The following is a 72,089-nucleotide window of genomic DNA, read 5'->3' as shown; positions in this document are numbered from 1 at the left end:
TTGAAAGTATTACATATGTCCGCCTTTTTCCCCATTGACCCCCTCCTGTCTCCCCAATCCCTCTGCTCCCAATCCCAGATCTTCACCACCCTGTTGTCTGGGTTATGCATATGTAATCACACAAGTTCTTTGGTTGATCACCCACCCACATACCCTCCCCCACCTTCCTTCTGAGATTGCATTTAAATATTGTTTTCTTTATATTTACCTTGTCTAGTTTGAGCATCATCATTTGTTATTGATTTAAATATAGAGGTTAAATAAAACTGATTGTTTCCCTAATTATATGACTATCATTGTTTTTGGTTTTTTTTCCAGGCTAAAGCCTCCTTTTATTTTACTTCTTGCTATTAATGCAGAATCTGTCTATAAATCAAATTTCAATACAAAATTCTCTTAACTGCAGCAATTGGAATAGCAAATTATATGTAAGGATACTCACTAGAGCATTATTTGAAAAGTAGAAACTTATACTGTATGAATGAGAATTTCTTAAATACATTATAGTCTATCTATACCACAAAAGACAAGTAACTATCTTAAAAGTGATGTAGGAGTATAGATATGAATTTGGAAAGATGCTTAATACATGTGAAGAACATATTGCAGTATAACAAGAACTGTATGATCCCATTATTGTTATTAAATATTTTTGTGCACACATTTATATTATAAATGCATAGATGAACTCTGGAGAGATAAATTAGAAATTGTGAACATTGTTACTTCCTGGGGATAGGGTTGGAAAGCTTATTGGGAATGGGTATTTTTTTATCCCACCTTTTTGACCTTACTCTATGGTCGAATTTTTTTAGATCACTATATGTTTACTGTATCATAAAAATTTATTTTTGACATTTCTCAATCCCTTTAAGGTTAAAAGGTTAACATTAGTTATTAATATGCAGTTCATAAATCCTGCAAGCAAGGTAACCCTATTTTTAAACAATCAGAAAATATTTTTTCATATTTATCTTTTAAATAATTATTGCAGTAACATATCCACAACCTAATAAAATAAATGGGGGTGGGGTGGAGTGGGTGGATAGAAAGCAGGGGGAAAATGAATTAAAACTAAGGGCTAAGCATTTTGCTCTAGTTGTTAGAGATGGATTGTTGATAAGCTCTGTGCTTTCATGTATCCAAAGAAAAATGGGTAAAAGTTATCAGCTTTAAGAATAATCTAATATTATCCTTGTGATGATGCCTGAAAATAACAGAGAAATTTATATCTAACTCACATAGAAGACAAACATGATGACAGATAATAGATAGATAGATAGACAGATAGATATACTTTTTTGCATCTTGCTTTCTTGCTACAAAATACAATTATTTCAGTAAAGAGAAAATACACACATTTATATTTCTAAATACATATAGAAATATATATTTCTATATTTTTCTCCTGTCAATCTGTCTTTTTTATTTTTCAATTACAGTTGACATACAACGCTATATTAGTTTCAGGTATACAGCATAGTCAATCTTTGAAATTGGCAATAATGGTAGCTTCTCGAAAAGAACAGCTGGCTAGGGGCTATGATGAGAGAGAAGCCTATTTTCCCTCTCTATATCCTTTTGCACATTTTGCATTTGCTGTTATAGAAATGTTCTGCTTTTCAGGAATGTTTTATTAATTAATTAATGTTTAAAAGGAAGAAAATAAATTTCAAGGAGGTGAATTTATGTCTTACTGCCAAATGCTAGATAGAAACATAAAAACAAGTACAGACAGAGACTTCGTGCAAATTAATTCCACATTTGAAAATAATTTCTTCCTTGAAAAATAGTGATTGAATAAGAGTTCAGAAAGAAAAAAAAAAAAAGGAGAGAGAGAGAGAGAGAGAGAGAGAGAGAGAGAGAGAGAGAGAGAGATAAGGTTCAGACAGGTACTTGTTATTGAAACAAGGTCTTTTTCCTGTGATTTTCTAGTGTTCCTCTCACAGCTCCTGTTTCCTTTAACAGCCTTTAGAGATGGCAGGTGAAACTCTAATGCCCCTCAGGTGAAGCTGGCTTTATTTGTGCAACTCAGCCTGCATGGGAGATCTGAGAGCCCGCAGCAGTTTGTAAGGCTGGGAATTCCAAAGATGAAAGTGCCTCTTTGTAATTGAGAAAGCACCTGTAAACCTCAAGGGGCAACACAGTTGACTGCCTTTAAACCAAGCAACTACCAAACTAGCTAAGGGATTAGAGATACATCTTCATTAGAATAGCCTCCTTCCTTAGACTGAGGCATTGCTGTTCCTATTTGTACACGTGGCATGTCTAAGGCTCTGATGTTCCTAGTTATCCCACAAGAGTGTTCCACTTGAATTTCACTAGAGGCGGGGATGAGATGGAATATGTGCAAATAAGCTTCAGGGTCAGGTTTGACTCCTGTCCTTTCACCATTTTCTGGAGATTCAATGCCTTTGAGTATCTCTGAAAGCTGGTGCCTACAGGTTCTTTCTGGCAATGTCATAACCCATTTCACTTTTTTTGGGGGGGATGGCCCAATATTGAAAGAGTGTAAGGTAGAAACTAAATTACAGCAGATTCCAATTCTTTCCCCCAGTACACTGGTAATATCTAAATTTAATTAAGACCTTAGGAGGATGTATAGCAGTGAGGCATTCATTCATACAGTGGTGTCTTCAACCCAATAGGGATACTGTTCTCTGTCCCACATAGTTCGGTACACCCACGCAGCAAGCATCTTTTGGACCAGACACACATACAAACAAAGAGATTGCAATAGACCGTTCACCTATGCCTACCACTCCCTTCATTGCTTGCCTCTAAGAAAAGAAACAATGCATCTCAACATATTCAGCTTTTCCTGTTGGATTGCAGACCCTTTCGTGTGTATTTCTGGACTTCAAGCTATTTAACTTCCCCAGCTCTGATCTTCAGACCCATGCATACATTTCCCCCAACTCTCTTTATGATTCTGAGAGGTGGCAGTGTATGCCAGCGCAAAACATTTGTGTTTGGCATAAAAATTATTTTGAACACTTGAAAAGCAGCATGTATAAGAAGAGTGTTCTTTTTGTCCTAAAAGCAGGAGAGAAAACAGCATGAAAGATGGCCTCCCTATACTAGCAGGGAAGAAGCATTCTTATCACCAGAGATGGGGATTGAGGCTCCAATAATGCTGTTCAAACAGACTTTGTTAAACCACTTGTATCTTCCTTTAGCTTCCCCCTATAATTTAATTACTTTTTCACCCTCTTTGCCCCTCTTGATTCAACCTAGTGCAAAAACATTTAGATCTTGCCACTTCTGTGGTTCTTCATTTTCTTACAGGGGGTTCCACATAAAATTTGTATCAAATAGAAATCTATATTTTTCTCCTGTCAATCTGTCTTTTTAATTTTTCAATTACAGTTGACATACAATGCTATATTAGTCTCAGGTACACAGCATAGTCATTAGACATTTCTATGTCTTACATAGTGACCGCCCTTATAAGTCTTAACACCTACCTGCTTCCATGTATACTCATTATAATGTTATTGACGATATTCCCTGTGCTGTACTTTACATCACTGTGACAATTTTAATAACGGGCAACTTATACTTCTTAATCCCTTCCACATTTTTCACCCATTCTCCCCCACGAAACACCCTTTCTATCTGGCAACCATCACTTTTTGCTCTATCTCTCTGAGATTTTTTTCCTTCCAATTTAATCATCAGGCCCGGCAGGGGACCCAATGAGGATTGATGTTTTGCCTCCTCTCCAGCTTCCTCTCCTCTCCTGTCCGAATACAATAGCCTGATCACCCATTTCTTCAGTGTCAGATTTTTGTGGGGGGGAAAAAAACCAAAACCATATACCCTAATGCATAGCTAAAATTCTAATATATGTGGCAACATTATGCCTTCTTATACAGCATATTTGCATTTAAATAGAGTTGTGTGGAGATTTAACGATTTAACCCACAGGGATTAGAATGTCTCACACTTGTACAGCATTTGGTAGATTGTTTAAAGAGCTTTTCACAAACAAGGTTTCTTATGAACCTCCAAGTCACCCTGAGGCCGAGAGAGTAGGCATTTTAATCTACCTGCTCATTGTTGACTACTTGAGGCTCTGAGAAGTTTAGTAGCTGCCTTGGATACACAGTAAATAGCGAGATATCCACTGAGGCCTGGTGACTCCTGTTGTTTGGGCATTCTTCCCACAACTTCTGACATTTCCAGAAATAGATGTACGTTGTGTATATGTGTGTGGGAGGCACCAACCATGGCATGAATGTGCCAGTGGTTCCATCTGCTTATAGGACTGCTGGCATTCAAGGGATGAAGCTCCAGGTGACATTCTGAACCTCTAGAAAGCACATGTAGGGTGGAGAGAAAATGTTGAAACTTTTGGTCAAACAATGGATGAAACCACTTGACTGGTTGAAAGAATATCACAATAATTAAAAAAAAATTAATGATTAAATTTCATCAGAATCACTTAGGGATGGGGTTGGAGATTCTGTTAAAAATGCAGATTTTTGGGCCATTATTCCTATTTACTAAATCAGAAATAGAAACTCTGATGCACAAGACGTTTTGAAAAATCTAAATTATTCTGTCTTTCCTGAGTATAGATGTATGTCACCTTCTTCCTAAAATTCTCCAATGTTTTCTATGATCACAGACAGGCTAATTTTTTTTGGCATGTCACTCAAAACTTCCTAGAGTTTCACCCCAGCCAGTATTCCCCTTTAGTTCCTTACTACCGTATGCCTTTTCAGTTTGATCCCTGTATACAGTGGAACCTCAGTTCTCTAACTTAATTTGTTTCAGAAGGCTGTTTGGGAAGTGATTTGTTTGAAAATCAAATCATTTTTCCCCATTAGAAGAAAAGTAAATGGAATTAATTCATTTCAGACCCTCAAATGATTCCGTTTTAACCTTTAATTTATACGTACATGTCTAATGTACTGTTTAATCTACAAACACTTTTCTCAAATTTATTCAACCACTCTCTACTAGCTGTAAAGGAATCACTTTCAGCACTTATCCCAGACCTGTTTTTTAGGAAGTTAGCATGCAGCATCTCATCTTTTAAAAGGTTGGTGGCCTCTGAAATGCTGTCACCTGCAAGTTTTTCTACCTCTTAAGTAGCCTGTGGCCATTGTTTCTTTCACACCCTCAGCACATTAGCACTCATAATGGCCCCTATATGTTTTAAAATTGTGCCAATCACCTATTTTCCTAGCAACAAAAGCAAAAAACAAAACAAAACAAAAACTCACAAAAATATTCACAGCACAATTTCCTGAGATGTTAGCAAAGTAAATTTTAGCAGTAGACTGACTACTGGCTCATGGTCTTTATTTGTGGCCTGAGAGACACTTAGCATGTAAAGGTTGTCAGGTGGAGATCCTAAGTTAAGATGGAGACTTTTTTTTTTTTTTCTGTGAATAACTTGGTCGAGAATCAAATTTTTCCAGATGTGAGACATTTGAGAATCGAGATTTGACTGTATATTCTTCAGCCGCCCACCCCCACTCCAGGGCTTTTCCAACTATGAGTTGCCATTACTTTTAACACCTAATGGGATAAACATAATATTTTTTGATCAACTGAGATTTCCTCCACTGAACTCACAACACCATTTTGATTTTTTCTTTTTTAAAAACATTTTACTCATTATTTTAAAATTACGTAGCTCAGTGGCATTAAGTACATTCACATTGTGCAATCGTCACCACCATCCATCTCCAGAAGTCTTTTCATTTTGCAAAACAGAAACTCTATATCTGAAATAGAAATTTTTAGGGGTGAAATAGGCAGGTTTAGGGAATTTTTAAAATTAAGGGGTCCATGGAAAAAGCACAGGCTGCAGAGCTGCAAACTGCTACATTTCCATAAGACAGGAAAGTTGGGAGAGGCAGCAGTTACATTTCCATAAGATAAGGGATCTGGGAGTAGCAAAAGTACACATTTTCAGAATGAAGGGAAGGAAGAAGAAAGCCCTGAGGGAATAGGGGAACAAATGAAAGAGGAGTTCCTCACATGTCCCAGTTGAGGTTTTGACCTTTGAACTCAGGAGTTACTATAGTGACCAAATTAAAGGGGAATAGCAACCAGAGGGGATATCAAGGCACAAAAACTGCAGCCTTGATAACCCCTGGAAAAAGGAACTCAGTGGGACTCTTTCCCCCTCCCCATGGAGAGTCTGTGCACTGCTCTCCTACACACCTGACACTATAATTTTTTTTACAATATACAGTGCTTTACATCCCCATGACTATTTTTGTAACTGGCAATTTGTACTTCTTAACCCCTTTCACCTTATTACCCATCCTCCTAACTCCATTCCTATATGATGACCATTAACTTGTTCTTTTTATCTACTAGTATGAGTTTATTTTATTTACCTATTTTTAGATTCCACATAGAAGCAAAATAATATTTTTTGTCTTTCTGTGTCAGACTTATTTCACTTAGCATAATACCCTGTAGGCCCATCCATGTTGTCACAAATGATAAGGTTTCATTCTTTTTCATGGATGAGTAATATACAATGGTATACTGTATGTTCCATATCTTCTTTATTCATTTGTCTATTGATGGACCTGTAGATTGCTTCCATATCTTGGATATTAAAAATAATGCTGCAATGAACATAGGGGGGCATATATCTTTTCAAATTAGTGTTTTAAATTTCTTCAAATAAATAATCACAAGTAAGACTGCTGGGTCATATGTTAGTTCTGTTTTTAATTTTTTGAAGAAACTCCACATTGTTTTCCACAGCGGTTGCATCAATCTACAATCCCACAAATAGTGTAGGTTTCTCTTTTCTCTACATCCATGCCAACACTTGTTTATTGATGCTATCCATCTGACTGGTATACGGTGATATCTCTTTGTGGGTTTGAATTGTATTGATGACTAATAATGTTGAGCATGTTTTCATATATCTATTGGCCATCTGTATGTCCTCTTCGAAGATATGTCTGTTCAAGTGGAACTTTTTAGTGTGATATAGTCCCATTTGTTCATTATTTTTTTTAGTTCCCCTTGCAAGAGGAGACATTTTAAAAATAAAATATTGGTAGGGCAATGTCAAAGAATTTACTGCCTATGTTTTCTGGTTTGCGGTCTTACATTTAAGTTTTCAATCAATTTCGAGTTTATTTTTACATGTGGTGTAAGAATTTTTTTGTGCATGTACCTGTCATATCCCCAAGGCCATTATTTAAAGAGACTGTCTGTACCCCATTGTATATTCTGACCTCCTTTTTCATAGATTAGTTGACCATATAGGCATGGGTTCATTTCTGGCTCTCTATTCTGTTCCATGATTCTATATGTCTTTTTTTTTCTTCTAGAACGATGTTGTTTTCATTGCTATAGCTTTATAGTATAGTGTGATCTCAGGCATCTTTGATATTTCTTAGCCCAAAGGTTTGCACAGATAACATAATCAAAATATCTTGAATACATGGTTTCAAATCATCTCTTTGTCCATGTAGTTACCATCATAGCTTTATTTGCTGGAAGACTAATGTTGTCAGGTTGGATAGAAAGAAAATTATAATGCTTTCTTTTATTCCTAGGAAGATAGATGCCTTTACATGAAATAAAGATAAACCTACATATTCAGAATCTCTGCATTCACAGAGCATCTTTTTGTTGAAGGGAATAAAAAGGGGCTTACTAGAAGAACCTCATAGGGATTATTTAAATATAAAGTATTTTCAAGTGAAAGCGAACCCATTCTGGAAATAGAGAAAATAGCATAAAAATGTTAAATGTGTACAGGTTCTTGATTTCTGTCTGTATGAAAGACTAATCATATTAGTTGTTATATCGTAGAGGTAAACATTTGGGGATTTCAGTTTCTGCATTCATTTATTTAGAGGATGAGACAAACGGTGCCTCACTGTCACTACCATTTGAACAGAAGGTCTTAGCTTTTAATATTATATGCTAGAAGTTGGTTTAATCATATATAGCAGGGGAAAGAGCAAGTGGCCTTTGCAGGAATGAGGGGAAAACTAAATAAATCAAACGAGTTGTCTTTTTTTGTCTGACAGGACAATTTTATGCTGTATTTAGGTTGTGCCTGTACACAAATGTACAAATAATGTCAACCATGATTGTTAATTTACAGAAGAATGTCTATTACAGAAGTTTTTCAATATTATAAATCTTATTACCATTCTTGCTATCATTTACTTTTGTGAACATTTGCTGAGACATATATAGAAATATTTTGTTCTGGGAAAGGTCACCTCATCCTGACTAATAGTATACTGGCATTGTAAAAATTATTTAGTGTCTACACAATACCAAATCGACTGTCAGTTTCAGGCAAGGTAATTAAGTAAAACTAATGCTTATAGTCAAATAGTTAAAAGGAGGAGGTAGTTTTTCAGAAACCTTTGGATATAATGTAATATGTATATGACTTAGGATATTTCATCTCTCCAACTTCTTTTGAATCCAGCTTATATTCTTTGTTATTTTGAAGTCGTTTTGTCTCCATTCTCTTCTGCTGCTGTAACTGGAGTCCAGATTCGACTGCCTGCTGCCACAAAAGCCTGAGAAGATGAGGGACTCTTGTCACAAAACCTATTTCAACATCTCAGTGCAGACAGAGGTTTTTATAAAAAGGAAGAGAGAAAGCAGAACAAAGAGATGAGGGAGAGGGGGTTGAAAAGTTCTCTATATGCAGTCCAGCACAATCCATTCCTATAAGGATCTTAAAATTGGTCAAGTGATGGTCTAGTGCTGTGGTCGGCAAACTGTGGCTCACGAGCCACCTGCAGCTCTTTGGCCCCTTGTGTGTGGCTTTTCCACAAAATACCACAGCCTGGGTGAATCTATTTTGAAGAAGTGGCATTAGAAGAAGTTTAAGTTTTAAAATTTTGGCTCTCAAAAGAAATTTCAATCATTGTACTTTGATATTTGGCTCTGTTGACTAATGAGTTTGTTGACCACTGATCTATGTATGTCATCCTGGAATTCATCATCCTGTACTACACCATCCTGGTTCTAAGGTTTCAGGTCAACAAATCTCCTAAAACTGGGATAACTGAAGGTTGGAATCTGTATCTTTTGAAGGTAATTCCTAGGATTCTTATACAAACACTAGTAGCCCAGTGCATAAATTTGTGCACATTGAAAGGAAATTAATTACAAGATATATTTTAATATTGCTTTTTGCCTTTTCTCTATAATAGAACTGTCGACAATGACAGATTTAAGCACATGCGTGTGACTGGCACCAGCAAGAGCTTTATATGTATTGTGCATTCACAAGTCAACTTAGCCATGTATAATATATATATTAAGCAAGTTTATTATTAATATATATATATTAAGCAAGTTTATTTTATAGATATAGATATAGATATAGATATAGATATAGATATAGATATAGATATAGATATAGATATAATAAACTTGCTTAATTACACCTGCTTTCTGATTTACCTAAACTTTTTCCAGCCCAGTGAAGTACCTCAACTTCTCTTTCAGGTAATTGTCAGAAACACAGCAGTAAATATCAACATGAAGCAGATTATTATTGTAGATCACACAGGGAGAAAAGCTTATTTTCTCAATTTTTTTTTTCTTTTCATTTTTACTATCTAGGAGAGTAATTTAGATACTTCTGAATAAAATTCTTATGATGTAACAACATGAAAGCTTATAGATACCAGCCAGCTAAATTGCAACCTATGGGACTCTCTGAGGGAAACAAAAGCCTCCCATTTCAAAACAGAAATAAAAACATCATCCAAAGCAAAGACAAAGTTCAAACAAACAAGTACTCTCAAACTAAGACCTAGCAATAATATTCCATGATAAAAACACAACTAATATGATGCTTTACAAAACATAAGCAATAAGAAAAGAAAATATCTAAAAATCCAAATACCCAAACCACAGGAGCACTCTAACCAAATCAACCCCACACCAGGGAACCAAGATTTTTAATCACTGAGCCATGCCTTGCAGTGCCTATTGGTTCCTAAGGAATCCCAAAGGGTTACAAAAACCCAATGGCAGAGCAGGGGCTCCTGGTTGTGCACACCAGAGATTTACCCAGTTTGGGAGTCTGTCAAGTCTCAAAGACCCTAGCTGGTCTCTGAGGAAAATCACTCAGAAGTTGCCTTGGACTCCCAAGTTATCTCACAAGGAACCCTCTTCAAAAGTCCAGGGACTTACAGGAGGGTGGGAATAGGGCTCTTGCTCCTGTCTGGCTGTCAAAACTGTAACTAGAACCAAAGTCCAACTACCGCCAGGAAAGCCAAACTCATGAAACAGATGCTGGTGAAAAAAAAGCATACTGTCAAAAAGAACGACAACCATCTACCACCTCTCTCTATATAAAAGGCTAATATGTAAAGCGTCCCCTTAGAAGTTTGACTAGGAGACTGGGAGTTCAATCACTCACTATGACATGTGCTGACCACCAGAGGGTGGCACGGAACAAAGGGAGGCTCCATCCAGCAGCCAGCAGCCAGGGAAGGAAGGCCCCAGCCAGCAGCTAGAAGGTCCTAATCAGCCCAGATCACAGGCCAGGCCTAGGGGCCCTACCCGTGCACAAATTTCATGCACCAGACCTCTAGTCTCTCTCTATAAAAGCCTACCATGCAAATTGTCCCCTTGGGAGTTTGATCAAGAGACAGGGAGTTTGATAGTTTGCCATGACATGCACTGAACACCAGGGGCCAGTGCAGAATGAAGGGAGGCTCCAGCCAGCAGCCAGAAGGTTCCAATGGGCCCTGATTGCCACCCAGGCCTAGAGACCCTACCCATGCACAAATTACCCATGCACTGGGCCTCTAGTAAGTACATACATGTGTAATATTAGCAAATTATATGAGGATACAATGGTACAATAAAGTATTAAACATTGAAAAATACTTATTTGTTAAAATTTTGATTAACTTTAGTGTAAATTTCCACTATAATATAATTTGCATGCAGACAGAAATTTTTGTCTGTCTTGTTCAGCACTAGATTGCAAAACCTAGAAAGATGTTTGGTACACACAGACTATTGGTAAATATTTATTGAATCAATAAGTGAGTAGTTAACAGTGATTACATCAAAGGAGGAGAGAATAAAGAAGAAAATCCCCTCTGGTTATTTGTGGCAATTGTTCACCACAGTGAGTTAAGAATTTACATTAGGAATGTATGTGTGCCACCATATGTAATGTTTAATGGTTTAAATTAATTACTTACTTCCCTTACTAATAAAGCACACACATCTCTGGGTCAAAGAATCAGTTGTAGAATATATTTCTCCTGATAATAGCCTCCAGTCCTACTTTTCCAATTTCAAATTAAGTGTCCTCCATGATTAACTAATACTTGCCAAATGGGTGAATAAAAAATTTAATACCTTAATGAGGTTTCTGATATACACGGCCAAGTTTCCTCAATAGAAAAATAGTGTTTTAAGACTTCTTAACGGTACTTAAAGTTAGTTTTCTTGTAATTTTAATCAATTATATTTTTACTAGGATGAAGATAAAAATATTCAAAAGTCCCTTCTGAAATTAGAGAAAGTCTAAAAACACAACCTGAAATAATCTTATGATGAATATATATATATATATATATATATATATATATATATATATATATATATATATATAAAGAAAGAAAAATGCTCTTGATTTATCGATGCTGCGGTCTGGTGATTCTCCTCCAACTCTGACAACTCCTCCTCTCTTCTATGCCTCCTCTTCATTTCACCTCTTCCATATAAGGGATAATATTCATTGTTTCTCCTTTAGTGAGCTCATCTACTCTTACAATGTAACATAGAGTTGTTTAAGTTTATACCACCCACACACGCACACATATTCAAACTATATCACCAGTTCTGACTCTTTTCCTATGTCTGGGTCTGCATTTTTACTTGTACAATACCTCAAATATGTCTAAAAGTTCCAAACAGATTTCCAAAACAGTTCCATTATGTTCTATATAATTTATTATTTCTTTCAATGATTTAATTTTCTCAGTCTCTCAAGCTTAAAACCACATTATCACCTCTATCTCCTCTATCCGTTTTGCTATTCACCTGCAATTAATCTCTAAATCCCACTGGTTTGACTTCCCTAATCTCTTGAATTGGTCTCTTCTGTTCCATTCTCATGATCCCTTCTCTCATTGTCTCTCAGTGGAACTATCAAAATTGCCTCTCAATTGGTCTTCAGACTTTCTCTACTCTAATTTTATCTCTTGCTACAAATTAATCTTCCTAATGCACAACTCTAAATACATTACCTTTATAGTCACAAAACCCAGTAGCTCCCCATTACTTAGAAGATTAAATATAAACTATTTTGTTTGTCATTGATGACCTTTGAATCTCCTATAGCATGCACAGTTTCCAGCCAAAGCAAGTTACTTCCCATTTCCCAAGAAAACCTCTAATTTTCTGCTTCTGTTTCTTTGACTATGTATTATTCTCTTCATCTGAAATGCTTAAAACTCTTCTCATCCTTGTCCATAAAAATACCCTCATTCCTCAAGACAAATGCCACAGCCTTCCAGAAGACTTTGTTACTCATGCTTTCATCATATTGCAGCCTATTTTCTGAATATCAATAACATTTTGTTAGTTCTTCTCACAGAACAATTATCACACGGGACTATTTGCATACTTATTGGCTCTTCCCTTCAGAAAAGAAGCCATGTTTAAATCTATTCACATTCTTTTATTCTGCACTAACTAAACATGGCACAGTGTTTTGTATATTGTAAAGCTTCATATGTATATGTTCCATTAACTTGAAGGGCAATAATTCTGAAAAATTGGCTATACCCCTTCTATGTTGATATGGTACTGTGCTGGCATCAGCGTCACCTCGGGGTTACTGGCTCAGAGAAAGACATTAGCGTCATTGTGTATGGCAAGTTGATCATGAAAACGTAAAAGATGGAAACCTTGTTTTCTGCTTTCTTTATGCACATCACATAGAAGCTAATAGAATGCTGATCATGCTTTGACTAATACATTCTTCCTAAATGAATGATTTATATAAGCCATAATATTTGTATCCAAAATCCCTCAGTAATAATAAAGGATTCATTATTTTGAAATCTCCCAAAGTCTTCAAATACCCACATTTGTTTTTCAACCCTCTAAGGAGAAACAATGAAAGTCACAACAAAACAAACTAATTTCAGCAACTAAGTTCCTATAAATAACTTGTTGGCAGTAGTGTACAGGAGCCCACAGTGCTGACATTTCTCTGTCTACTAGTTCTCTGTCTTAGGCTATTCTGCTGCACGTGAGGTGTTCTGTCTACTGTGTTTCATATAGCAAATAATTTAGACATTTTAGGTTGTCAAAAGGAGAAGTTCATACTAGAAGCATTTTTTAATAAGACAAAGTGATACCACATTACAAATTCCTTGAATTCAAGTCACCATGATTCACTGAATAATTTAAACTATACAAAGCTCTTGTTTCTTCTCAAATAGTACAAGATGGTTGAACTACATGATAATTAAGGGCCCTCCCTGTTTTCTCTTGCTTATGAAGAAACAGACAATGATCTTGTAAATTAGGAACATATTTCAGATAAGTGCTGTGTAGAAAATAGAGCTAAAAGAGTGACTAAGAGTAAAGAAGTAGCATTGAAGCTGAAACTAGGTTTATGAAAATGAGGGAGAAAGTGTGATAGGCAGAGAGAACAGAAAATGCAAAAATCTCAAGGCAGGAGAAAGGCCACTATGAGTGTTGGGGGAGTGATAAGAAATGATAATGGGGAGGTCAGTCTATGGTTGAGTTTGGGCTTACTACTAGGAAGTCTATTGATAAAGGGAAGGCATTGATGGGCTTGATGCTGAAAAGTAAAATGATCTGATTTATACTTTAAGACAAGTACCGGTGGTGCTATTTGGGGAATAGAATGTAGGGAAGCAAAAGTAGAGGCAGGAAAGGCAGAAGGGCTGGGATGGTGATATAGACAAGGGCCTGCTCCAGCTGTGCGGCAATGGTGAAAAACATTCTATTTACGAATATATTTAGGAGAAAGACAAAAACAAGACTTGCTAATGGATTAAAGGTGAATGGGAAAAAAAAAAGAAAAAAAAAAGAGGGCCAAAAATGCCTAGTTATTGATCCAATCAAATACATGGTTTAATCTATAGACTTAGCTTAATATATGGGCTTGGCTGTTGGTAATTTGCAACAATTCAGTGGTACATGTGGTTGAATTTCAGTCGAAGTGCCAAGGTTGCAAATGGACATTTGGGAGACCTCGGCTGATAGATGGTACTTAAAACCATGAGACTGGATAAAAATCTTGAATGCTCTCACATTCACCTCTTTATTATCTAGCTGCAGAAAATTGGATCAGGTACATTGAGTAGTTCTTATTAAATTACTTGCCATGGTATTTTGAAGTCCTTTGTGCTGATTTAATGAAGTGATACAGATGGGAAGATAGCTATGAAATGGGCCACTGAAAATACATAGCTTTAGTTGTAGCTTAATTTAAGCCTGCACTATTGCACTTTTTAACCATGCAGTGTTTTCCAGGCATATCATCTAATGCTGTTCTTTATCATACTGAAAAGGAAGACACAAGTTTTATCATCTTAATTTACTTTGATTGTGTCCCATTACTGTTTAGTTTTTGATCTATCCAAACCCAATTGATTTCCAATTATGAACAAAGTTTTATTTAATTTTAAATCCATTTAATTAATTGTTTTAATTCTGAGCCTAACTGTTTCAGAAATAAGCTTGGTTTAAAGTTTATTCTTAACTGGAAACACACACACACACACACACACACACACACACACAAAAGCATTCTAAATGGCAGAAACTAGAATCATAAACTTTATTGTTAACAATAAATTCTTTCTCCTTTGTAATGGAATCTAGTTTTCACCCTTATTTCCCCCTTTTATTAGGATTTTTAAGATAAACACTAAAGTCTGCTTTACATAAGTGGTATGAAAGACAAAAAGCTTATTTCTTTAATAGAAAAAAGTCCTTATTTAATCAATAAGTAAATAAATAATAATGCGTGTCTCAAACAAGAAGGGGGGAGCAAAGAATAGAAAGTCCACATCATAAAAGATACATAGCTTTAATTTACATATGCTGTACTCCAATTTTTTTCAAGTATTTCTTATTTTAGAATAATAAAATTTTGAGAAATCTGCCCCATTATTCTGTACATCACTGGTCCTTCATTTTGCTTTCTTTGGCTACCTAAACTACCTTTCTGATTCTGCTTTGCTCTCTCTCTCTCTCTCTCTCTCTCTCTCTCTCTCTCTCTCTCCTCTCTCTCTCTCTATTAATCCTCACCCAAGGATATTTTTCTATTGATTTTCTTTTGAGAGAGTATGGAAGGGAAAGGGAGAGACAGAGAGAAACATCCATGTGAGAGAGACACATTGTTTGTTTCCCACATGCACCCCAACTAGGGCTGGGAATCATGCCTGAAACTGACATATGTGCCCTTCACTGGAATCAAACCTGGGACCCTTCAGTCTGCAGGCTGATGCTCTATCCACTGAGTCAAATCAACCAGGGCCTGCATTGTTCTCTTAATTGACCTCTAATTTAAATCCTTATCATAAAAATCCCCACATATCTAATCAGAAGGAAAGTGAGGAAATGGGGGTAAGAAATATTGCTGGTCCTAATTATTAACCACCAATTCTGAGCTCTCTTCTCCTCTTGACTTTTTCTGATACATTTTATGCTTAAATCTTCTTTTCCATAACTCTTATTTTTCCAGTTTCTAATTTATTTATTTTTTTTAAATTGTTTTCATGTATTTAATCTTAGGGGCCCTTCAGCATCTCTCTACATAATAAAAATGTCTAAACTTTTCTTGGAATTACCTAAAGGTAATACTGAAGATTACTATTGGACATTAGTTCATGTGAAAGCATCCCTTCAAAGAAGCCTTTTTGAGAATTCGTACTAAGGGAAGAACACTAAAAATGGTATTTTAGAAATGAAAAATTGAAAACTTAGAGTTGAATCGATATAGATGTTGATCCTAACAGTTAACAGGAAAATTATTCTAGAATAAAAACATCTTTTTTAAGAACCCCTTAAATTGCTCTTAATTCTGGGAAGTAATTGTTGGAAGCTCAGGCACTAAAACCTAAATTATTTTTTCCTCAAAATGAAAAGCTGAATCAAAGGGAGCCTGGCAGTCAGACTGAAGTTTGAAGAGGAAGCTGAGGCTGATTCTTGATAGAGGGCAAGAATTTAACATAGCACTTCTTTCTCCTCTTTACAAAGGCACTCACTCACACATTTTTTTTTTTTTTATCTTCTTTTTGAGTTAAATTCTCCTTTGATGCACCTCTACTCTTAACTATTATATTATCAGATCCACCTTTGGCTATTCCCAACTTTTTTTTTTTTTTTTTTTTTTAACCTCTATGGTGACTAATACATGTTGTCATTGTCTTACCAACAGGATTCAAAAGTCTAGAATAGACAGAGAGCCATGGACAGAGATACATGGTAATGACAAACGGCTTTACCAATAGCTGCTGCAGTATCAGGTCCAAGGATGGTTCTCCCGTGAACAGTAGCAGAAATATGTTGAAGCACAGGCTGTTATGCTTCTGCACCAAAGTAACCAACAACTAACACAGCCCATCCACTCTTACTTGGCCCCTCACGTGCTGGCAATGGTGCAGCTCTGACTGGGGCCATAATCCTGAATATGCAGCAGAGGCAGCTGGACCCCAGTCCTTAGGTGGCTGCTGCACCTTCGAAACAGAAGCCATCTTCCCATCAACCCAGCATTTACCTGACTGACAACTCCAGACGCTGGCAACTAATTTTCAATTCTTGAAGATGCTTTCTTAAAGTGAGACAGAAACAGTTTGGCTTTAAATGACCTACCCATCCATGTCTCTCCCTCAGAAATTCAGAACACAGGCTCAGTGCTGAACTGGGTTCCCTGCTTGACAACAAGCTTTTTTTCATTAAACTCTCAATCTTCTGTGCCTTAGTCTTTTTTTTTTTTTTTTCTTGTCTTTTTTTCACATAAAGAAATTAGTGAAAGAATTAGCAGGAAAATTACTGGTAAAAGAAAAATAGACTGTGAAATATGGTTTTAAGAAGCATATCTTGATATGACAAACTTAAAAGCAACACAAGTACTTTCTTTTAGTTTGAAAAGAAATTACTTTTAATGGAACCGTATTAAATTAAATTTCTATCAACTCTCTTTCAGATAATAACCCATCAGAAAAACAACTTTACAAAAAAATGTTTTTGAAGTATGTGGGCTGAGAAGTCTTGGGTAAAATACAAAATGTATCCCCTTGATGCAAAAAAGAAATAACCATTAATTTGAGCTTTTTTCCCCCCAAAGCAAAAGCTAATTCTTCCATCAAAGTGCATTCTACTCCAAAAAAGCAAAATAGGACTTTTTTTTTTTACATACTTACGAAATTAGAGACAAATATGATTTCAATCAAGGCAAGAAAATTTTTTTACTATGACTGTGTGACTATCATGCACTTATGTACTACCCAAAACTTTATATTGTTAAAATGATACTCATTTGAACTTTACCCCCGGTTCACACCCCCCCCCCCCCCACACACACACACATAATACAGGTTTCTTGAATCACATGTCATGCATTCATGCATCTGATCTGTAAAGACTCAAACAGGTGGACACTGAAACAGCTGGGCTCCTTGGGCATCTTTCTCCATCTCTATTTATTCTTCAGCATGGAAGCTTCAGGGTAGCAGGTATCTTATTATTCATTGAGTACTCCCAAGGTGTGTGTTCTGAGAAAGAGAGCCATACAGAATCTACATCAGCTTTTATGACCTTGACTTATCCCACGTTTATTGATAGGGTCATTTAAATAGTTTTGCTCAGGTTCAAGGAGAAAAGAACATTGATGCCACTACTTGATAGAGGAGGGTTGTAAGAATGTGGCATGGATTACATATTGATGAGTATGTAACACCAACAAAAGTCTGGCTGAGACCCAAATTTAGATTTTTCCTATACAATGAAATGTAGAACAGTAATAAGATTTAAAAACTAGCCTCACATGACAATTTCCATATTTAATTGTATCCATGTCATTTATACATTTATAGTTCTTGTGTTCCTTTATTTTTATTTTTTGGTTCAAAAGATACTTACTGGATATCTCACTATAATAAGCAGTATATAAGGTGTAAGGATGAAGATATAGACAAATAATACTTGTCCTCACTAAACACATTGTATATGTACATAGTCAGAATTATGACTTTTAATAGTTTGTGAGGCAAATTTTCAAAATGAGTAGCGTATTTACATTTTAAAATAGGAACTCACAAAAAGCTAAGTATTATATGGCTCTAATGAGAAAGAAAACTGTATTACCCAATTTTTAGTTCAAAAAAGGGTAATAGAAAAATAGAAAGACCCATTTTCTTTGTGATTTAGAAATTTTGAAATAATCCCAAAAGGAGTTTTAAAGAGAAAAAAAGAGGAAGTTTTAGACCTGGCAGCAGTACTATAAAAGATACTTAGCTCAGTTCTGTAAAGGAACATATTGAAAACAAAGTATTCATTTGATTATGTGAATGTAAACCTAATCTAAGCGCTTTTGTTTATAACCCATAGGGTGTTTTTGTGTAAGTTTGCCTATTATCCTAGAACACTTTTTGAAGGCCAAAACAACATCTAAGACTATGCCAGAAGATGGTATTTGTTGCATAAAAAGAAGTTATAATTGCATGACAACTTAACACCTCAGTTAATTATTATTAGAAATAAATTTTTAAAAATCTGAGTCCAAAGGCATCTTTCAGGTTTGACGTTCTGGTGTATAATAGGCACAAAACAAAACCATAAAGTTTCAGTGTTTATAAGGGACTTGAAAAATTATCCCGTTTCCAAACTTCTCCTGTGTTTTTATTCATTCCACAGAATATCTTACCAAAGTTGTTTTTCTGCATCTCCATAGATCCAGCAATGCGGTGTTTATTTCATTTTTGGTATCTTTGAAAATACAGTCAATTCTCATTATTCATGGCTTCTGTATTTTAATATTTGCCTTCTCACAATAATTTGTTTGTAATCCCCAAAGTCAATACTTGTAGCATTTTCACAGTCTTTCATGACATGCACAAAGTGGCAATTTTTTTTTAAATAGGACATACATATTCCCAGCTGAGAAACAAGGTGGCACTCTGCTTTCTTGTTTTAAATCTCATACTGTAAACAAGTGACCTTTGGGGAGATCTATTCAGTGCCATGTTTTTTTTTGTTTTTGTTTTTGTTTTTTGCATTTTTGTTGGTGATTTTATTTAAAATAGCTATAAGCTTAATGCTGAAGTGCTACCTAGAGTTCCTGAGCACAGGAAAGCTGTGTTTTACAGGAGAAAACACATGTATTATGTCATCTTTGTTTAAGCATGTTGGCCATGACTTCAGTGTTAATGAATTAATAATATATAGGCTATCCCAAAAACATATATACACACTTTAACAGCTAATTCTAATACCTTTTGAAAATAAAATTTATCTTAATAAAACTATCTTTATAATTACTCCAAGTATGCATACATTTTTGGCAACACCCTGTATATTAAAAAAGATATCTTAAAAAAACAACACATAATACAAAGGCTATGTTTTGATTGGTTGATACAACGTTGGTAACAGGGGCTTGTAAAAACCTAACCCTATATTTCTCAGAGGAGAAGATTCAATATTCACTAATTCTGTTTTTGTGGCAACATTAAAGAACATAACTACTAAGGATAATAAGCATTGACTGAATAAACAAGCATTCTATAAATACCCAGGATGAGTATTGAGTTTTCCTTTCCTTTTTATATCTTGTAATTTCAAATAAAAATTTTGAACTTTTGATTCTCACTGTAGAAAGAATGTATTTTATGGTGTAATTTCTAATGTGGTATGAGAAAAAAATGAAGTAATTACAAATTATATTATGTTATTATGCCTAGCAGCCAGACTTCCATTGAGCTACTACTCTGTCAAGAGTTTTTTTAAAAATAACCATATTTTAGCACAAAAAATTAAAATGTAAAAGCTATCAAGACTACATTATAGCCGAAACTGGTTTGGCTCAGTGGATAGAGTGTCGGTCTGAGGACTGAAAGGTCCTCGGTTCGATTCCGGTCAAGGGTATGTACTGTGGTTGCGGGCACATCCCCAGTTGGGGTGTGCAGGAGGCAGCTGATCAATGTTTCTAACTCTCTATCCCTCTCTCTTCCTCTCTGTAAAAGAAAAAAAAAATCAATAAAATATATATTTTTTAAAAAGTCTACATTATAAAATTTCCAAAAGCCTCCTAATATTATATAAAAGGGGGAGGGGGTGATAGAAGAATATCATGTAAGGGAAAATATCTGTAAGTAAATTACATCTAGAAAATTAACTTTCATTTGTAATGCTAACAACAAGACACCCATAAAAAAAATAATAATTAAAAAAAAACAAAAAAAACATGGTGTCAAAACAAGCCAGAGGAAAATCATTTGGGCAAAAAAATGAAAAAGGATCCCAAGTCAAATTTATAGAAAATATTCCTTTATTAACTTTTGGTCAAGAATATGTTTGTATATTTTCAGAAAACAACTCCAAGACCATGTGGATTCCTGCAACAGAGGAATTGGTATGACTGCTCCAGCCATGAAGACTGAAGAGAAAGAGTCCAGAGATGGAAGACGCTGACAATGCCAAGCCATACTAGCAGACCGCAGCTATGAATCACTAAGGATGCCCAAGATTAAACCAGAGACTGTCGGACCTGCATCACCACCATTTGTCCACCATACAGAACTGAAATATCATTGCTGACATGTACACATAAGAAACTGTTTGACATTGAAATTGGGACTCAAAAGAACTGTTGCCCCAGAAAGAAACTCACTACAGACTGTTTCATTTGCCTCTCAGCATAATCATTATGGCTTATCTCATTTTTCAGTTCTTATAAGTGTATTTCTAGTATCACATGATCTCACGCATCTAGGGGAAATAATGAACAACATAAACTGATGAACAAAAACAAACCCGGAGACAGGGAAACATCAATCAGTCTGTCAAACCTCAGAGGGAAGATAGGGGAGGGTGGAAGAAAGGGGGAGAGATCAACCAAAGGACTAGTATGTATGCATATAAGCCTAACCAGTGGTCACAGACAACAGGGGGGTGGGGACATACATGGGGAATTGTTTGGGATGGGAATAGGGGGATGAGGACAATTATGTAATACCATAATCAATAAAAAAAATGTTTTTTAAAAAAAGAGAGAAATAGAGAAATCCAGGGAATTTTTATTTCTCCACACTTACCATGGTCTAGCCTCACCTGAATAATAAAGAGTTAGGAGTCAGAAGTATTTGGCCAAAGAATTGTGTACTTAAATAAAAATGGAATAGATGAACTGAAAAGGTAGTCTAAATATATATTTTGAGGACTAAGAGAATAAGACCAAGGATTTGACATTGTATTCATTCAAAAAGGTTACAATGGCTTTGGATGTCTTTTTATCCAAAGGTATGTATATATAAACCTAAGTTTTTTAACACGCATTTGATATTTGAAGATGAGGGAGGCTCAAAGCAATAGTAAGTCTGTAGTGAGGAAAATAACTCCCCTGGAATAAATTTTAAAAAGCCAGAGTCTCTAGGAGAGGCTGGGGACTGACTCTTTGAAGTCTGACACAATCTTAGTACAGTAACTTAGAGTAACTTACCTACATGAACCCAGCTAGACTGTGCCTTAGGGAGACACGTATCTCCCCAGGCTTGGCTTCTGCCATCACCTTCATGATATTTTTCTCCAGTGATGACCTCTAGGAGTTCTCCTTCAAACTGACTGTAAATTGGACTTGATATCTAAAAGACTAAGAGGGACTTCAAAATTTTCTCTTGAAAGGCTAAAGTAAAGCTTTAAAACTGAAGTTATGTTATTACTTCATTAAGTGAAATTAAATGGAGATCAAATATCAGCTATAAAATCTTTGCAAATGTAAATCCTAATCCAGATTTTAAGGGGGATCTGAGGTTCTCTTGAGGAACCGCAGTTTTATGAAGGTAAATCTTTTGTGTATTGTGTGCCAAAGGTTCCTCCTTCTGTGAACAGGAAATCTAGCTGAACACAAAATAAAACAACATGAACTTTATCCATGGAGTTAGTCTTTTCTTCTTTTTCTTTTGAAAATATATTTTTATTAATTTCAGAGAGGAAGGGAGAAGGATAGAGAGATAGAAACATTAATGATGAGAATCATTGATTGGCTACATCCTGCACGCCCCCCTACTAGGAGAGGGGATGAATCAAGCTTCCAACCAGGGCATGTACCCTTAGCTGGAATGAAACCTGGGACCCTTTAATCAACAGGCTGACACTCTATCCACTGAGCCAAGGGCAGTCTTTTCTTCTTGAATTTGATTCATCAACACACAGTCATACTAGCAGTCAGCAGCTGTGCATCGCTGCAGGTTGCCTAGGACCAATCAGAGAAGGTCAGACCTGCATCACCACCATTTGTCCACCATCCAGAACTGATATATTATTGCTCACATGTACACATAAGGAACTGTTTGACATTGAAATTGGGACTCAAAAGAACTGTTGCCCCAGAAACTCACTACAGACTGATTCATTTGCCTCTCAGCATAATCATTATTGCTTATCTCATTTTCAGTTCTTATAAATGTATTTCTAGTATTACATGATCTCACTCATCTAGGGGAAATAATGAATAACATAAACTGATGAACAAAAACAGATCCAGAGACAGGGAAGCATCGATCAGACTATGAAACCTCAGAGGGAAGGTAGGGAAGGGTAGGAGTAAGGGGGAGAGATCAACCAAAGGACTTGTATGCATGCATATAAGCCTAATAGGTGGTCATGGATAACAGGGGGGTAGGGGCATGCATGGGGAGGGGTTTGGGATGGGAATGGTGTGATGAGGACAAATATGTGATATTATAATCAATAAAGAAATTTTTTAACAAGCAACATACAGTCACAGGCCTTTAAAGTCCTAATATTCTTTCTTGAAATTGGATTTGTGATGTTTTTCTCAAGATGTTTTTCTCCCATAAAATCTATATCCTTGAAAATTGAGGTAAATGAACAGGAATTGTATTATTTATATGAATTGTCCATATCATCATGGCATTTTGCATATTTGTTTTTTCCTCACCAGTAATTTAGTATGACATCTGGGGATGACAATCTGAAGCATGCCATATAAAATTTTCCAGCTCTTAGTAGTGTGTAATTAAAATATTGTAGGCATTGTGAATTTAATTGATGTATAACAATATGCTTGTGGATGATAATCACATACTAATTTCTATATCGAAAGTTGAAAAGTAAGAAGGTTGTTTTTTTCCCCCCTTTTCTTTTGACAGAGCATCTTTCAATGGCTTAAGAATTTTAATCATAATTATGTTATCAGGATAGATTTCGATCAAAATAGCAGTATTTATTTTAGCCTTGATAAAAATCCAAATGCTAAGTGATATGTTGAAAACTGAATAGGAGGCAAACATAAATAGAAGACAAAAACAGAAATGAATGAGAGTTGGAAGGTGTAGAGGCAAAAAATGAGAAATTATTTACAAGAGAAATATTTATTTTGATTGGGTGTGGGGAGATGAGTGATGCTATAGCATCCCTTTGCCTCCTTTCCCACCCACCTAATATATTGATTAAGAGCTTCTGGAGCATGAGCTAGACCTGAATTTAAATGTCATATGTTATTTATAGGTATCGGGTCTAGTAATAATTAATGTCGTTTTTCAACATTCGTTTAAAATCTTGCTTGGCGTTGACTTGTATTGACATAACCTTCAAACACGTGGTATCTACAGAACGTGTGAAGTGCAATTAACAAGTTTTGCTTGAAAAAGTTTGTGTTTGGTTTGGTTTTTGTTGCAGAACTAGGGCTAAGAAGATGGCGGATGAAGAGCATATTCGGCACTGCATGCTTTACGAGTTCCAATTAGGAAGAAAAGCAAGTGAGGCTGCAAAAAACATCTGTAGTGCTCTTGGTCAAGATGCAGTTAGCGCCAGAAAATGCCAGCGTTGGTTTGAGAAATTTCACGAGGGAAATTTTTCGTTAGATGACAAGAGTGGTCGAGGCCATGTGTCCAATTTTGATCAAGAAGCTCTTCAAGCTCTTTTGGTGCAAAATCCTCAAATTACCCAACAAGAGCTTGCGACAACTTTAAATTGTTCACAAAAAACAATTTCCAATCAATTGCGTGCACTTGGCAAAGTCCAAAAGTTTGGAAAATGGGTTCCTCATGAGTTGACCGACAACAGCCGTAATCAAAGAGTCACAATTTGCAGTTCGCTCCTCTCTCGTCAAAACCGTTTGCCGTTTTTAGAGCAAATTGTTACCGGAGATGAAAAATGGGTGCTATATGTTAATTTGAAAAGGCGGCCTCAATGGTTGGACAAAATTGAGGCTCCACAGCCCACGCCAAAACCTGACTTGCATGCGAAAAAAGTGATGTTGTGTGTTTGGTGGAATTTTAAAGGAATTCTTCATTATGAACTTTTACCATCTAACCAAACCATTACAAGTGCAGTGTATAGTGCTCAATTGGAAAGGTTAGCCCAAGCTTTAAGAGAAAAAGAACCCGCGCTGATTAATCGGAAGGGCGTAATTCTTCACCACGATAACGCACGACCGCATACTGCAAGAATCACTGCTGAAAAACTGCGCCAGTTGGAATGGGAAGTTCTCCCTCAACCTGCATATTCTCCTGATATTGCCCCTTCCGATTACCATTTGTTTTGTTCTTTGCAAAACTTTCTTCTTGGAAAAAAATTTAATAATGAAGAATGCCTCAAAAATGCATTGACCGAATATTTTGCATCAAAATCACAAGAATTTTACAACAGAGGGATTAAAATGCTTCCTGAGCGTTGGGCACAAGTAGTAGAAAACAACGGCAACTATATTGTTGATTAAATTTTGTTGTATTGTTTAAATAAATTCGATTTAAAAAAGTATTAGAAAACGACGTTAATTATTACTAGACCTAATACATTTCCTTGGACACACTTGGATACTCTCTAAACCACAGTTGTTGTTTTTTGTTGTTGTTTTTTTTAATATGTAAAAATCATGTTTTCTTTTTCTCACACTCCTTAACACTTAATTTGACAGGAAATCCTATTGGCTCTACCTTCAAAATATAATCATGTTTATACAAGTCCCCCTTGTCTGAATACTGCAAAATGCTTCTCCTTTGACTCTTGCTTCCAATCTTGCTCCCTTCTGTCTGTGCTCAATGCAGAAGCCACAGTGAACCTTTAAAAAGTTAGCTGTGGCAGATTGTTGTATAATTCTCCTCTAAACCTTCCAGTGACTCCCCCTTCTCATTCTGAGTAATTCTGAGCCAAGCTACTTAGAAAGGCTTACAAGGCTCCCCCCCTCCAAATCAGTGAACTCTCTCAACGAGGCTCCTTCACTGCTATCTCCAGCCACTCTGACCTTTTTGCTATTTTTTTTTAACTCAACAGGCAAACTCTTGCCTGAGGAACACAATTCCTCCAGATAGCTCTGGTTTTTCTTAAATACCAACTTCTCAATAAGGCCTACATTGACAGCCCTATTTAAAATTACAACTTACAACTTACTTATTATCCCTTTTTCCCAGTTATATTTTTTCTCATAGCACTCCAACTTCTAAAATACTATCCTATCTAATAAAAAGGTAATATGCAAATTGACCATACCTCCACTATACCTACAAGTCACACCCACCAGCCAATCAGGAGCAAGTATGCAAAATAACCCAAACAAGATGGCTGTGGCCACAGAAAGAGCAGGAGGCTTGGGTTTCCCTGGCAATGGAGGAAGCCAAGCTTTCTATAATACCTGCCTTGGCCTGACTTGGCCTCCGCTGAAAGCTACAAAGTTTCAATTATAGAAGATAAATAAATCCTAGATACTAGGGCCTCTGCTTGGGTTGCTGGTGGTGTGGCCATCCTGCAAACCACCACTGGCCCCTCGCCCAGGCCTCTCCATGCCACAAGGGAACCCCACCCTCATCTGGGACACCCTTTATGGCAAATCAGCAAGTCCCCCACCTCCCCCACCCCCCCATGCACCAGGTCTCTATCCCATCTAATCCTATCTAATAAAATAATAATATGCAAATTGACCATTACTCCAACACACAAGATGGCTGCCCCCATGTGGTCAAAGTTGACTGCCCCCATGTAGACACAAGATGGCCACCACAAGATGGCCAGCAGGGGATGGCAGTTGGGAAAGACCAGGTCTGCAAGGGAAGGCAGTTGGGAGGGACCAGGCCTGCAAGGGAGGGCAGTTGAGAGTCAGCAGTCCTGGATTGTGAGAGGGATATCTGACTGCCCGTTTAGGCCCGATCCCATAAGGATTGGGCCTAAACGGGCAGTCAGACATCCCTCAAGGGGTACCATATTGGAGAGGGTGCAGGCTTGGCTGAGGGGCACACACACCCACACAAATTTCATGCACTGGCCTCTAGTATAATATGTTTATTATTTTCCCTTTTAAATTATCTCTCTATATCCCTGTAGGATATAAACTTAACAAAGGCAGCAATTTTGCTGCTTTGTTCATTGATGTATATTAAATTCCTGGAACAGTGCATTAGACCTAATGGTGCTCAATAAATATTTGTTAACTGAATAAGCGCCTAAGCTACAATATAATGCTTTTTAAGGTTATATTCAACTAGAGGCCTGGTACATGAATTTGTGCATGGGTGGGGTTCCTCAACCTGGCTGGCAATTGAGGCCCTTCGGAGCCATCTCGCCTAGTCCTGATCGGGGCTTGCTGGCCAGGGGAAGGGCCCACAGGAGGTTGGCTGTGGGAGTGCAATGACCATCACGGGGCAGTTCCTGCACTGAGCATCTTCCCTGGGTGGTCAGTACACATCATAGCTACCAATTGTAACAGTGACTTAGGTTTTAGATAGATAGATGATAGATAGATAGATAGATAGATAGATAGATAGATAGATAGATAGATATAGATAGATAATAGATAGATAGGTAGATAGGTAGATAGGTAGATAGATAGATAGATAGACAGATAGATAGATAGATAGATAGTTTAATGCTACTATATATTCTTGCTTAGATATTCCTAAACTTTCTGATTTATAAAATGTTATCAGTCCTCCCCATATTCTCAAGTAAAAGAAACATAACAAGACACTATATAATAATTGTTTTAAAAATATTACAATGATACATATTTTTAGCTTTATTAATATGCTTTCTTGCTTTGAGACCTAGGGCCCTCAGCCTCCAACACAAAAATAGTTTCATTATATGCACTGTAAGTAATGTTTTGCAATACCTACTGTTAACTGAACATCCTAAAGAGATTAAGCCTCTGTAAGAACATACCCACATCAGAAAAAACAGCCAGTTTTAAGATCAAGTGAGTGAAGGAGGATCAGCAATAACACTAAGGTGACAAAACATACTGAGATCTAAATAATGTTTCTACCTCAGTTACTAAATTAACAGCCTAGTTAACTGCATGATATCTAGGAAAATAAAGAAATAGTAATACTTCCTTGCACTGTGGGAAAATATACATTATAAATAACGCTGACAGCCCCCTAATTCAGCATTTATTTGTCAATAAACATTAGTTAATTTTGAATATTAAAACCAGATATACTGCACTTTAGAGTGTAATATTACAATTCTTTCATGTTTTAAATTTTATCTTCTCTGACTATAATGATAAAATATTAACTTAATCTCTCCAGTAAATTTTCCTCTGAGAAGTATGTGCAATTATTATAAACATACCAATATATTACCATTCTCATTTAGAACTCAGCCTTCTGCATGTTTAAACCTGACTGTAGTCTTACACAGATCAGCACAGTGATAAGGCCTGACCATAGGCCTTATCACTGTGCTGATCCCTCCTGAAACATAGCCTGAAATCTCTCTCTCCCATATCCTAAGTGTAATTACAATCCTTTATTAAATTTGAAGTCATAGTCTCCTTTCTCTAGGAAACTTTCAATGAACTCATAAAATCAAAATCCATTCAACCTCTTATTCACTGACTTGAAATGATTGTAATATATGTGTGTGCACACATTCACACAAATATTAAAAGTTTAAGAATCTGAAGTACCTACCGTATTTTCCGGTGTATAAGACGACCCCCCTAATTTTACAGTTAAAACATAGGTTTAGGCCTATATTCGCTGTATAAGACTACCCCCCACTTCTGAGGCAACACCAGTTCTTTTTTTAATAGACCGCCTCTCTGATTCTGGCCAATCTGAGCAGGCTTTTTACTAGAACACAGTGTAGCTTCGGGTACAGAACATGTATAATTTGCATGCATAAAAAGCCTGCTTGGATTGACTGAGTTAGAGAGGTGGTCTATTAAAAAAAAGAACTGGTGTTGCCTCGGAAGTGGGGGTAGTCTTATACAGCGAATATAGGCCTAAACCTATGTTTTAACTGTAAAATTAGGGGGTCGTCTTATATGCCGGAAAATACGGTACCTAAATTATACTTGAGGGCAATTTAAAAATCTATAAAATATATTTTCTATGATACTGAATGAGAAAATTAACAAATATGGCAGAAAACTATTTCTAAATCCACCAATCTCTACTTCCATTCCTTTTTAACAATCATTTTTGTTTCTCATAAGTTACATTTTAACAGCTAAATTTTAGTCTTTTTAAGTTCTTATAACATGCTATTTTAGTTTGTTGCTTGGGAAGTTTTCACATTTGCAAATTGATGATTGATTTGACTCCAGGGCACTGAGGGCCAAAGTTTTGTCTTAATGAAGATTTCTTCTAACAATGTGATATTTTGGAGACTATTATCATTACTTACAAACTATACAAAAGAGGTTGTCATAACAACCAGAGATTAGTGTTTCAGATTTTCATATTTAGTTTTATACTGAAGTCATATCATTTCTCTGTATCATTTAAAACCACCTGTGAAATAAATGAAATGTTTACCTTTAGCATTAAAAAGGAATCCTTACAGAATTTCCTGTAAGTAAACATATCTGTACAATTCATATATGGATGTCTCTTAATACAAATATATACTTATGTGTTAATATCTATAATATATATTCAAATATATGATCTATTTCTATTCCCCCTATATTCTATTACCTTATATTCTGTCTATCCTTCAAGACCCAAACTCGACAAAATTGTCTTAGATATACTAGATTCCCAGCATTCCAATGCTCTCATAGCTCTTTTTAAGCCTCAGTTTCAGCACTTAAGCCCATCCTAATTTGTACCTGATTTACCTGTAAGCATCAATCTTTTTTTAAAATTTATTTTTATTGATTTTTTACAGAGAGGAAGGGAAAGGGATAGTTAGAAACATCCATCAGCTGCCTCCTGCACACTCCCTACTGGGTATGTGCCCGCAACCAAGGTACATGTCCTTGACTGGAATTGAACCAGGGACCCTTCAAGTCCACAGGCCAACACTTTATCCACTGAGCCAAACTGGCTAGGGCTGTAAGCATCAATCTTTTTTTTTTTTTTTTTTTTTTATATTTTATTGATTTTTTTACAGAGAGGAAGAGAGAGGGATAGAGAGTTAGAAACATTGATGAAAGAGAATCATCCATCAGCTGCCTTTTGCACACACACACACACACACACACACCCACTGGGGATGTGCCTGCAACCAAGGTACATGTCCTTGACCGGAATTGAATCTGGGACCTTTCAGTCCGCACAGGCCGACGCTCTATCCACTGAGCCAAACAGGGTTGGGCTGTAAGCATCAATCTTAATCCTGTGCTACTGATATAGAGAAATGCCACCTTGCTTTTCTCAGTTTCTCTCAAAGACCACTGTAATTCCTTAAAACAGAGGGCTAAAATATATATCGAGTGAAATTAATAGTATATGTTTGTCAAGCAACTCCTTGGGCAGAACACACAGAGTCCTGCTTTCATGGAATACTGACACCCTAAGTATATATGCGAATGGGACTGGACTGTCTTCAACTTTAGAGTTCAACATTCATCTTATTAAATATTAAAATGAGCTATCTGTAGAGTACTGCCTCTTACTGCCACTTGATTAACTACACTATAAAGTTATTTTATAATGCCAGAGAAAATGCTAAATATTCAAGACATCAAAAGACTTTACCACAGGTCTTAGAATGTAGAGGCCTTAAGATTTTAAGACCAAAATTTTAAGAGCTAGAGAAGCCAAAATACTTTTCACGTATGCTTGACTCTTGAAAAAATTTAATTCTCATTTCTTTTTGAGATCACAATGTAAAATCCAGTTATTGTATTTTGCACATGTACATAATATAATAGAATTGCTATAGAAGCTAATAAAAGTGTACAAATAAAAAAATCTCATTATTGAAACAAAATGATTAGGGACAATGGGAAGCATTCTTTTCTGTATATCATCTCCAAATCCTATGTAATAAAAAGCTAATGTGCAAATAAACTGATGGCAGAACAACTGTACAGCCTGTAGCTATGATGTACGCTGACCACCAGAGGGAGTGGCAGGATGGTGGAGCAGGTGAGCAGGGTCACCAAACCAAGGCGGGGTGTTGCTCGCTGTCATGGGAGTGAGCCTCTGGTGGTTACTGAAAATTCTTTGCTCTCACATGCCATGATCCCATCCAGTGCTCAGAGCCACCACTAGCATCCACTGCCAGTGCTGGCCCCACTTGCACCTGCTGCTGGTGCCCGGCACCTGTTCCTATCATTTGGCCATCAGCGGGTGCGAGCAGTGGCTGCTGGCCCTGATCGCACCTGAGAGCTTCTCTACCTCCCTCTGCTCCTGAGGGGTGATCGGGGCAGCAGCTGCTGTTTGTACCTGTTGACAGCACCAGGCCCGCTCACACCCGCTACTGGCGTTGGCCCTAATTGCTCCATGCTGTAAACAGGTGCGAGTGGGGCCAACACCATCAGCACATGGGAGCGGTGGCATGGGAGCAGGGCTGCTGGCAGACGGGGGACTCGGGGCCATGTCAGGAGGGGATGGGTGGGCCAAGACTTGCCCCAGTGCCTACCACAGCCTCGTGGCCCATAGGTCCTTTCAAGGTGCACAGATTTGTGCACTGGGCCTCTAGTATTTTATATTAAACTAGAGACCCAATGCATGAAATTCTGGTAAGAGTAGGCCTTCCTTTCCCCCGCTGCCAGCACTGCCTTTCCTCAGGCATTAGGACCCAGGCTTCCCTTGCAGCCCTGGTTTCATCTGGAAGGTCCTCCAAAAGGACATCTGGTCTAATTAGCATATTATGCTTTTATTATTATAGACTAGAGGCCCAGTGCACAAATTTGTGCATGGGGGGGGGGGGTGTCTCTCAGCCCAGTCTGCACTCTCTCACAATCTGGGACCCCTCAGCTATCCCTCTTGTAATCCAGGACCACTGGCTCCTAACCGCTTTTCTGCCTGCCTGCCTGATCGCTCCTAACCACTCTGCTGCCTGCCTAATGCCCCTAACTCCACTACCGGACTGGCTGATTACTCTTAACCCCTCTGTCTGCCTGCCTGCCTGATTGTCCCTAACCACTGTTGCCTTGACCCCCACATCCGGGACCTGAGCTTCCCTCCCTCCGGCCAGCTGTAGGCACCCGGGACCCTGGACAGCTTTGTCTGGGCCCTGGCTTTATCAGGAAGGACATCCAGAAGACGTCTGATCTATCCAGTATAATTAGCATATTACCCATTTATTAGAGGCCTGGTGCACAAAATTTGTGCATGGGGAAGGGGATGTCTCTCAGCCCAGCCTGACCTCTCTAATCTCAGACATCCCTCTCTCACAATCTGTGATCACTGCTTCCTAACCACTCACTTGCCTGCCTGCCTGATTGCCCCTAACCGCCTCTGCCTGCTGGCCTGATCACCCCCTAACCACTCCCCTGCTGGCCTGATCACCCCCTAACCACTCCCCTGCTAGCCCGATTCCCCCAACTGCCCTCTCCTGCCAGCCCAATTGCCCATAACTGCTTGCTCCCCTACCATCCTGATGGCCCTGAACTTCATCCACCTCAGCCCTTGCCACCATGGCTTTGTCCAGAAGGAAGTGAGATGTCTGGTCGATTCCTTCTAATTAGCATATTTCCCTTTTATTAGTATAGATATTCTACCCTTCTACTTTTAATGTCCTAACCTTGATTAAACCCTCATATTCTCAAGTTACTTCTTCCTTGTTATTTTTCTTTCCTAAGTTCTCTTCTTACTAGGCCATCAGACAGATAGTGACAAATTAATATTGCTCTTGTCATCCACACTCACAATTGTAATGGGCTGTAGCCTACCATCAATCCTAGACCTTTAGTTATCCTATGAACCCTCTCTCCCCCAACTACTGCCCTACCACAGCATTTCCTCTTTGCCACAAATAACTATAAAGTCTCATTTTAGGGCACTCAACCCAAGGGCCTCATCATATTTCACAGTTTTCCTTATTTTATCTTCTCTATCCTGGGAATGACCTTAATTGTGTACTGACTGTTTACATTTTTTAACGCTAGACTTTGCTAAGTACTAGCGTTAAAAAATGTAAACAATACAGGAGTAGCCTTTAAGGATACTTCATTCTTTAATCTTTCCTTGTCAATCATTCTTTGTCTTGTCTTTTACATGCTACTTAATGTACTCTGAGAAGATTTTCTGCTTCACTTAACCTGATCCTGCTTATTATTTTACTCCATATTTGATAGCTCTTCAATGGTATTATTTTATCTGTAAGTCCTTAGGTCAGATTTTCTCTGGGGAATGCCTTGAAAATGCTAGAACTGATACTAATATTACATTTCCTAAAATAATTCCACTTCATAGGTACATCCAAGATATCTTTATGTTTTAAAACTTTTGTATACAAAAATTATAAACCCTATAAAGTTTTAGAAAAGCCTAATTTAGGATGAAAAAAGACCAGAGTTGATCCTTATGGAAGATGGAGACAAGGATGGACTGAGAAAGGGCATGAGGGAACTTTCTACAGTTAAGGTAAAGTTCTGTATTTTAATAGGAATTTGTATTATACAGGTGTATATATTTATCAAAACACATCAAATAGCTACTAAGATTTTGTCCATTTAACTATATGTAAATTTTACCTTTTTATGCCTTTGTTTTGTATTTATTTCATAGTTGCTTTATGCTTTTCATTCAGTTCCTTTATTCAATTTCTGTCAAATCTATCCTCTTTAGATATCTTGTAATTTCAAAATTCATTGTCTCCTTTTTCCTATTTTTGCCTGTCTGATCAGCTATTGCTCCAAGGATGGTGTTTTGAAAGGGTGAGAGTGGAGCAGACTTTTTATAAGCTGAAATAAAATGCTATAAATCTAAATTTGTTTTCTTCCTTTTGTAATTTTGTATGAATAGCATCATATGTCACCTTGAAACACTATTTTCGTATACTAATAGAATAGCATGTAGCCAGAGTGAGAGTTTGAAGAGGCTAACTAGGTTTTTTTAGTTCAAAAACATTCTTTTCTTGTGATATGGTAAAATATTACTGTTTCTTTGATGGGAGAGGGCTTCCTATGTCTTCTAAATTTTTGACTCTTTGATTTTACAGGAAATTTAATTTCTCCTTTTTTGCTTCCTTTTCTTCTTTGACCAGCAAGTCTCCAAGGATGCATATCCCTGATACTTGCATTTACTCAGAAATGGTGTCATTAGGTTCCGCTCATATTCAAGTCATAGTAGCAGTTTTCCATTCTACAAGATGTCAAGCTGGTTTTCAATATTTTTTCATTCTGAGTGCAATCAGTTTTTGAGTGATTTTATCTGTATCCCAACATCCTCAGTCCCCCTGCTTTCAGCTCTCATTTATATCCCATCTGTCCCCACTCCATCTTTGTTCAAGTCTCCCTGGGGTGTAGACTTTAGACCTAATTTTGCTGGTCAGAATGCTTATTTTCCTACTGACAGGTAACTTAAAAATCTGTTTATGTGTATGTGTATATGTGTGTGTGTGTGTGTGTGTGTGTGTGTGTGTGTGTGTGTGTGTGAGGGGGGGGGGAGGGGGAGTAGGGATCCCCTACACTAATTCTGGGATACCAGCAGGTTAGGTTGTCTGAAAATTCAACTCAATTCTGACACTATTTACCCAGACCATCAGATTCCATAGATAAGGGTTCAGTCCCATAAGAGTGCCCTCCACTTCAGATGCCAATTGCAAGCCCAGGTTACAAACTGGAGGCTCCAATAACCCCTTTCAATATAGGATCTGAACTGCAAGTGTAGGTTATTGTCTGTACTCCTGACCAACTAGCTGTAAATCAGAAGTTCCCATGAACCCCTTTGGGTTTGACTTATTTGCTAGACTGGAACACAGGACTCAGGAAATCTGTTTACTCAACAGATTACTGTTCTGGCTCCCCAACCTGGAAGCTCTCCAAAAACCCCTCCCCATGGAGTTTTTAAAGAGACTTTATTACTTAGACTCATTAACTCATTGTCCATTAGGGGTGGGGGATAAATTCAACCACCACCCTTCTTCCTTCCCCAGAAATCAAGGAGTGGGAAAGTGTCAACCCCCTACTTAAGGTTAGTACCTCTGAAAACTGGCCCCCATCCTTTGGTGCTTTCCCATAAGTCATCTTTATGAACATAATCCCAGTTGTGGTGGAAAAGGGCTTGTTTTGAATCACAAAATACCCATTTCACCTTTATGGCTTTAAAGCCTTTTTAGGAACTGTGTGGACAAGAGACCAAGTATTATAGTGAAAGATGCTCCCATTACTGTCATTGATTAAAAAATTCCAAAGGTTTTGGTAGATAAGCCAGGAACTGTGGATGAAGACCAAATACATATGAACATATATATTTTAGTCATTTCAATATATATATATATATATATATATATATATTCATATTCTTATAAATCACATCACAGTCACATTAGAGGCATAGATTATGGGTGAATTTGCTTTCCCTACCAATCAATAAGATTTCGGGGAGGACATGTGGGAAAATTTAAATTTAGAAGGTGTCTCAGTCCATTCAGGCTGCTATAACAGAATACCACAGACTGGGTGACTTACAAAAAAACAGAAATTTCTCACAGTTTTGGAGGCTGGGAAGTCCAAGATCAAGTTGCTGACAGGACAGAGTTAGTACATGGTGAGAGGGCTCCCAGGGGCTCTTGTGTAGATATTAATTCCATTCATAGGGGCTCCAGTGTCATGATCTAATCACTTCCCAATTGGCTCCTCCTGCAAATACCACTGGGAATTAGGCTTCAGCATATGAATTCTTGGGGACACATACAGTACATAGCAGGAATTTTTCCTTTTTCTATGATCACTCAGAAATATATAGGATTATCTTTCTAAAACTCAGATTTTTCTTTTCTTTCTTTCTTTCTTTTTTTTTTTTTTTTTTTTTTTTTTTTAGACAATTCATATAAAATCCTATAATGGCAAATATTGCAAGCCAGAGTTTTGCTGAAAACTCATCCTAATGTGTGCATCAGGGAGTATTTTGGGTACTGTAATTGAGAGCCATGTCTCCAAGAGCTTAAGACTGCATTTGAGAATTTCAGATTATCTTATTCTTTAATTAAGCAATAAAATGATACCTAGATTACAGTTTCAATTCTGCTACACTGATTTTCTCAATTTCTGACAGAAAATCCATGGCTTCCTTTGTGGAGGGAAATAACTCCATCAGTAGTCCAGTAGCTGAAAAGGAAAATTATAACCATTGAATCATCAATAATTGCTACCTTCTATGTCCAAAATATTGGTGATTTCATACGGTTCAGCTTAATATCTACCGTGTGTGGAAAATGTGATAGATTTTGTTTGTTAGCATGAGAGTTTAAGCGTGAATAGAGATTACACACTATACAGTTCATAGATAAAATAGAATTGCATTGAGCAAAGCTCTCAGAGTATAACATGAGAATTTTGTTGATAATATTAATCGGAGATCAGAATTAAGATATGTAAGCATAACAAATTTATTAATATATGGATATTTAACTGATCACCTCCTGTTAACTAGGCAACAGGAATTTCATACAGTGGTTCCTCATATACTTGGAAAATGCAATTAAACCCAATTAGTATTCATCTTACCTCCATCACCTAAATTTATCTGTTGAAAGCCTAATTATTTATGTAGTATGATACTAAGTTGTGGAATCCAACAAAGAATAAGGAACCCTCTCAGAATCCTAATTATTCTATATCAATAATTGTAATATCTGCCTTTTGTCAGACCGGGGAAACTGGGAGGCGGCAGTAAATTTTATCTGAAAAGCTCAAGTAAAAGATGACTGTGTGTAGGAATGCTACTGAGAGCTGTATGGCTTTTCAATGTATAACATTAAGATGAAGGTGATTGGACAGGGGAACAAGTGTGTTGTGGCATGACGCTGTATCAACCTAGAAGGGGCTAATTTTTCTAATTTCCATAAAGATGTCCAATGGGCAAGTGGGGTACATCAAAATGAGAGATAAGATGGAAAGGCCAGCTAGGTAGCAACTCAAAACTGCAGCTCAAATACCACTTGAAGAGCCAAAAGCTAATTACCTTCATCATTCTGGCAGAAATTCAAACTCTGAGTCTGCAATAATTGGATTATTTCAGTATATATTTAGAGAACCCAACTCAGCAAGTTACCTAGGAAAAGTTCATTTATATTCAGAAAACATTGTAGCATACACCATTTTGGTGTATGGAGACTAGAGGCCTGGGGTTTGCTCTTTTTAGGTAATTTGATCATTCTTGGCTTCAATAACCCATTCAATAACTGTGCATTGACTGCTAAATTATACATGCAAGACACGTGAATAAAAGCTCCTCTGGTCTTAGAAAGATCCCAAGCTGGTATGGGAGATGTGTAAGGAAATCAATAATTATAATATATGCTGAGGTAATCATAAAGCTGTTTCCTGGGTGTTGTTGACATGTGAAATGTTTGGGATAATGGGAGGAATCAGCAGGGAAAAAATGTACAGAAAAGATGGTACTTGAGCAAAGTGATGGTACATAAAAGCACTGGAGTTGTGTGGCCAGGGTGACATGCTAAACTGGAATTTTACTGAGGGTGACAGCTTATATGACGAATTGCATTTTAGTACTGACTCAAGGCATCTTTCCATTGCTTCTTTAAAGTATCTGCTGGACAGCTGATTAGAACTGTAGCTACAGGAACTGAAAATGCCAACCTAAAACTGTAGAATAGCTTTGGGATTAACTTGAATTACCATGAGCATTTAAGCTTGAATTATTTTTTAAGTGTATAAGGGAGAATATATGTATTTTTACAAAATTAATATTGTTAAAAAAAATTGAATCCAACACAAAAAATTTATTCTGTAGTCATAAGCTAATATGAAATTTTTTTTTTTAATATATTTTTTTATTGATTTTTTTACAGAGGGGAAGAGAGAGGGATAGAGAGTTAGAAACATCGATGAGAGAGTCACCGATCAGCTGCCTCTTGCACACCCCCTACTGGGGATGTGCCTGCAACCAAGGTACATGCCCTTGACCGGAATCGAACCTGGGACCTTTCAGTCCGCAGACCGACGCTCTACCACTGAGCCAAACCGGTCTTGGCTAATATGAAATTTTGATAGTTTTGTGTCAAGTCCAGAAAATTGGACATTGTTATGAATATTTCTGTGAAGGTGTTTTTTGTTTTTGATTTTTCATGTGGGTGAACCTCCTCCATTCAGTTGAAGATCTTAACAGAAAAAACACACAAAAATTTCCTTGAAGAGGGAATTCTTCCAACAGATGCTTTGGACTAAACTGCAGCTCTTCAGTGACTCCACCAGGTTCTGGACCTGTCACAATGAGCTAATTCCTTAAATAAATCTCACATCAGGTTGCTTACTACTTTGGAGAATCCCAACACAAAATGTGAACATTTGTCTGCCCTCCATCACTCCATATATACTTACACAGTAAGACCAGCCTATGGAAGCCGTATGGGAATGGGGCAATCCACTGCTCCTGTCTCAGAACAGGTTCTTCTTATTCATGTACAGCAGGTCCCTGAATATTTTTGTTATGAGAAAACATTCTGGGCCAGCACCAGTGTAATTTGAACCTTCTTCCCATTACTGTTTTTCCTGGGTAGTACTCTGATTTCCGCCCTCATCCAAAAGATGTGCACTGTAACTGGCATGTTCAGTTGTGCCAGTGCGCCAGTGTGGGTGAGTGCTAGGATGGAATTCCTTGCACCCAAATCAGCTCTAGCCACCAGCAATCCAGAACTGGAATAAGCACGTTGGAAAATAATTATCTTACATGTTCTTATTCATCTTCCTTACCAGTTAACTGCCACACATCCAAAATGGAAACCATCCCCAAATGCCACAATACTTTGAATTTAAAAAAAAAAAAAAAATCAATTTGCAATGAATATCATAAAAATAAATATATTACAATTTGGGTGTTCTTAAATATTTTCAGTTCAAAGTTCTCATGAAAAAATGATTTTAAAGTATCTATATATGCTTATGGCATACAAAGGATTAAATCTATGTACAGCTCACAATTAATTTAAATTTTAATATTAGAAGTGTTTTGAGTCTTTGTAAGTTTGGCGATTTATTTTATTTATTTTACCAGAAATATGCCATTGGAACTCACTTAATGATTTTAGTTTCGTTTTAAGTCACTGCTTAGAAGTCGCAGATCCCAACCTGTAAGCAATATTCAGTGAGGACTTACTATAAAATTTCAAATTAACTTAGGAAGACAAATTTAATAAATCAGATGTTTTCTACCTACACCTTGCTGTCCAATACTAGGTTAACTTTTGACTTGATATATTTTAAACCAGAAAACACCATTCATTTAGATTAGAACTCGCCAGAGAATAAAATGTTTTCATATAGCTCATTGCTACTCAAAATAAGAAGGTAAACTCTATCCCCAGAGACAAGTAAATTTCTAATTTTAAGGGCAAAGATTTGAACCAAGAATTCAGAATTATTTTATGAACCACAAATTTACTTGTTTCTTTTCTCAAAGGTAGAAAGCCTTGCTGTTCTTGATGTTTCATTGAAAAACTCAACAAACACAGAATGACAGCTGTTTCATCAATGGATAATAACAAACAAACAAAACAAAAACCAATGACACACAAGTACAGGGAATGGTGGGACAGTCATTTAGATTCCACTGCATCCATTATTTAAATAGTTGCCTGGTGGTTATTAAAAGGTCTAAGATAGGTCCTCACAGAAAAACAAACAAAAATAAAAAATGTAAGGTTCTAACAAATCAGTTTAATGTTAGGGACATGTAGGAATTCCAATGTTACGATGACTGATGGAAGCAGCTGTGTTGGTCCACGAAGGGATGTGTAGAACCATCTAGAGCAAATTTTCAAGAATCCAGAAATAGACTTTTATGGGAATATTTTAAAGTATTGGTTTAAAAACATTACCACCCCCACCCACCCACCCCAACTCTAGAGGCCAAACAGATCGCCAGTTTACCTCTGCTTTAAGGTTCTTCTAACACCAGTGGTGTTCTAAAAGTGACCAAATTGAGATTAAATATTTCATAGTTATCTTTTAATACCCCTAGGAATGAAATCGCTAACACTTTCTTCATTACTCAAATTCGATTCAAGGGTACAATTACTAATCAGAGCTATCTCTTAACCTATTTCTACTAGTCAAAGCACCAGAATTGATAATTATTTCCTAAATTCTATCTTACATGCTATTACATTCTATTTCAAATAGTGGCACATTTATTAAGACAAAAATTTGAGTTTTAGGGAATAGTCCTAGAGGAAAATATGAAGCTCTTATACTTATTAATTTGTATACAACACTGGTTTTCCTCATAAGTAACTATCACTGAGGGAGAAAAAACTAACGCAATCCTTCAAAGTAAAGGAAAAGATTGAAATTTTTTTTTTCTCTCCCTTTACATAAAAAAGAAATTAGTTTAGAATTAAAAGTCAAATTTGTATGTATAACATAAATTGGCAATTAGACCTAGCAATCAAAATTTAAATATCAGATTTTAAGACCAATAAGCTAAATCACATATATTTTGGTCAAGAATCTAATATTGGGATAATACCCAAATGAAAAGGTACACATATGTTCAATTTATCACATTTTGTATTTCAGAGAAGAGGCATTAAGGATTCATGCCGTAAGTTTATTTACAATCACATCTAGTATGTTGAGCTCAACATTTTGATCCATTTTTCAAGGAGATTGCACCTCTTAAAATGCTCCTCTTCATATCTGTGAATAAAAACAAACAAAAAACTAAGTGAAAAATCCCATTCACTTAACAGAAATTGTGTGATTTCATCAGTGTATTGTCTGTCCTTCAGCTTATGACTGGTACGGTACATCAGAAAGCGTTTACAGTGTCATGACTTCATTCATACTGATTTGCTTCATCATATGCACCAAAATTGTTCCATATCAATGGCTTGGACAAATAACTTCCCCTCTAAACTATGACAAATAAAGCCTTTATTTTCCAAAGTATATTTTGGAATTTATTCCAATTATTCTACAGCTTCCTATAGTGTCATTTTTGAGCGAAATTCTGGTTAAAATAAGCTAAATAAATTTTTTTTTCTCAAGCAGGAATCCGCTAACCTCCCAGAACACAAGACTCCTCTGGGCATATATTAAATTATATTGCCATCAAGATGGATTAATAATCAGTTTAGTAGAACTTTCCTGGTTAGAAAGTGTTGCGTCTGGCTAAAAATCCTGATCCACCATCACTAGCTATGAAATAAGGGCAACTTAACTCTTTTAATCTCTTTTAATATCTCCAATCAGGTTAATATCAATCGTCTACTTCAAGGTCTGCTAGGGAGCCACATGAGGTTATTAATAAAAAGCATATCCAACGAACAGTAGTACTAATAAACCCTTGTTTTCAGGTAAAGAAACATTTGTTTCTAGGTTTATCCATTGTCTCCACCCATGCCACATACACACTTAACTTCAGGAGTCAACCCTACACACAAAAACATATTTGTAATACATGAATACTTTTTTTGGAGGGAGAGGTGGAGAACAACAGGAAGAAATAAAAGGGAAAGCGTTGCTTTGGAAGATTAGAAATCCATTAATTACCTGTATCATGGATTAAGCATCCTTATTTTTTAAGCAGCTGGTGTCTCACTATAAAAAAAGGTGCAGCAAATCCTGATCCAAAGTACAAAGTCATCATAGCCAGTAATCGCCACTTGTTTTCCACCGAAAATGGCAAATTCTGTTGGGAAAAGAAAACATGCAACATGAAGAGCTTCAAATCATCTGATTTTATAGATCAACAGTAAGCACACAGAGGACAGACTTTTCTTCTATTTTCCCTAATCTACCATTGCACCCTTTTAAAACATCACCTTTCCAACCCTATGACCTCCATCACACACAGCACTAGAAAGTAAAAAAAATAAATAAATAAAATATGGCTTTGTTGAGCAGTGGTCTTAAGAACTCAAGTGTAAACTAGTGAACTCTCTCTTTTATTTTTAGAAAATAAAAAAATACTCTCCAAAAGCAGTTTTAGGAACAGTGTGTTGTCTGTCCATTGGCTAATGCCTGGTACATCAGAAAGCGTTTACAGTATCATGACTTCATTCATACTGATTGGCTTCATCACATGCACCAAAAATCGTTCCACTGAATGGCTTGGACAAATAATTCCTCCTGGTTTGCTACTTGTTAAAAACTAGGCACTTCCTAAGGCAGGCACTCGTCACCGTAACTGTACCACGAAGTGTGACTTTTCCATAACCAAGCGGCACCCCCTCGCACCGTGTCTGGGGCCTGAGCCCCGCGGGGCCCTGGGAGGCGGTCACCGCTAACCACCCGGGTCAGGCTAGTCAGTCACCCTCGAGGCTGACCCGGCCTCAACCAGCTCGTTAGAGAAGATCTGACCCCCGACGACAGGCCCTCGCGCCGTCCGCATTACCTCCCACTGACCTCACTCCGGGTCCGGTGACCTCTAGCTCGGCTTTGGGACAGACACATCGCCGGCCACAAGGTCTCCTCCACGCCCCGCCCGGGTGCTGGAGGGGGAGGGGGCCGCCAGCTCTACCCGCGCCTTCCTCTCGTGGACGAAGGGACCAGGGGCCCCGGGCTCCCCCCTGGCCCACGGGGGCACTGGGGTGTGAGTCGGTGTCCCAGGCTAGATTCCGGGCTCACCGTCCCCCTCTCCACGGCCCACAGGCGGCTCCGAGGTCCGCGAGCGGCGGGCCCGCGTCCGCCCTCCCCACCCCCGGCGCGCCCGGCCCCTCCGCACCGACCTTCCCCGGGCCCTCCTCGTAGTGGCTCCTGCGGACCACCGAGGTGGTGAACCTCCGAATGCTCTGGCCCAACATGTCCCTGTTGGAGGCCCGGCGAAGGCGCGGCAACCGAAGCAGGAGAGATGGCGGTTTCACACCGGCCGTTTCTCCACGACCTTGCCCGCTTCCTTCAAGGACCGAAAGGGGAGATGGGAAATGGGGCGGGGCTCTCCGAAATCGCGTGAAGTGGCGGGCGCCGGGCTTTGTGGGAATTGTAGTTCTAGCCATAGGGCTCCGTGTCGAACCCGAAGGATGATGGGGGATGTAGTCCTGTGCCAGTGTCAAGAAAGACCGGAACCCACATTGCCTCCTAGGAGTAGAGATTGATTGGTTCAGACCTGAGTTCTTGACAAGTTTCTTGGCGTCTTATTTTCAGAAAGTTAATTTTAATTTTAATTATTTTTTATTATTTTTAATCCTCACCTGAGGATATTTTTTCCAGTGATTTTTAGAGAGTGGGAAGGAGGGGTGAGGGGGTGACAGAACATCTTGAGAGATTCACATTGGTTAGTTGCCTCCTGAATGTGCTCCAATCAGAGCCAGAGACTGACCTGCAACAGAGGTATGAATGTACCTGCCCTTGACCAGGAATGGAACTCATGACCCTGCACTCTAAACCCTGAGCCAAACCGGTCAGGGCTCCAGAAATATTTTTACTAAATTAAATTAAGCACTTTCACCACATGCACTCCAGATTTTGAAACAGGAAAACAAACGTCTCCCTTCCCTTGTGTTATGACTTTATAGTACTAGGTGCTTGTGCTTTGCTGTCCTCTACCAGAATTTGTGTTAAAATCTTCTCTAAGGAAACAAAGCATAAACGTAAGTGACCAGTACAAAGGCTGTTGGAGAGAAAACTGAGTGAAGTGCTAGGGAAAGGATTCCTGAAGATATAGGGAACTGGGTAAGACAGAAGTATCGATGGAGGGCAGAGAAAGCTCAAGGCCAGTGTGAGTATGGCATGTTTCGAGTGTGGAAGTGAAAAGCAGCCTCTGATATCCAGAGCTAATCTGGACAAGGGATGAGTGTTCTCCTGCTGAGTGAATCATGGTAATATGGCTCTGGCAGCAGACAGTAGTGGAGGTGCTGCCGGCCCCAATGGGCCCTGATGAGAGCAGGACCATGTCGGGATGGTAGAGCAAGTGAGCAGGCGGCACCAGGCCAAGGCGGATGGGAGTGGGGGCCCAAATGTTCGCTGATGGCCCCGCAGATGGCAACCGGCGGAGGTGGTGGTGGTGGTGGTGGGGGGGGGGGGCTGCTGCCTGGCTCCCAGTCCCTGAGGGACTGGGCGGTGGGAGGTGGGGTCTGGCCCCAACCCATTGCCCCACAGGTGGGATGGTGGAGCAGGTGAGGGGGCAGCACCAGGCCAAGGCAGGGTGCTAGGCAGGGCTGCGAGGCTGGGGGGACAAGCTGGGCCCGATCTCCACAGGCCACCCTGTGGGACCCCACCTGTGCACGAATTCATGCACTGGGCCTCCAGTTAACTTAATATGACTTTATATTGATATGAAATTTCGAGTCCCACCTGTGGGTTCCTTGGCAGGGCCAGACTAAATATTTCTAATGCCTTATGTGGCCTACGGGCCAGAGGTTCCCACCCCTGATTCAGAAAATCATTTGCCTTGAGACAGTTTCTCACTATCAACCTATATAATTAGTAATTTCACTGTAATTTAGAATATTTATCATAAAAAAGAATGTTTTTGTCAAAGGGCCAAATTGAGCACAAAGAAAAATTTTATATGAGTTTTCATATTACTTCTCTTAATTGTTAATTAGTAACCAATTAATAAATTAGCTAACTAACTGACATGCCCTGAGTTTCAGGGTTTTATGCTAATATTGATCTCTCAAATTCACTGTGGAGGAAAAGAGAAATGTAAAGAAATCTATTAATATTCCATTTTTGAATAGGCATTGTGGTAAATTAAATATGGCTATAATTTCTTTGTAACTCTCCCAAATGAAAGTTGGTGTTTTACTTCCTCTTCACCTTAGTGACCTGCTTGGCCAACTGAATGCTGTGGAGTGACATCCTGAAACTTGAGGCTGGTTTGTAAAAAGCATTGCCGTTTCCATTCAGGCAGCTGGAAATGTTTTCTTAGGAGAAGCCAGCCACCATGCAGGAGACAAGCAGGACTGTGAAGAAGCCCAGGCTAGCCATGTGGAGAAGCCACATGGGTGGTGTAGGGGAGAGGGAGGTAAAGGTAAGAGGAAGGGAGAAATATGCCATGTGCCTGACCAGCCCCAGCTCTTTCTGCCATCCCTCTCAGACCAGGCATCAGATTTATGAGTAAAGAAGAGTTTAGGTGATTCCAGCCACAGTCAAGGTTTGCCTACACCTATATGAGGTGTGGTCAACAAGAACGGCCCAGCTGAACCCATTGGCCTCCAGAACTGGAAGAGGAAATGTTGTTTTAAGCTGCTAAATTTTGGGGTAGTTTGTTGTACAGGAATAGAATCCTGGAACAGGCATCATACACAATTTTTGATTCACGTAGCCTAACAATCTAAATTCAGTCATGATAGTTACCAAGAAAAATATGAATTATTCTAGAGAAACTTTTGATTCAGTATGATGATACTCTTTTTCTATAAAATGAATGAATATTAAGAGAAATGAGTCATTTTATGAATTTGGTACAAAATCGAAATATGTTTAGGGACATGAGATTTACTCCAAAGTTATATTTTAGAGATAAAATCCAATTATTTTAAGTAGTGAAGTGGGCATATATCGTAGAGTAAACACTGTACTTTCCAGACCCACATGAGTGTTTGGAGACTGAAATTACAATATATGGAGCAGTATATCTAAAACTTAAAGCGCAGCATTTGTCATTTCTTTCAACAGCTACTGTACTGGATTTTTAAGAAGTAGGCCAGAGTTTATTTAAAAACAAATTGTTTAGTGAAGAAATTATATATCTCTATCCTACATTGAAAAACTGAGGTTAATAAGTTTCTTACAGTTTTAAGTGTTTATAATGTCCTGCTACTGTAGAGTTAAAGTCAGAACTCCATGCTAACTTTTATTTGGAATTTCACATTGGTAGAAGAGAAAACAAAAACACTTCATTTCAGGAAAGGAGAAAGTGTGCATCCACTGAGGCAGATAGGGCTGGAAAATATTCCGCCAGATTTCAGAATGATTTAGTGATGACTAACTGGAAGAAACTTTTTGCAAAAAAAAAGCGCTCGCCTGATTAAGCTGTATATTTTACTTTTCACTTTGTTTCATTAGTTTTAAATACCTTTTTTTCTTTAAAAGCATTTCATGTTTCTAATTCCAACTTTATTGCTTAATTTCAACGTAAGTTTAAGGATCATTTATTTTTTTAGATTAACTCACAGTATAATTATTTCATAGTATGATTATTTGCTATTGGAAATTGCCACACATAGGCGAATATATTTTTACAAGATGAATACAGAAACTAAAATTTCTCAGTTTGAAAATCAATGATTTATGTTACATTTATGTCCTATCTCAATAATGACATAACTTGCAAAGAAACCTCTGGATAGATTTCTTTAAATTCACTATAGTATTTCCTGCTTCTTCTGTAACTAGAATACTAAATGGTTAAGTAGTTTACTAGTAATTTATTTACTTTAGGGAAACATATAATTTAGTTGAGAAAGGGGATTTGGAAAATGAATTTGAGCATCATTCTAAAAACAAATTCTCTATTAGAGTAGAAGTAAGAAAAAACAAGTACCATATGCATTACACATGAAGGTTATAAAGAATCGTGTAAATATGCCCAGCTGGCGTGGCTCATTGGTTGAACGACAACTTATGAACCAGGACATCACGGTTTGAATCTCCCTGAGGGCACAAGCCCAGGTTGCGGGCTCTATCTCCAGATAGAAATGTGCAGGAGGCAGCCTGTCCATGATTCTCTCTCATCATTGATGTTTCCATATCTCTCTCCCACTCTTCCCCTTCCTCTCAATAAAAATTTGTAAAAAAAAAAAAAAAAGAATTGCGCAAATAAGACTCTCTGGGAATCTTGGTTTATAACTAGACCCATTATTGCTGAGCAATGCATATAAAGCTGCTACTATATTTCTACCATTCAGATGAGATTGCAGAAATCCAATAAAAGGCACTTTGTTCCTCTAGCCAGTGTTTCCCAAAGTGTGCTATGCGTACCCCCAGGGGTTCAGGAGAGTTTGGTGGGGGTACGAGCTGCACCGGAGTTTGGTGGGGATATGCACTGCACCGTGCATGGCTGCGCCTAATTCTACGTTCTCATGAGTACGAGGGGTACTCAGCGTTACGAAAATTATAGAAGGGGTACACATATGTCAAAAGTTTGGGAAACACTGCTAGACAATGGTCTGGCAACAACCTGGTTAACAGTCCATCAAGATGTGTTTGCTTATGCTATAACAGTTTTTGTATTCTACTTTTTAGTTTGTATTTATTAAGAAAAATGGGATTTACTTGAGAATAACATTTATGAGTTCATCAAATAGTTCTTTTAGACATTTCAACTGATTATACAGTTATTACACAAGGGGGTTCAGTTTAATTTTCAGTTCTCTTTATATTCTTCAATTAAGCTATACCTTACTGAACAGTATTCTAAAACTGTATCATTATCCCTTGAGTTATGCTCCAAACCTTCTTACCACTTTGTATTAAAGGATTTTATAAATAACAGATGTATGGAACTCATTGCTAGGTTTACTGTGGAGATTTTTTTTTTTCCCTTTGAGGATGTGTTTCAATATATTTCACTGTATCGTTTTTATTAGGGCCTACAAGAGAAATTTGCATCTGTTCTTAGAACTAGAATAAACACATTTTTCCAGGATAGCTGATTTGCTTTCATCTTATGAATACTGTGAATAACAAACTTCATTGTGATTTTTCTCTTGATACTGGTTTCTAGAAAGCTTAGAGACAAATGCATGACCTACCTTCAGTGGAGATAACAAATGTGTTTTGTGTATTTTGCTCCTGGCTCCATCTCCTTTTCTAAATGTATTTACCTTTCCTTCACTTTTCTCCCCAATTTTAAATTTACTTTATCTTGTTAAATATAATAATTTGAATCTTTCCTCTGTACCTCAAATGTTTTCTGGAACTGCCTTAGCATGCAAATAAACGAATAAATCATAAATTTTCCTGCCATGGAAGGTTGGTGTGGTGTTACACTTGTGTGTGTTACATGCTGCTGAGTCAGTTCCAACTTCTGGCGACTCTGAATGAGTGATGTCCACATGGCCTGTCCTCAACATGCCTGCTCTTGCCTGTGCCTCTCTTTAGGGAGTCAAACATCTCATATTCAGTCTTCCTCTTTTCCTGCTGCCTTCTATTTCTCCCGGCATTACTGCCCTTTCCAAAGAAACCCAACTTCTCATGATGTCCTAGAAGTAGGACTGCCACTTCAGTATTGTCATTTTTGCCTCTAGCAATGTTTCAGGCTTAATTTGCCCTGACACCCACTTGTTCTTTTATATTCATCAGAAAGGTATTTTCAACTTGAAAATACAAGAAAATATGATATGTTTCAATTGAATTTTAACAAAATGTAATTGTTTCTGGCAATACTAAATAATTATTATACATTTGAAAGAAATTACAATCTATCTATCTATCTATCTATCTATCTATCTATCTATCTATCTATCTAAAGGCCAATATGCAAAGTGTCCCCTCGGGAGTTCAACCAACAGGGTGTGCAATCACTCGCTATGATGTGCACTGACCACCAGGGGGTGGTGCGGAACCAAGGAAGGCACCCATCTGCAGACCACACAACTAGGGAAGGGAGGCCCCTGCTGGCAGCCAGCAGCTGCTAGGGACCCTACCCAGGCATGAATTTTATGCACTGGATCTCCAGTACAAATATGACTTTAATGAGAAACTTAAGCAACCATGCTAAATTTTTAAAACTTTAGGAGGAGTGTGTGTGTGTGTGTGTGTGTGTGTGTGTGTGTGTATGTGTGCAAGTGATGCTATTTGTGAATGCAGTACATAATGTTAAATATAATTTAATGGTATGCAATGTTATTAAAGAGCCACCTAAGATTATAAATAATGTAAGAAAAATTTGGATATGTCAGAAAAAGTATAGAAAATTTATAATAAATTTTTAATAAAATGCTATATCACATATTTAAGAATATGTAATATATGAAATTTTAGTTATAGTATACAAGATGACTTTAAAAAAATGGAATGGTCATCAAAGATTAAAAAGAAACCAAAGTGAAGTATAGGATTTAGGTAAAATATTTTCTTTGTGAAAAATACAAATAATTAAAACAAACAAATTGATTTTGATACAAGAATATTTTGAATTTTAAAAATAAAATTAAAAAAATTAACAAATTTAAAAATTACTTTGAGAGGAAGTATTGAAAAACAGTAAATTTTTCTTGAATAGTATTTGACACTTTATTAATAGCTAGCTAATTTAAAAATGGAAGTATATAGGAGGTTTCCAGTGTTACTTAAAATTTTTAGTAGTGCATAAATTTTCTATGAATAACAGTTGGCCTATAAAAGACCAAAGCTACAGTTTCTAAGTTCACTGATTTTCAGTTGATTTTTAAAAAAAAAAAAGTTGATGCTTAAAATTGCCTCAGATTTTATTGATAAATTCTAGAATGTATTTTGATTACTTGAAAGTAAGATGGGCTGACAAGTGCTTCAGTATGAAGCAAAAAAGAAAAAAAAATAGCATAAAAATCTCATTAGCTTATTTAGCCTAATCTTGTTTATATAAAATAAACATTTATTTTCCATAATATGAGGTAGCTTTTTTAAAAGGAAGAAATGGATTAAGTAATTTAAATATGAAGGGACAAAAGAAAAATCTTCCCAGTTGCATGACTTTAAAAAATCAATCCTATTATATTTGTAGACCTGCACTAGTTTTAGGCAGCTCAGTGAGAACAGAAAGGTAATTATGGGCTCTTTTGAGCTTATTCTTTTGCAGCCAGTGGGTAGAAAAGAATGTTTTGGAAGATGTTCAACATTTAATTACCTTAATTCTGATTTTTCCTAAAGAATGTCAATATTTTTAACCGATTAAATTCAACTGCTTACTTTATATTGTGTAGTACATGGAACATGTCAGAGCTAATAAAAATGTAAATTAAGGAAGGAAAATGGTAATATTTCCCAAGCATTCTTTCTCTTTTTACTAGCATATTAAAAAAAAAAAAAGCTTCATCTGCTATGTCTGTGAATATTCTTGCCTATGTATACATAAATAGGGCCAGAAATCATAAAGAATGATGTATGTTCTTAATGTATTTTAATTACAACTATGTGTAAATGTGAACTATAAAATAATTTAGAGAGATTAAGCAGAAAATTAGCCAAAGTACTAGTAAGAAAGCAGATTTTTTGCAGTAGGCACATGTTCTACCTGCTAGCAATGCACATTTCCATTTTTCTTACTGATCATTATGTTCTGTTTTCTAAGGATAAAATAAATATAGATGCAGAGGTAAAAGCTACAGCCTAAAGAGCTCTCGATGAGACCACTTGCCCTCCCAGCACGTAGTCTCTCTGATAAGGACCCCCAGGTACTTTGTGGGAGCATATGAATATGGTTCTTAAAACTCAGGGTCTGCATGGATTTCATATGACTTTATTATGGAGTACCTCTACCCTTCCACGAGCATATGAAATGGTTGTTTATACCACTAACTTTGGGGTTGTTTTGTATGCTCAACATATAACTGGAACATAATTTGGTACCTGGAAATGAGGTGCTGCCATTGTTTGAGGGAGCAGGCAGTGGGCTGTCTTTCCTTGTGTGTTTCTGTTGCCACGTGGCTTTCTCCCTGTGGGTCAGTGTCTGTATTTTCTTCCTCTTATAGGGACCCCAGTCATATGAAGTCTATCTTCATGGTCTCATCTTAACTTGATTACATCTGTAAAAGCTTTATTTCCAAATCAGGTCATATGCACAGACACCAGTGTTACAACTTCACCAGGTTTGTTTTGGGAGGTGCAATGTCACACAGAGACGGAGAGGGATCTGGCCAGGGCACCACCAGCATTAAATGCAAGACCATTCTAAGTTCCATTTCCTCATGCATTTGGTGTTTACATAAACTAAATTATTGGCATACTGAATAATTTTCAGGTCCCAGTTGTGTGTGTGTGTGTGTGTGTGTGTCTGTGTGTGTGTATTTCACATTTTTCTTGCCTCAGTTATGTCTCTTGCCCTCTCTGCTTGAGAAAGTCTCTTCATCTTTAAGATGAATGTTTATATCTTGAGGGAATCTTCCTTGGCCCCTGCCAGTCTTGCTATTCCAAGCAAATCACTACCTTCCAGAGGCACTTACTTATTAATTCAGTCAAAAAGCTTAATGCATATTATATGGCACAATGCTAGATACTAGATAAGGAGCTTGGTTATTAAGAATGTAGACATTGGTCCTTAGGTGGGTTAGAGGACACAAAATATCAAAAGTTATAACAAAGTTCAGTAAATAATAAACCAGGCATAGCATGCCATGGTCACTGAGAAGAAGAAACACCAAGCCCAGGCAGAGGCAGAGGAAGGGGTGACACCAGTCAGGAAAATTTTGACACAAGAAAGATCAACCTTTTAAATGTAAGAAAAAGAAAGTTCTAAGTCTTAGAGAGCAACTACTTTTGACTCTATAACTGTTTCTACTAGTTATTTAATTGTTTGCTAATTCATTCATTGAATCATTCATTCATTAAATTTGACAGTTATTTCTGGAATGAGGCACTGAGTTAAGTTCTGATAGACAGATGTTAAGTATAGATAATGGAACAAAACATATTTACAGTTTTCAAAGTTAATGTAGCTACTTATGATTTGGAACTGTTGATCAAGCTGTAGTTATAATTTGATTAGTTTCTTAGAAAAGGTTTTGTTAATATGTGATTTGTATATCTCAAAACAGTCCTTCAATATCTTAAAGAAAATTTTTCTAAACAGACATTTTAGAATGCCTGCAGTTAGAGTTACAAGTGATGATTGTATGCAATGGTAATTTTCTTGTCTTACTGGCAATAGGCTGCTCATTATTTTTTTTAAAAAAGCGTGTCAACAATTATTCCTGTGTAGAATGCTGCCCTTTTCCAGAAGCTGATAAAATATTCTACTTCCTACTGACAATGCAGTAAATAACAAACTTCAAGACAGACATAATAAAAACCCAAACTGAGTTCTGATGGATTGGTTTTAACATAATAAATGATAAAATAGCAATTTTGGAGAAAAAATTGCTTTACTTTTATACTTGTCCATCAACATAGATTCTGAGAGACAGTGAAAATGCTCTTTGATTACAGATAATAGCAAACCAGAGTGGGGTGTTCACAGTAAATAACAGTAAATAAAGATAAAGGAAAAAGAAAATGATATATAGAAGATAAAACTGGAAGTTCTTGGAGACTGATAAACTTTGGTTCAAGTTTGAACATGTTCAAGTTGAGAAGTTCTTGAGATGTCCAAATAGGGATATTGCCCAACTGTGGATATAAAACTCAGAGAGGAATTCTGAGATAGAATTAATTAAACACATTATCCATTTACAATTAATTTGAAATTTACAATTAATGCACTTGGAAGGGATCACTTAAGCATGAAAAAAAAATTGAAAGAGCGGTTTTAGCAAGAAGCATACTACAGCTTATAATGTATTATAGTTTTCCATTCACTTAAAAAATGACTATAGGGTAAGTCTGGGTATACAGAAAGTGACAAGATAATAACTGTTGGCGTTGTTCTTTTATTCTTTATCCCTTGTGACACATTTTTCTTTCAGATTGTGATGAGACAATGTGTTTGAAAGCACACAGCAATAGATTTTGTCACTCCTGTCACTCTACTTTTAATAATACATTTCAGCAATAGCAAAGTCTTGCATGATGTATAAAGTCAATATTCAGTAAAATAATGCTATATTTGATTACGATGATGGAAGTTCAATATAAATATGTTTTTCTTATTTAAAAACAATATTTTTATAGTTATGAAATTCATTTAGCGCTTTGCTGTTGTCTGGAAATATCACATCCATTTTTTTTCCTTAGCTGCTTTTGCAATGCTTTAACTTTAATGGTTAAGGTTCCAGTAAATAACAGTGTTTATTTGTATCCTAAACAAGTAGAATTTTAAAGACTGAGTAAACATAAATCTAAAGTGAAAAACTAAATAATAAAATGTCCAACATACTTGCATTGGGAAAAAGAATATGTGCATATGGACAGTACTCTAGCTTTAAGATACTTATAAGAGGACACAAAATATTCATTTGCCATAAAAGATATATAAATTGTCTTCTTCTTATTAGTCTAACTAGAGGCCCGGTGCGTGAAAATTCATGCACTGGAGGGGGGTCCCTCAGCCTGGCCTGCCCCCTCTCACAGCCTGGGAGTCTTCAGGGACAGGAGGCAACCTGGCAGTCAGGGGAAGGCGACGCCCCATCACACCTGTGCTGCTGCCACTGATGGCAGCGCAAGCATCAGCCAGCTCTGGTTACCTGTGTCTTGGGCGGCCCTGGGCGGCTAGGCAGCTGCCATCTAAGGCTTGCCTGTACTTTGGGCCAGCCCCGGGCAAGTGAGAAACCAACATCTGAGGCTTGCCTGTGCCTCAGGCTGGCCCTGAGCGTCTGGGTGCTGAGGGGACTGGGGGACTTTGGAGGCAGGACTTTGGAGCAGCTGGGCCTGCCTAGGGGCAGGCCTGGCATTGCCACGTGCCTAAAGCCCCGGTGGGGCTGAGGGGACTGGGCACCACCATCCTGTGGCTTTGGGCACTGCCATCTTTGAGGGCGTGGCAGTCGATTAGCATATTCCCTCTTTATTGGCTATGGGTCCCATCTTTGAGAACAGAGCAGTCAATTAACATATTTCCTCCTTATTGGCTGTGGGCGCCACCATCTTTGTGACAGCAAGAGGGTCAATTAGCATATTCCCTCTTTGTTAGATAGGATAGTATTGATTCATTTGGGTTATTGTATTACTCCTAATTAAAAATCTTCGATATTTAATTAGGATGATAAAAAAGATTCTATTGGTCCTTTGAAGTTAGTTTATATTTTCTAAGCATATGTAATAAAAAGATATTCTAACTTAGCTTTCTGAACAAATGATAAATTACAAAGTAATTGATGATAAAGGACCTTTAGTTTGAAATTCATAGTAGTTAAATTCAAAATGCTATATTATATATGCATTTCATTTATGAGATGTATAGTCTGGAATGAAAATTTCCCAGGAAATCTAAAAACATATTGAGAAATCTAATTTTCAAAATTGTTGCCAGATATTCATTTATTGCATACTGTAAATAAATCTATATTAAGGTGAAATCTGTTTATTTAACATGTGTAAATTTAAAAACATCTGAAACATCCCAGCTTCCCTGTTATCCTGTTATCATTAATAAAACATTTGTATAAACCAACTTCAAATTTTACTAAAACACAAACATTATTATTTTTCCAAATGATGCTACCTTTTATTTTTTATTTTTTTACAATTTTTGAATGCATAATAGGCAAATAAAATTTCCACACTGAAAAATCTGTTACTGGAAGCAAATAAATTTTCACTCTATGATCCTAGTAGCATTTTCTGAATTGGGCCCCCAGCATACCCCCCATGCCAAGAAGCTGCTTAGGGCCTGGCCAGTTCAGGGATTATTTTGTTGATATAGGCTCCTGAGGATAATTTTGCCACTGAACACAAACTCTTTATTTTCTGGGCATGCTTTCTTCCTGGAAATATATACTGCTACAGAAAATATGTATTCATTTCAGGTGTGCTGTGAAGCTAGACTAAAAATCAAATTGATTAAGTTTGTTCACTGGTATGTTTCTTTCCCTTTGGTTTGATCTGAGATTTATTTTCTTATTAATCTTGAACTCTGAGAAATATCTGATCATAATAGAAAGTAACTTTGACACCTTAGCAGAAGGTTTACTTCCACTGAGGCCAGAACTAGACACACATGGTAATTTAGTGGAATTGAGGCAGAAATCATGGAGTTGTTGCTCAAAAATGACTACCTGAAATCAATAATAATAATAAAAATCCTGTCAGTTTGAGTTACTAAATTCTGTATATCCTGCTAGATTGCAGTTTTGTTTAGTTCTGTAAACTACACCCCTTCTCAGCCCACCAAGCATTCCCGTGCCGCCCATTTCTCAACATTTAATCTACAGTCAACACACACAATTTGCGTAACAAATTAAATAAGGCATTCTTATTTCACTTTCTGGTATTTTTGACTAGTCAGAAAGTAAGAGGTCCTGCGGGGACCTGTTTGGCTCAATGGATAGAGCGTCGGCTTGGGGACTGAAGGGCCCCGGGTTCGATTCCGGCCAAGGGCATGTACCTCGGTTGTGGGCATATCCCCAGTAGGGGGTGTGCAGGAGGCAGCTGATCGATGATTCTCTCCCATTGATGTTTCGAGCTCTCTATCTCTCTCTCTTCCACTCTGTACAAAAATCAATAAAATATATTTAAAAAAAAAAAAAAAAGAAAGAGGTCCTGATTTGTATATTAGGCATTTAGAAATAGTGTTATGTATTATATTTATATGCAGTATTTCAAAAGTTTCTCATTGAAGTTTTTAATAAGTCTGAGTATATTATAAAATTGAGTGAAATTAATCTATACATTAACTATATGGACAAATCCATCTGGCCAGTTTTCCATTTATAATGAGGAAAATTCATATTTTATCTGTGAAATATTCCAAATGTAAAAGAAACAGAGAGCATTCCATAATGAATAGTGGTGGATTAATGATGTTTATTAGCATCTTTTTTTTCTCTAGGAATTTTCTTTCATCCTTCACACATTTTTCTAATAGGCTCTTTGTTTTTTTTCTTATTAATTTTTATATTCATAAATATAATATAACAATTACCGGTATTTATCATTCATTAATAGATAATATTTTCTTCTAGTTTGTGATATTTTTTTACAGTTTATTTTGAGGTAAATGCAGTTTCATGGGAAATTGCAAAAATAATATAGCGAAGTCCCATGTACTCTTCACTTAATTTCTCCAAAACATTCTGTAGTACAATATTAAAACCAGGACATTGACATTGGTACAGTGTGTGTGTGTGTGTGTGTGTGTGTGTGTGTGTGTGGTTTTATGTCATTTATCAATAGTGTCAATTTATTAAGCCAGAGCCACAATCAAGAGTAAGAATATTTTTTTAAAAGATTTTCTCTTAAATAGATTTTTAGAGAGAGAGAGAGGAAGGGAGAGGTAGAGGGAGAGGGAAAGAGAAACATCAATGTGAGAGCAAAACATTAATCAGCTGCTTTCTGCATGCTCCCTACTAGGGATCAAGCCCTCAACCAGGGCAAGTGCCCTGATCAGGAATGAAACAGACAACCTTTCAGTGCACAGGACAATGCCCAACCAACTTAGCCACACTGGCCAGGGCAAGAGAAAAAACATTCTATTAACACAAATGGCTCTGTCATGCTGTCCCTTTATAGTCACATCCACCTCTCTCGTTCTCCATGATCCCTAAACCCTGGCAACTAATAATTCGTTATCTATTCCTATAATTTTGTGATTTTGAGAAAATTACATAAATTGAATCATATAGTATGTGATCTTTTGAGATTATCTTTTGTCACTTAGCCTAATTTACTAATAGATGCCCATGCTTCTGTAAGTAAAGGCAGATATATTTCATCCTTTCCCATCTGTATACCTTGTATTTCTTTCTTGCTTTATGGTACTAGCTTAAGCTTCCAATACTATATTTAATAACAATGAGAATGGATATCATGTCTTTTTCCAATCTTAGCATGTAAGTATTAAGTCCTTCATGACTATGTATGATTTTAGTTATAGGCTTTTTGCAGACTTTAAAAAAAATCATTTTGAAGTTCCCCTCTCATCTTATAAGGGGTGTTTTGCCGTTGTCAAATGGTTTTCTACATCAGTTGATAGGATCATGTGATTTTTTTCTACTTCAGTTTGTTAATATGGTGGATTACATTGTTTGATTTTCAAATATTGAGCCAGTCTTGCATCATTGGAATAAATCCCACTTGGTCATGGTACATATTTTTTTTTTATATAATGCTGAATTCTATTTGCTAATATTTTATTAAGGCCCTTTACATCCATATTCATGAGGGATAGTGAGCTGTAGTTTTCTCACTCTTTTTTTTTTTTTTTGTATTGTCTTTGTCTGTGTTTGGTATGAGGCAATATTAACTTCAGAAAAGGTAATGTGGACATGTAGATAATAGATTTGAATTTTTTTTTCTAATGTAAACATTTTTTTTCGGCTCTACAATTCTCTTCAGCCTTACTTTGGCTCTGTGCCATAAATTTTGATTTTAGTATATAGAATTAGTTTTAAAAGATAATAGTTGATTAAATCTATCAACATATATTTACATTTTTATGTATTCTCCTTAGTTTATTTTATTATATGCCTCTCTCTAGATTTTCTTTTCTCCTTGGGGATGAACATATTTATTTATTTATTATTTTTTTATTTTTTTATTTTTGGGATGAACATATTTAAATGATGATGTCATATTTATCTGAATGCTTACTAATTTATACATATAGGCAGAGTAATTTGAAAATGTAAGCAAATGGAAAACATAGAAGAAATAAACTATAAATCTGTTTATTTTGATAATGATTAATTTTATTTGAAGAATTAGATGATATTTTTTCCTTTTTTACCTACATATGAGTACTTTTTAAAATATATGTTTTTATTGATTTCAGAGCGCAGAAGGGAAAGGGTGATAGAAACATTAATAATGAGATAGAACCATTGGTCAGCTGCCTCCTGAATGCCCCTTCCTGGGGAAAGAGCCTGCAACCCAAACATGTGCCTTGATCGAGAATCAACCTGTGACCTCCTGGTTCATGGGCTGACAATCAATCACTGAGCCACACCAACCTGGCATGGATACTTTTTAATGTCTTCATAGTGTATAACTTTGGAAACTATCTCATTTTGCATAATTATAGTTTTGCCATATTATCATTTTAGATAAAGAAGTTGGAGAGTGGACTTAAATATAATCATTATCTCTGGAAAATTGTGCATCACTGACATTCAAATTGTAAGAAAAAAATTCATTAGATTTAGTTAGCCTGTTCCTACTCAACTATAATGTCAAGCCTACACATAGATGAGCTCAGCTTAAAAATCAGAAAACAATCAGGACTGAGTGAAAAAAATAGCATAAGTATAAAGGAAATGATGTTTACAGAGTTAGTTCAACTCTTTCCTGATTCAGATAAGCAATTTTCTTTTATGTTCACAAACAGCAGGGCTTATATTGCTTTTGTCCTTCTGCAAATTAAATAGGTACTACATTTTTATCTTTGCTAGTTTTTATTATTTTGTGTTTATGCCAAAACAAGGTAGGAAGCAAATAGTTTACTTAGTCTAAATTAAATTTATGTTTTGTTGTTTTTAAACTCAATTTGTATTTAGATGTCGCATCAGTTTCTTCAATAAAATGCAGCAAATATTTGCCTACTTATTATGTGTAAAAAAAACTCTGAAAGATACCATCTGGGATATAAAGATTCAAAGCACCCCTCTAGCCCTTTTAGTCATTTCTAATAATTCCAGATGTTCAAGTAAAAAGGAAGTAAACCTGATTTTTTTGGTTGTCATATCCAATTTAAGCATTGACGAGAAGTTACTTTGATTCTGAAAGGAGAAAATCAAGATTCCATAGTTTTTTTCTAAGTGGAGATCACTCTGCTTTCTAACAAAATGCTATTTTTCTGCTACTCAGCTACTCAGTGAGAATGTAACAGCAATGGCTTCTCAAATGATTGTTCACCAGAGGATGATTCTTATATTCTCTTGATAGGCAATAACTGTAAACAGATGGCACTGTGTGCAGGCAGACAGTTCCTTACAAATGCCAACTGAGCTTAAAGGCTCCTTCCACACTTTCCTATGTGTGAAGCCAAATCTCATATGACATAAAGGAGATGCTTTTCATGCTTCAGAATGCTGGCTGATCGGTAAATACATATTTTTTTAGAATACCTTGGAATGATTATATATTTAACCTTGGCTCAAGCAATGTAAGCATGTCTATACAGCTTTGCTCTGAGTCTATAACAACAACAATAAACCATTACTCTTCAAAGTGGGTGTCTTTCATTTTGTTTATTGGATCCTATCTCTATAGGACAAGACAAAGCTGTAAAACAATGCCACTTCCAGAATACATTACTTGTGACAGTAAAGAAAATTGAAACAGACTCAGAGACACGGAGAATAGACTGGTGTTTGCCAGAGAGGAGCGCGGTTGGAGAGCTGAGTGAAAAAGGTGGAGGGATTCAGATGTACACATCGGTAGTTACAAAACAGTCATGGGAATGTAAAGGTACAGCATGGAGCATATAGTTAGTAATATTGTAATAACTATGTAAGGTGCCAGGTGGGTACTGAAATAATGGGGGGGGGGGGTTGGTACTTTGTAAAATATATGATTATTTAAGCACTTTGCTGTACACCTGAAACTAATACAAAATAATGTTGAATGTAAACTATAATATAAAAAATATTTAAATATAATAAAAAAAGAAAATCAAAGAAAGCTGGCATTCAAAGTTTTGCCTAATGTTTTGTCTAATGCACCATAGCATTGAGTATGGAATATAATGTGAAGTTTGGCTTTTCATCTGAAACCAAATATCTTTTCTTTCAGAGAAGATTCTCTATAGATCACTTAAAAACCAGCATTCCAGTCTCTAGCTGGTTTGACTCAGTAGATAGAGAGTTGGCTTGGGGACCAAAGGATTCTGGTTTTGATTCTGGTCAAGGGCAAGTACCTCCATTGCAGACTCCTCCCTGGCTGGGCCCTGATTGGGGCTCATGCAGGAGGCAACCAATCGATGTGTTTCTTTCACATCGATATTTCTCTTGGTTCTCCCCTCTCTTATAATATATTCTCTCTAAAATGCAGTGGAAAAAATGTCCTTGGTTGAGGATTAAAAACAAAACAACAACAAAATGATAACAAAAAGCAGCATCTTTGTAAATCCTAGTTCACAGATTAGAGAGTTTTTATTTTTGTTTGGCATAATACCTTAATCTTTATCTGGTAGACCGTATTTCATTGCCACAAAATCTCTTAAAATGCACACACATTCACAAAAACAGAGTATCCCTGACAATTTAGTCATCTTAATGGATATATACGTGGGATTTCTAGCAAATATTTGAGAGAAGAAATTCTAAATGAAGAAAAAGGGATGAATATATTCTCAGATTATTCAGATTATTTGAATAGTTTCATTCAGTTAATCCTGATTCTAATTTTATGCATGAAGTCTGAAAAGTAGAAGATTATACTAGAAAATTATTCTAAAACATTCAGGTTCTATTGTTAGACAATGAGGAAGGAAATGTTGGAAATTAGAATAGGCTGATCTGTTTAATCAGATTAGGTTACATTACGCCTAACCAATTACCCCCCAAATTTCAGTGGCTTCAGAAAGAAATATTTTTTCTCCTGCTAATAGCATAGTTCAAGGTGGGCCAGTAGAAAGTTCAGGGATCCAGACTTTTTCCACCAGGTCCTAGGGCTCAGTGTCCTCATTGAACCTTCTGCATCTGACTTAATGTAAGGTAAGTTTAGGGGTCCAGGACTAAAAAAGCATTTATTTCCCACCCACATTGTCTCAGAACTGATCCAGATGGTCCCCTCTCCCACATAATCTCAGAGAATATACAGTTGGAAATGGGGGACAGAATGCTGTTGAAGGTAAGGAGGCCAATTAAAAGATTAATTCAATGGTCTAGCCTAGTGGTCAGCAAACTCATTAGTCAACAGAGCCAAATATCAACAGTACAACGATTGAAATTTCTTTTGAGAGCCAAATTTTTAAAACTTAAACTTCTTCTAATGCCACTTCTTCAAAATAGACTCACCCAGGCCATATTTTGTGGAAGAGCCACACTCAAGGGGCCAAGGAGCCGCATGTAGCTCGCGAGCTGCGGTTTGCCGATCACTGGTCTAGCATATTTAGGTCCTTGTTATAAAAATAACTACGGCAAACATTCTCAACTCACCTTTCTATCCACAACATTTTAAAGTAATCCTTCTCTTAGTAGGGCAGTCCAAAAGTTAGGATATTTAGTTCATATAATTTTTTTATCACAATTACATATATTTGAATGAATACTGAACAAGGAGGAAGTTTACATACTGATTTTACCTCTCAGTGGGGTGAGGACAAAGTAGTGTGAAATCATTTGCCTATAAAGTCAGGAAGTTTTTTGGATCAGTCCTACCACTCATATCAAGATCCATTCTTAGAAAAGGCTAAGTAATCCATAAAGCAGAGATGGGGTTCTTTACTACACACACTTCTAGTTTTGTCATTCGTTAATGTTTCAGACACAAAGATGATTATGTGAATTCTTCTACTTTTGTTTTTTATCTGTGCTTAAAATCTGGAGGTGGACATAGACAATAGTATTGTCTGAGATTGTTCACTTAATTATTCACTCACAGTGTGATTTAGACAAAGGATTACTATAGGAAATTGAGGCTCATACACAACTGTTAAAGGGACTGAGGAAACAGACACCAGGAAAGTTTCCATCAAAGACCTCAACCTAAAACATCAGAGTGGGTAGCTCTTAATTTGCTTAGAAGCTGCTATAATATTCCAGAATCTCTGGAAATCTCCTACCAATTCTCTTGGTCTGCATTACGGACATAGTGTTCTATTTTTATTTTTATTTATTTATTTTTAAATATACCATATTCATCTTTCACAGAGAGGAAGAGAGAGGAATGGAGAATTAGAAACATCGATGAGATGAGAGAGAAACATCGATCAGCTGCCTCCTGCACACCTCCTACTGGGGATGTGCCCACAACCAAGGTACATGCCCTCGACCGGAATCAAACCTGGGGCCTTTCAGTCCGCAGGCTGTCGCTCTATCCATTGAACCAAAACAGTTTTGGCGAAACTCAGTTTCTTCATAGAACTGCCTATACCTGCCTAAAGGAATACAGATTCTTCTGCTATGCTATTGAAATCTCGTGCGAATGCCTTCATTGGAAAAACTCTAATCTAGAATCAAATAGGAAAGGGGATACCTGGGCACCGACTGCATAGGTTCCTAATAACATGTTGAACTGAGCTATTCTCTGCTCCTTCCCCTAAAACACATTAATAATAATAATAATAATAATAATAATAATAGTTTTCAACCCATAGTTATCTTAGGAATATTTTATTTTTAAGAGCTTTTTAATAAAATATTTCCCATCTGTCTTTATTAACTTCATTTAAAGTGCACAATGCTTTGCATTTTTATAAGTCTAGTGGGCCCTGTTTGTTAATTTATTGGAATAATGTTTTATTCCCTTTTTACACAATTTTAAAGCTGTTACTTATTAGCTCCCCCTTTGTCCCTCCCAATATTGAGGACATTTGCATTTTATGTGGTCATATTCATGGTCCACATTGCTATCTGTGGAGTCAGTTAATGTAGCATCAGTTATATGTATTTCTATTGACTTTCTTCCCCTGACAGCTATGCCAGAGTGACTCCAACGAAACAAAAAGCAGAATAAAAATTAGAATGGGAGAGCAGAAAATAATTAACATTTACTTTAAAGAGCATGAGAATAGCCCATTCCTTTACAACTTTATATAAACTGAAATAATTTATATGTAATTACACACATGAAAGTGTAGATTTATAATTGGTAAAAATGCTTAAGTAGTGTTTTGCCAATGTAGTGTTTTTGTTCACTTAAATTGTTTTTACTAAGAAGAAATAAATATTCCACCACTACTTGTCCATTTATGGCAATTATAATTTGGCAATTTAATGGTTGAATATTGCAAATATCAGTATGTGATAGTACCAGTATATATATTTATATGTATGTATAATATTTATAGACATGTAAGTATGCACTACCTATAATATAATCATTATATAAAAGAGCCAAGTTTGGCCATTGTGTAGTAGCTCCTTGGCTGTTTATTTCTTTACTGCAGATTGAGACATATTGGCTCAAAAGCCCACTGGTGCCAAACGCAAATTTTTACACATCAAATTAGCTTTAAAGTAATATAAACAAATTTTTAGCATTTAAAGCCTGCCTGTTTTGCACACCCTGAGTAACCACACCCCCTTCTGCCTGCCATTCATAAGATAGAACCTTGTAAGACCCCAAGTCACTATGGGCCGTTGGAGTGCTCTGATCCAGAGACTCCCAGACATGCGGTTGAGCAGGGACTCTTCCATATGCTAGCCTCCTCTGTTATCCCCATCTCCCCAAAAGGTTACCTTGTCCTCCTTGCAGTATGCTTCTGGATAACCTTATGCTGTGAGGGCCTATCAGGGGTCCTCAAACTTTTTAAAATGGGGGCCAGATCACGGTCCCTCAGAGAGCTGGAGGGCCGGACTATATGAACTACTAATTCCTACTGTAACACCTCGGCTGCGCTCACTGCCCAAAAAACCTGGCAGGCAGGATCAGACTCCTCTGCGGGCCGCATGTGGCCCGCGGGCCGTAGTTTGAAGACCCCTGGTTCAATAGAATTGGTGTCTTTGTAAGAAGAGGAGGAGACACCAAGAGAAAGGCCAGGCAAGGACACAATGAGAAGGTGACCCTCAGAAATCAAAGAAGAGACCTCCCAGAAACCAAACTCTGCTGGTACTCTGATCTTGGACTTCCATCCTCCTGAACTGTGAGCAAATTCATTTCTGTTATTTAAGCCAGTAAGTCTGTGTATTTTGTTATGGCGGCCCTAGCAAACTAATACAAATACTGAGAATCAGTAAGATTGACATGAGAATCAATAAATATGTCAGTGGTCACTGCCACTCCTTTCTAGGCATGGCATTCTCCTCCCTGGATTTTTATTCTTGTCCTACAGAGAGTCTTTGATTCAAAGGGTCAGGGAACATGTCTGGGAAGTGTTTTCCATACTCTTGCATATCCAGTGTCTTTCTGCTGCCTTTACATGTGAATTGACAGAATCCTGGACAAAGAATTCATGGTTTACTTTTTCAAAGTTAATAAAGTTTGCCTCGCTGTCTCCTGGCATTTAGTGTGGCAGAGCAATCTGGACCAATTGTATCTCATTCCTCTATACATTGTTATTATTTTTCCCTAGGTTGCTGTAGGATTCTTTTTTTACTTCTTAATTGTGACAATTCCAGTAGATATATGTTTCGATATAGTTATTTTTATTGATTTTCTGATATATAAATAACACTCTCAGACTTGATAATGAGGTTTTATTACAAGAACTAAGTTCCCATTATTTATTTGATTATGCATTCTGCTCCATTTATTTTTATTAAACATTGGTAATCTTGTTCTATAGGGCTTATTTAATATTTTAATTTTTTATTCTTGCTTTTGTCATCTTAATTCTTTTATTCCTTATGATTGTATTTTAGAAGAATTTCTCATATTTTCTTCTATATCATTAATTTGATTTTCTGTAACATCTAACATCTATATAACATTACATATAAAAATCAGAAACCATAATTTAGAAATAAATAAAATATGTTCAATCATTCTTTATTTTAACATTCAATTTTACTAGAAATTTATTCTAGATGAATATATGCAGTGTCTCTGTATGAACATAAAGTAGATGACAAACATTTTTTTTTTGCTCTTGTAATCTATTTCAAAGAAAAGCAACTCATAATCCTTACAAAAGTGAAGAGTGCATTGTTGGAAATTCAGCATTCCTCCATGGCTTGTGAAACCTCTGTTTTTACTCTTTCTTAGAGGGGACAATCTATCCCAGCTCTGCCACTCACTAGCCGAGTGATCGCTGAGAAATCATTTCTACTCTGTAATGAAAGGCCCTTCTCTATAAAATGGGGTTGAAAATAATCATGCTCATCTCCTAGAATTATTTTAAAGATTAAGTTACAATACAATCCTGACATGTGCCCTTTTGGCACACATTTATCAAAATCATACCATTAAAACCATACTTAGATTCTCATGGATTATCCTCTTTTGATACACATTTATCAAAATCATACCAACCATTAAAACCATACTCAGATTTCTCTTGGCCTTAATAATCATAAATACATTCTTCTTCATAACCTCAATAATAACTGTGATGCATTCTATTTCATAGTATTAATTATGGAATGTTTGGTAGTGTAGATGTCTTTATACCTGTCTTAGTTCTATTACCAAATTTGAGAATGCTTGTCTCTTGTGGTAGCTCTCCAGCACTGAGCATTGTAGACAGCTGATGCTCAGCTATACTTTTGAATGCATAATTTTTAAAGTGCTTATAGATATGTCTACATATTAAAAATATGCAAGTAAAAAAATTTTAAATATAATTTTATTGATTTCAGAGAGGAAGGGAGAGAGAGATAGAAACATCAATGATGACAGGGAATCATTGATTGGCTGCCTCTTGCATGTCCCCCCTGGGGATTGAGCCCACAACCCCAGCATGTGCCCTTGACCGGAATCAAATCCAGGACTCTTAAGTCCACAGGCCAATGCTCTGTCCACTAAGCAAAAACAGCTAGGGCTCAAGTAAAGTTTTAGAATTTTTATTTATTAGAAGAAAGACAACACAGTAGGAAAATTGGCAAAGGATGGAAATAAGGATTTAATAAAAGAGCAAATCCAAATGGCTATTAAATGTATATGAAAGCATACCAAACTTGTTAAGAGTTTTAGGAAGTGAGAACAGAGTGACAATGTGAGATTACTGCCCACTCACCAGACCCGCAAAGGTGAGAGTGACAACATGACTTCTGGCAGTGATGTGGGCATGATGGTGTTTCCTGACCTTGCTGTGGGAGAGGGGCTTGGATGCCTTCCTGGGAAGCTATATGACAACAGATTAAGAATAAAAGGATAGCGTTTGACCCAGCAATTCTGCTTCTGGGAATGTATCTTTAGAAATAGGGAGATTGATTATCACAGTATTTTGCAGTGGGAAAAACTGGAAATAAATAAACGTTCACTAATGGGAAATGGCTAATATATTTTAATATATCACTTGTAATTATCCTGCTATTTAAAGTTAACTCTAGCCTGGCTGGCATGGCTCAGTGGTTGAGCATTGAACTATGTACCAGGAGGACATGGTTTGATTCCTGGTCTGGACACACGCCTTGGTTGCAGGCTGGATTCCCGGTGTGGGGCATGTAGAAGACAGCAGACCAATGGTTTGCTCTCATCATTGATGTTTCTATCTCTCTCTCCCTTCCTCTCTGAAATCAAGAAAAATGTGTGTTTTTTTTTAAAGTTAACTCTATAACATTTGCCTTGTAAAATAATGTTAAAAAATGCATGAGGAAAGTCTCCCTAGGGTTAGAGATTAAACTATAAGGTAAAGATTATCCCTGGCCATCCCACTGAGTCTTCCCCTCCCTTAAACTCTTCTAGTATTTGTATTCTCTAGGGTTTGATGACCTGCTGCCTTATATCTATATCTAGCTATTTTAATGTAAATATCTCTTCTCCTTATTCCCTTGACATTGTATGTTTTCCCTTCCCAATGTTAAGGCTTACTCTTTGTGCAAGGCAGGCAGACAGGAAGTATTTTTTGATTGATCAGTTGTTTTCCTGAGTGAAACTTGTTAATAGATGACAGGCTCCTAGGCCTTGGTATTTGTCAGTAAAACTGTTTCCTATTCTTGTCCATTGTGCACTCAGGGATGTAGCTACTCTATTCAATTATTCAATCATTTTGCTGAAAACTTGGAGAGTCTATTTGTTACACAACATAATAGAAATGTAAAGCCATTGCCATTAATAAATAACAGAACATATGTGTCTGTTTTCCAGCAGCAAGCAGAGTTTAAGTGAGTGTTCATGTTTTTCAAGATTAGGTAAATCACCACAGACAAGGAAAATTACGCCATAGCTTATGCGATCAGATCAAAACAACAGTCATTTTCTCCACCAATGATTCCTATTAAATGAATTGTATGCTAACAGTTTCCAATAATGATTTGGTATAATAAATTATGTACTCTTCATAACTTTTTAATGCACATCCTTCCAAGACTGGCCTGTCCCCAGAAGGGAATTTATCAAACGGCCTCTGCACTTCAGAAATAAAAGCAAAATGATTGAAATTGGAGCGGCTGAAGCATAACTAGTGGTAATGGGATTGGTCTTGCTTCACTTTCTCTGCCTGCTACCCACCAGAGAACTCTCCCGCAAGTGGCTCAGTGTTATCTTTTTCCTCGAATTTTTCTTTTTCCCATAAGTATTAGATATCAGCTGCAGACAAGATAGTATATGTGATTGATCTGCGTATGCTCTGTTGCACTGGAAATGTTATTTCTAAAATACAATCTGTAAAATGAGGCCGCTGAAACTACCTACACACATACACACACAACTCTAAAGATATATAGGAGAGACAATAGAAAAATTTATTTCTTGATAGCATGGCAAGGAAACGTTAAAGAAGAAACAAACCAAAAGTGATATAGCGATACTTTTTAGGTTTTAACACACTATCCAGAGTAGATTCCATAGGTTAGGATTTGCTTAAATCAGGAGAATGTCTGGCCCATGGGCCATATAAGGCCCACAAAATCATTTGGTCTGACCCTGCCCAGGTATTAGGGTTAAGCTAATTAAATGTTTGACCAAGGATAGCAGGCTAATTGTTAAGTTGATAATTTTGTATGGCCCTCGAATAATGTCATAAATATGCAAATGGCCCTTGGCAGAAAAAAGTTTCCCACCTCTGGCTTACATAGATGTACCATTCACCTGTTTATTTGTTAATCCTCACCTGAGCATAATTTTCCATTGACTTTTAGGGAGAGTAGAAGAAAGAGGGAAAGACAGAGAGAAATATTGATGTGAGTGAAACACATCGATGGTTGCCTCCTGCATGAGCCCCGACCAGGGAGGGCTGGGGAGGAGCCTGCAGCCAAGGCACCTGCCCCATGACCAGAATTTAACCTAGGACCCTTTGATCTGGAGGCCAGCACGCTATCCACTGAGTCAAACTAGCTATGGCCACTTTTACATTCTAAACTAATTATCCAAAGCCACTGTTTTTTAGTATCTACTTTATTAAGGATTCAATCTGATTGAACAGACTTCTTTCTATTCAAAAATCAACTTGATCTTTGGGAAGATACCATATAATTAATCCCATCCATTTTGTATCACTTTTCAGTAGATTGAGGGGCTATCCCTAATTTTATTAGAGTAGGAAGAAGGATTCTGGACTATGCATAGATGGCAAATTTATCTTGTAAAGCATAACATTGAAGATAGAGCATTTTTCAGTGGAGTAGGTGGTACATCAGGTGATTTTTGTACTTACTACCCCATGTGATTAAGCCAACTCTGACATTTTAAAAAATTGTTACCATATCAGATTGTTAAAGCTAAATTAGAGATAATACTATGTGTTTGCCAATTTCTTCTTTCTCCTGGGCACATAACTTGACTGCATTTCCTAACTGACTAGGTGGGGTTATATGACAAAAGCATTGGAATGAAGCTCTTTTGTTCCTCATTACCTCTTTCTCCCCATGTCCTTTCTTTCCCCATTACCAGGCTGCATGCAAGGAGGTGCTACCACACTAATAGAAGCCTGGCCTGTGGCTGGTTACATGGAGCAGAGAACTCTGCTGACCCAAATATGACTGCAAGGTAATTAAGGAATGATTTGCTATTGGGTTAAGCCAGTGGTCAGCAAACTCATTAGTTAACAGAACCAAATATCAGCAGTACAAAGATTGAAATTTTTTTTGAGAGCCAATTTTTTAAAAAACCTAATCTTCTTCTAATGCCACTTCTTCAAAATAGACTCGCCCAGGCCATGGTATTTTGTGGAAAAGCCATACTCAAGGGGCCAAAAAGCCCCATGTGGCTCTTGAGCCGCAGTTTGCCCACCACGGGACTAAGCTACTGAGATCTTGGATGTTTGTTATAACAGCTAGTTTTTCTAACTAATACACTAATATATTAGTTACTAAGCAGGATACTTTCAGATGTAACACAAAGGCCAGCTTATAACATCTTAAGCAGTAAGGGCATTTACAATCTCACATAACAAGAAGTCTAGAGTTGGTTAAATTTCAGTGTTGATAAACTTAGTGACTCAGTTAAATCATGAAAGGTCCACATTTTTCTATCTTTCCACCCTACAGCTTCTTAAGTAGGTTTTCCTTGATCACAAAACACCTCTTGCAACTCCATACATTACACAGAGATAAAAATGGCCAAAGGCAATAAAATGACATTTCTCCTCTTGTCTTTTTTTTTTTTTTTTTTTTTTTTTTTTTTTTTTTTTTTTTAAAGAGTGAAGAAACCTTTCACAGAAGCCACCTGGTAGACCTTCTCCTATGTCTCCTTTCCCAGAATAGGCTTATATGCCTTTTTCTAAACCAATCACTTGAAAGGATACTGGTGCAGACTAATCACTATGCAGCTCTTAAAAACGTAACTCTTCTCTGAAATACATGATCTACAGTAATACCTGAATAGAACAGGATTTTTTATTTAGTTAGTTTTTTTTTTAGCAAAGAAGAAAAAGGCAGATAGCTTTCAGGCAACCAACAGCATACTAGTATACTCAGATTATTTAAGACTTATAAAGTAAAAAATTGAGGGTATACTCAATCTATTCTGGTCAGATAGATAATTTAACAAAGTACTAGTTAAGGGAAGTGACCAAATAATGAAAAAATAAAATTGCAATTCATATATCCAAAGTGAAGTGGCATTCAACTTCTATATATTAAAGATACACATTTAATTATATAAAAAGGTGATACTGTTGAGGGTACTATTGGTAGCAACAGTGACATTTGTATAAAGATATGATAACTAAGCATTTAAAAATTGTAGATAGGTGTGAAAAACATGAAACTATATCTATTCAAATTTTCTATAAAGCTAGATGGATGAATATATTTATTCAGTTAGTGTTATGACTGCATAAACAACATAGTATATGTTGATCATAAGAATTAAATGAACTGAAAGGTCAAGAAGGCAATTTAGAACTGTTGAGCTCTGTGCTAAATAATGCAGACAAGGAAACTGAATTCTGTAGTGATGAAGTGACTTGTATCAGGTCCTATAAAAATCCATCCCTGGAAAGGCAGGAACCACAATAAACTTTTATATACCTTTAGTCTAGAGCTCTTTCTAACACAGTGTAATACTCTTATCAATGCATAAGCATATGTTAGGAAAGTGACACTTAAAGTGAAAGAGGAATACATAACCCATGTGCAAAGCAGCATACCTTACAATTCTTAAAATAATGATGTTAAAATGTATTGAGCTTTCCATGGGCACTGTATTAAACTTTCTACACTGTAGTACAATAGTTCATTTATTTGTCACAACCTTCTGATATAGTTTTTATGAATGCCCTCATTTTATAGGTGATAAAACTAGCTTTCGGGTTATCTATTTTATTACCCAGTCTCTATCTCTCATTCTTTAGAGTTGTGGACCTTTGAGGTGACAAGTACAGGGGTATATTGAAACAAAACAAAGACTAATCAGGCAAATAGTCATTTGACTGCTTTTATCTTTGTGCATAATAGGAGCCAAAGAGAGATGAGCAGTCTAGCACCTCAAGTCAATCTTAATATTGGATATTTTTGAGAGTCTCACAAGAAACACCTTTTCCTAACACACAATTACACAGTCTTTTATTATACTTTTTTTCCAACCCTGTATTCACCTACACAAGCCAATTGGAGTAAATATTTTTAGAGAAAACAGGACTAATCAATTTGGTTTTGCAATCTTTTATATTTGGTGAGAGGTCCCATTTCATTGTTTCCCTGTGTACTTTTGGAGTTTTTATCATCAGTAAAGTCTTTCAATACTAAAGTCTAAGGTTAACTTTGGTCTACCATGTTCTATGTTGATATTAATCTGCAGGAAAATACATGTCGATGTTTTTTGGACAGCATGTTAGACCAAGATAATTTGCAATCCAAGACAATGCAAATAGAGGGAGTGCACCTACTAGTACTAGGTGACTCATTGTGAGAAACAAGACCAATGTCTAGTAGTCAATGGGGCTATGCTATCAATTGCCCACTAAAGTCACATCTACTTGCATTGTGCACTGATTAGGGTTTACTTAAGATTCTTTTAAAAAAATATATTTTATTGATTTTTTACAGAGAGGGAGGGAGAGGAATAGAAAATTAGAAACATCGATGAGAGAGAAACATCGACCAGCTGCCTCTTGCACACCCCCTACTAGGGATGTGCCCGCAACCAAGATACATGCCCTTGACCGGAATTAAACCCGGGACCCTTCAGTCTGCAGGCTGACATTTTATCCACTGAGGCACACTGGTTTCAGCAACTTAAGATTCTTAATGAATGAGTGTTGCTTTACTCTCCTTACTCATCTTTTGTGACTGATGGTAAAGAACATATCAATTTTTTTTTTGTCCAGCTTGCTGTATCTTTCTCCTACCTATGAGAAGGATTAGATTAATGGCCTAATGGAATTATAGAATTGTTTAGTTTTCCCAGGTAGTCCAGAATAGGCTGCAAAGTAAAATAAACAATCTTGAAATTCTCTCATAAACTGGTGCAATATAGCTTAAGGAATGTTTTGATTTCCATTTATATGGGAAAATCTTTTTTTATGGAATGGCATTGAATCCGATCCATTCCAAAAGGATCTATTTTGCTTTAGGTGTAACAATTATTCTTTTTCTACATGAATAACTCATATCTTAGCATTTTAAGGGGATGTGTCTTGGAAAGATGCCTGATGGCATCCCAGCCTGCCCTCGCAAGAGGCTATATGATGGTAAACTATGGCTCTTATCATTAAATATCAGCAAATAAAATAGCTTTTATTTGTCTCTCAAATGCAGGTATAGGTAATTATATTTGCAAAGTATAGATGTACGAAAAACAGCTACTCTATTGGCCTATATCATTTAACATTTGTATCTGCCTGGCTACAGGAATTATCATTAAGGAATGACAAGAGAGAAAAAAACTTTAGAGAAAGCTAGAATCACTATTATATATATTAATTCCTAATGAATGGCACATATGGATTCTCTGAAAATCTTAATGAGAGGGCAATGATGTACCTAGAAGAAGGATGCAAAACAGAATATGTCTTTGAAAAATGTAACAGTGGTGTAGGTGTTTACATTGTTGGCCTCCTTGGTCACTAATATATGAATATCATCAACAACAATGCAAAGTCCTTGGTAGTATGTCTCCAGTGACAATGATAGTGCCTTAATTCCATTTGCCATCAAATTTTTATTTGAAAATGAGAGAAATCAGAATTAGCATATTGACTTTTTCATGTATTATTCATATTTTTATCATGTTTCCTTTTAGTCAGCATAGACAATCAAAATGGAATTGGATTTTTGATGATTTATGTATGTCAAATTTTGACTTGTGGCTATTTATATTTGCGTGCATATGTGTATGTGCATACAAATAATTATTTTCACAAACATAGAAGCATATAGACCCTGGTACTGTGGAAAACTTAAATTATAAGAACTAGAATCAGAGTTTAGAAATTAATACTGAAGTATTTAATCTTGGTTAATAAGAAGCTTTAAAAAGCTAAACTGTTGATTCTGTTGTCTCCTTATCCCAGATAGATAATTCATTATTTTAGGATTTCAAGTAAAGAGTGGATTCTATAAACTTATTAGATAACCTTTTACTGTACTAACTCTGGAAATGAAAAGTATTATTCTTTATTTAATTTCTGCTAGTTATTGTTAAAATGTTTGCTCCCTTTTCTGATTTCATGAAGAAAGCT

The 72,089-nt window shown here is 36.8% G+C and overlaps 1 protein-coding gene and 1 long non-coding RNA gene across 2 annotated transcripts; both read right to left on the bottom strand.

The window, feature by feature from the left end:
• Positions 1–13,245: 13,245 nt before the first annotated feature.
• LOC311621692 lies at positions 13,246–37,336 on the bottom strand. The gene is made up of 3 exons (XR_014794865.1): positions 35,575–37,336; positions 35,060–35,209; positions 13,246–17,759 (listed from the first exon to the last, which is right to left on the bottom strand). It is a non-coding gene; the product is annotated as an uncharacterized lncRNA (long non-coding RNA).
• A 2,745-nt stretch (positions 37,337–40,081) lies between these two features.
• On the bottom strand, positions 40,082–42,458 carry COX7C (cytochrome c oxidase subunit 7C). The gene is made up of 3 exons (XM_084882028.1): positions 42,262–42,458; positions 41,084–41,222; positions 40,082–40,228 (listed from the first exon to the last, which is right to left on the bottom strand). The coding sequence occupies exons 1-2, from the start codon at positions 42,334–42,336 to the stop codon at positions 41,106–41,108; spliced, it is 192 nt and encodes a 63-aa protein (XP_084738154.1). The 5' UTR covers positions 42,337–42,458; the 3' UTR covers positions 40,082–40,228; positions 41,084–41,105.
• Between the last annotated feature and the right edge of the window lie 29,631 nt (positions 42,459–72,089).

This window comes from Pipistrellus hanaki (assembly GCF_964339955.1).
Source record: "Pipistrellus hanaki genome assembly, chromosome: 4".
NCBI lineage: Eukaryota > Metazoa > Chordata > Mammalia > Chiroptera > Vespertilionidae > Pipistrellus > Pipistrellus hanaki.
Note: the sequence above shows the minus strand (reverse complement) of the source record. Positions and strands in the feature narration are given on the sequence as shown.

Bases quoted from the DNA above. Each gene is read 5' to 3' on its own strand.
- COX7C (XM_084882028.1), bottom strand. From the start codon at position 42,336: ATGTTGGGCCAGAGCATTCGGAGGTTCACCACCTCGGTGGTCCGCAGG. The intron at 41,223-42,261 runs GTCGGTGCGGAG...TTTTCCCAACAG, and splicing joins ACGAGGAGGGCCCGGGGAAG to AATTTGCCATTTTCGGTGGA.